At 51.8% G+C, this 70,621-nt stretch overlaps 2 protein-coding genes across 2 annotated transcripts in view; both read left to right on the top strand.

The window, feature by feature from the left end:
• The window catches only part of RSPO4 (R-spondin 4), a 26,444-nt gene extending 23,453 nt beyond the window's left edge, over window positions 1–2,991 (top strand). Inside the window, exon 5 of the mRNA XM_032766313.1 lies at window positions 1,737–2,991. Coding sequence (XP_032622204.1) covers window positions 1,737–1,816 — 80 coding nt within the window. The 3' untranslated portion in view covers window positions 1,817–2,991. The remainder of the gene's footprint in view (window positions 1–1,736) is intronic.
• Window positions 2,992–19,346: 16,355 nt separating this feature from the next.
• On the top strand, window positions 19,347–57,409 carry ANGPT4 (angiopoietin 4). Its single transcript, XM_032766409.2, has 9 exons — window positions 19,347–20,130; window positions 44,382–44,537; window positions 45,422–45,543; window positions 47,375–47,607; window positions 49,956–50,071; window positions 50,449–50,550; window positions 51,472–51,638; window positions 54,263–54,393; window positions 56,439–57,409. Exons 1-9 carry the CDS (start codon window positions 19,816–19,818, stop codon window positions 56,597–56,599), a joined length of 1,503 nt encoding a protein of 500 aa, XP_032622300.1. The 5' UTR covers window positions 19,347–19,815; the 3' UTR covers window positions 56,600–57,409.
• Window positions 57,410–70,621: the final 13,212 nt, after the last annotated feature.

The raw sequence follows: 70,621 nt of genomic DNA, 5'->3' as shown, positions 1-70,621 counted from the left end.
TGGAAACCTGTATTGTTTGGGGCTTTGACAATTTCCCCTCCCCCCGCCCCCCTCCGGTGTGAACTTCCCCTTCGTGGCACACGACAGCAGAGACAGGAGCTACTGCTGGGGTGGACAATCCGGGAGCCAACTCACTTGGGGCTTGTGGCTGGTACCACAAATGAGAAGAAAAATGCAGAACGAATCTCCTGCTACATGGGAAGCCCTGGCAGCTGCGCTCCTCGCCGTGGAGTGGAGCTGGGAGCAGCCGCGGCGAGGAGGAGCACCGAGCAAACTCTTCTCATGTGTTCCCAATCGCCCGGGGGTGCATGTCAGACACTGTCACCGCCAGCGAAAGTTCCAGGGATGTGAGGAATCTGACAGGGCGCCAGGCTCCTCCTGCCATTTTATGTTTCTCCTCTTTAATATCCCTCCCTCCAGCTTTCCCATGCTCCTCTTTCCAGCCCCCATTGACCCTGGCTCTACACAGCAGGGTGGGGAAAGGGCTCTTTTCCCTACTACACTGGGGACTGTTGCAGAGACCCCTCTCCCCAGGCTGTCTGGGAGGGACACACCCTCCTCTCCAGGCCCAGGACGGAGCCTGGTTCGATACCCTTCTCTCCCAGCACAGGGAAAATCCGCCGGAGCAGGGACCACAGCACGTAGGGCCGGGGGCTTGCTGGGCAGAGCTGAGAGGAACGTTTGACCCTGATCCAAAGCCCGCTGAAGCGGCTGGGTATTTAGCCACTGACTCCAGTGGGCTTTGGGTCAGGGGGGTCTCTCTCCATTAACCATACAGCCCAAGCCTGCTCCTGAGTGCCCAGCCCCCTGCTAGAAAGAGGGTGGGGTCTCAATTGTGCTGCTCTCCTGTTCCTCTCTACGGCAGAGATGGGTCTGAAGTGAGACCCGCTATTTCCCAGCACAGAACTTGTGAACTTTGGCTTTTTCTTCCCTCTACCCCGGATGCCTGAGAAACAGCCCTGGCGTGAGCTGGCGGTTCTGGGGCCACCTTTGGCTCCTTTCTACCTCTTGGCCAGTCTGCTCTGCTGGGGGAACCCTCTGACTTCCCTGGAGCTTTTGGCCCAAAGAGCCTGGGTGGGAACTTTGCCAGCCAGTCTGGGGGACCTGGTTGCTCTTTGGGCTGAATGTGGAGCTGCAGCCAGCGCATGCCCTGGCTATAAAGTAAGGGAGGGAGGGGAGAGGGGGGCAGCATGGTCAGAACTGCAGCCCAGGGGGTGCATCCTGTCCACGTTGAACTGAATGGGAACTCAAGGGTTCACCAGGTGGAGGGCGGATCTATCCTCCCATTGTACAGATGGGAATGGAGGTCCAGAGAGATTAAGTGATCTGCCTACGGTCACCCAGAGAGTCTGGGACAGAGCAGAGGCTGAACCTATGTCTCCTGAGTTCCAGCTCAGGCCAGCCTTTGTTAGCTCAGTGTAACAACCCTGGGAGATCAGTAGTATTATCCCCACTTCACAGAAGGGGAAACTGAGGTCTAAACAGAGCGATTAAATAATGACCCCAAGGGCACAAAGCAAGTCAGTGTTAGACTTGGGAGGAGAACCCAGGAGTCCTGCTGGGCTGGATGGAGGGGTGGGGCTCCCAGTCTCCTATTCCAATCACTAGCTCCTCTCCCTGCCCAGGGAACTTCCCTTTCCAAACAAACTCTTTTCACCGCAGTGAGCTGAGAAGTAAAACCAGGTTTCGAAGCATTCCCGGCTCCCAGCCAACGAGCAATCTTTTCTGTGTTTCAGAGAAGCCGGAGACCATCAAGAAAACGAAAAGGGAAAAGAAACAAAAGAAGCAGAAGGCAGATTCTCTGGCATGCACCTAACCAGCATCCTCCCAGGTGGGACTCCGGGAGGCAGCACGGGGGCGGCCCCATGGGAGCACCGTGGGGCACAAAGGAGCTCTTCACCCTGAGGTCTCAGCAACATTTCCTTCTCCGTGTTCGTTTTTCCACCTTTTCCAGCCAGAGAATATTGCACAATTCCCTCCACCACACACACACACACCCCTACGTGCTTCTTTTGAGGCCATTTATGGCCTGTGGAACATTTCCTCTTGCAGCCCGACAGAGAAAGCAAAGTTCTTTTTTCTCCCCTACCCTAATGCACCCTCACAGTTCGGCTCCTTCTCTGGTGCAACCAGAGCCACCTGCCTAGGGAGCCAGTGACAGCGAGCGAGAAAATGCCGCTGGCTGGACCGTGGTGGGTTTGCACCCCGGCTCAGCTACCTGCCCAGCGGGAAGAGTTACGGAACGGCGCCGAGCTGGGCCTGCACCAGCAGGGGGAAGAGGAGCTTTGAGTCTGGCATGGAATAGCCTCCTCCTCCTCCTCCTTTACAGATTGGGAATGTCTTGAGAGCCAAGGGGCAAGTTATCCCGTGCGGTGCCATCAGCCAATGTGGCTAAAATGGCCAGCAGGACATTTGATAGACACGGGGCCTTCACCAGCTCTTCTGGAGCTGACTGGTGGGAGGTTCCCCTTTCTCCGGCAGGCTCATCCTCTGCCTGCAGACTGAATTTATGTGGTGGGTTCCCCCATCCACCCAGTGGAACCGGAGCAAAATGCCAGCAATGGACCGTGCCCTTTGGCCCATAACCAGAAGTGAGGAGCAGCCTATCTTGGGGAGCCCCATCATTGCTCCGTTACAGCACAGCTGGCCATGCCTCCAGCTCCTGCCCAGCACCTTCAGCCCAATTACCTGGCCACACAGCGGTCTGAATGGCCCCCGTGCCAAGCCTCCCAGCCTTCTCCCTCAAACTCTTTCCACGCCTGCTGCTCCCGGAGACCCCTGCGCGGGGGTGAGTAGGGAGCAGAGGCTTACGCATAGCGCTGGCTCTCTCCTGGGGCCAGCTGTCTATCTTGTCTGCATGAGAAATAAAAGCGTCTGTGAGCTTAAAAGCAGGGGGGAGCCGAGTAACTGAAAAAGGGGTACATTCCCCAGGCTGGAAATCTCAGAATTGCACCAGACCCTGCCCATGCTCCATCTTCCTCCCCAGGGCTGTGGTCCCTCAGCTGCCCTGGCAATGCAAACCCGGTACGCGGCACAGGACTCCAAATAAGGAGCCCCAGAATCCAATCCCGCAGGCCTTACTCAGGTACCAGTCCCATTGCCTGCGTAAGGGCTGGGGGATTTCCTCCCACAGACAAACCAGGGCAGTAGAAGAATCCTGCTCTCCTGCAACACCACAAACTGTCCCTCATTTTTACAGTGGGATTCAAACTTGGTTGAAATACTGGACTGAGAGTCTGGAAAGTTGAAATTCTGTTAAGTAAATCTCTTGCCCTATTGCCATTCGGGACTAGAAGACAAGCCTGAGCGACCACCAGAGATAGAAGCTTCCCAGCCCACCCACTCTGGAGAGTTCACCCAAGCGCCAGAGAAGGATCTGAGCTTCTGGATCCTTCACTGCACCAAAGGCAAACTCTGCCCCTTTAGTGGCCAGTCCAGCCCTTGCCCTGTGGGGATCTGGGGACCCTGCCGCGTTGGTGTGCAGAAAGGGTTAGAAAGTATCTGCAAATTCCTCAAATATGTGTGTCACTCTCGCAGAGATTTGTGGCGTTACAGAACCCAAGCAAGAAGACAGGCAGCTCAGCAGCTGTTACTTTCCAGTGCCAGACCTCCCCACCCTTCGGCAACAGAGAGCTCAGGGTGTTTCAAAGCAGACTGTCCTGAGAGTCCCGCCCCTCAGAGCGGTGTCACTCACTCACTCACTGTGTAGGCACCAGATTAAGATCTGTTAGGGCAGAGTTCCAGACTCTCTATGGTGGGAAGAGGACATTACATGGGGGACATTATAGCATTTCAGCTAAAAAAGAAAGAATTACAATGCTGCCCTAGTGACAAGCCAGAGCTGGGACTGAACCAAAACTAGATCTAAGCCCCCCTCTCCCCCCTGCTCCAAAAAACTCTGGAAATGGTCAGCCCTGTCTCCAGATGGAGGCTTTGTACCTGAGGTCTTCCCTATCCAGGGTGACCAGATTGCAAGTGTGAAAAATCGGGATGAGAGTGGGAGGTAATTGGCTCATATATAAGACATAGCCCCGAATATCAAGATTGTCCCTATAAAACTGGGACATTTGGTCACCCTAAATCCCCACACCCCCCACCCTAAACTTTTAGCAGCATCAGATGCCTTCTAGCAGTCTAACTCATTTGTGTAATGCTGGCAAATTAGGTTTTATTGTCTATATAAATAAATATATATTATATATATATGAAATATAGAAATTTATTTCTAGAAAACCAATGTATTTAAAATGTCTCTCTCTATATATATATATATATATATATATATATATATATATATTTTCTTATGCTAGTTTAAAATAAGAATTTTGGTTTTAAATAAAAGTATTGTACATAGCAATTTGTGGTTCAAACTTTGATGATGATGGGATTGTAACAGCCATGTGTTTAGGTCACTGGCAACGTGTTGCTAGTTTTTTGTCATACAAAAGGTTAGCGGAACAATGCCAACCCTTTCCTATAGGGAGCGCCTCCTGTGTCATTTTTACTAGTGACCACGAGGTGTCGCTGTCAAGTAAGGAATGGCAAGGGCTATTTCCTGATTACTTCTAAATAACTAGAGATATCCTTGAGATTTAACAGTGACCTTCCCACGAGGAAGCAACATTCAAAGGCATCAAGGATTCTCATAAGTTGGGTTTATGTATCACCCTGCATTGCATCCGAAAGGGCAGCTGGTTGATTTGTTTGCTACTAAATAAATATATTAAACCCTCCAGTGTGTGCATGGTGTCTTTGCTCACTGACACAATCAACACTTGGAGAATCCATTTTTAGACTGCAGGTTGTTTGCTTCACATCATGGGTGTGTGCTCCCCATTCCCTACGGGGGCAGTGGGCTGAGCAGAGATGGAGGGATCACTTTTGGCTCTGCCACTAATTTGCTTGGCCAAATTATGCTCAGAATCCCAACCCCAAACAAGCAAAAATCATGAGAGTGGCTTCAAAATCACCATTCTTTTAAATATACAGTTTGGATCCTTTTCATTTGGCTTCTGGATTTTCAGCCTTAAATCTCAGGCCTTTCTCTGCAGCCACAAGGGCTAGCTAGACACTTCAAAAAGGACGGAAAAGCTCACATAATCACCGGATTCTAGGAGTTGGGGTTTGAAGAAAAACAACACAAACAGTTTTCCAAGGGCCACGGTGGATTCTCCATTGCCAGCAATTGTTCAATCTAGTTTGGATGTTTGTCAAAGAGATCTGCTCTGGGCGTGTTTTCAGGGCAGGTCCCTAGTCTGTGTTGTACAGAAGGTCAGACTCGATGATCACAGTTGTCCCCTTTGGCCTTGGAATCGACACATCAATTGCGGGACTTGCAATAAGATCACGAGAACTGGCAGCAGGGTGTTTAACTGAGACACAGTGGTCCTGTGTAAAATCCTATGAGATCTCTGGATGAAAATGGCAACATAAATGTGTTGTCCTATAAGAACAGTGAGCATTTACATTGAGGTAGAGCCCCGGTTGGGGCCCTAATGTGCTGAGCGCTATACAAAAGTAGTCAATGCCAGCTCCAAAGCACTTATTATCAACAAGTCAAGACACACAAGGGGCGTGAGACAAGCCACGGGGCAGACGGCGGGCTGGAATGATGGCTGGCTAACAGAAACAATCGGCTATTGTAACAGTCCAGCTGTGAGCACAGTTCTTAATTCTGAGTCAATCAATGGCAGGAAGGGTCACTACTGTAGTAATGATGATGATTGCAGCCCTTGTGAGGGGAAGAGACCAGAGTATCTGAGCAGCTCTGAAATGCCACTGTCAGGACTGCCTGCAGAGAGAGGGACAGCCAGAGATGCAAGCTTCCACCCCAAACGCTAACCCTAGCAGCCAGTGAGGCTACAGGAACCCCTGGGAGGAAAGGGCCTTGCATAGCTGTGGGATCCCCCACCCACATTGCTAGACCCACATTTGAAGAAAGACACTAGACCCCTTTCAGGAGCAGCTGTGAAGCTCTGCCATTGCTGCCATGGTGCCTTCATCAGTTTGTTTCAGAGGATGGACTTAGCAGCTCTGGGTTTCCCCATCTCTCAGTTATTCCCACATTACTCTGCAGAAAACGTGTCGTCCCCCACGTGATCCAACAGCTCCAAAACCACGAGGCAAAGGAAACGAACCCAGCATTTATTTCTCTTCAAGCTCTTGACCTTTAAGCCGCTCTCATGATGGAGCAGGGGGCTAACTCAAGATTTTTGAGCACTTGGGGTTGGCAGTCCCGTAGGGGGACCAGATGTCCCGATTTTATAGGGACAGTTCTGATTTTGGGGTATTTTTCTTATATAGGCTCCTATTACCCCCCAACCCCATCCCAATTTTTCACATTTGTTGTCTGGTCACCCTACAGTCCCCAGTGTCCCCCCTTGGCTGCCTCACTGGGAGAGAGACACATCAGAAATGGAACAGCTCCAGAGAAGGTCATGGAAAACAGTGGTTCGGTGTATGAGAGACACCAGACAAGTGTTGCAAAGACCAGGGTTGCTAAACCTGGCAAGGAGCAGAGATAGAGGGCACTCGGGCTGATATATTTGAACTGATGCTGGGCCTAGTGGAGCCTGATCGGTCCCTCATTTCTACATTGCCCCAGAACACGGGAACAAGTGAGCCCTCGATGAAAGCAGTGGCCCAATAAAGGGAATCATTTTTCACCCAGCGCGCAGTTCACAGCTGCTGGAGGTCAGGGAAACAAATACTGTGTCTGGGTGGGTAATTTTATTGGCAATAACAACATTTGTAGTTAAGGGGCATGAAATCTCAGGCATCTAGGCACCAGCTGATCACTGCGGTCCCCTTGTGATCACTGATCACATTTGCCTCTCACACAGCGACCTGAGCTTGGCTAGTTACACCAGAGGCAATTTTCCCTTCCTCTGCGGCATCAGATGAAAACGGCCAGTTCTAGCAAAGGGCACAGATCAGCCCTTGGAGCTGGCAGCCCTGAATGCTGGGGAAATTCAGCACCAGTCTTGCCTGACACATTGCTGCAGCGCATTGAAGCAACCCCCTTCTCCGCCCCCCACCCCAGACTTTCTGGAAGTTCAGATCGGGAGCAGAAGAATGATGTGGGTGGAGCCTGTCTTTCGGTGGCCAGGTCCATGGGGATTCCTCCTCCATGCTCGGTGCTGCTGGTTCCTTTGAACTGCAGCCTGTTTTGTTGTTTGGGAGACCAGGTGGGGCAGGGACTATCTTTTATTGGACCGACTGCCATTGATGAGACAAGCTTTTGAGCCACAGAGCTCATCCTAGTTTGTTGTTTCATGCTCTGTGCCGGGGTCAGGGCCTGCTCCCTTTCATTCCCCCTGCAGCCACCCAGAACCCTGTGCAGGCCCCAGGCCCTCAGCCAGCAGCAAAGCTCCAAGTAAAGCTAGTCCGGAATTTTCTGAAAGGGTCAGTTTCAACTAATCACCTGAATCAAAACACTTTGGAATTTTATTTTGTTTTTTAATAGCTGCAAAGTCCCTTTTTGACCATTTCAAAACGAAAAGCTGAGGCTGGTTTTTTGGCTGGAAATGACTTTTCCTCTCAAAATGTTGGTGTAAAATTAACTTTCTTCCAGTCCTACTGCCCTATGATCTGCCAAAAGCCATTCAGAGCACCCCCTGCTGGAGGAAAGCTATGCTGGTGGCGAGATTGCCATTTACCTCCCGTTACGATGGCTGCTAAATCAAAAACTCTCCCAGGGGGACTGTGACGCTGAGTTTACTAAGGACATTAAAGTGTGATCCTTGGTTGGAAGTGCCACACGTTAACAACCTTAATTGCTGGTATGTGTGGGAGCTGGACACCCTATTTAGCTGCCTGTGTTTGAAAACGGCTCTGAGGCTAAGTGCAGCTCTGGTGTAAGCCTGAGTAACTGCATCTCCAGCAATACAATGGGCATGTTGTCACCCCAGGGCTCTGATCCCAAGGGTCAGGTCCTGAGCTGGGGGGTGTAGATCAGCGTCGCTACATGGACTGCAGCCGTCTCACCTGTATCAGCCAATACCCTGGGCACCACATTTGGGGGGGGAGGGCAATGGAAATAAACAGCAATAAAGACAAGGTGCTCATGGGAGGCTAAAGAAGAGTGCCTGGAACTTCTCCCTCTGCTCCAGTCAGGGGCCCTGGCTTTTGGAAGCATCACTGATTTAAGACAATTCTTTATGCCTAAATGTTCCTTTCTGGTCTTTTTTGCCTGAGAAGTTTCTGTAAGGGAACTGGAGACTTTCTCCCTCCTTGCTGCAAGGTGTGATCTGTTCCGCAGACTGACTTCAGAGCACAAGGAAGTGCAGGGGAGGGTGCCCAGGTCTGACTAGCTACAGCCAGAGAAGTAGGAAGGTTGCACTGTCAGCATCTAGGATGAATGGTCCCCAGGGAGCGGTGGGAAAGGCTTATGTTTGCTTTGCTGTTATGCTTTGCGGAGCCCTTCCATCTCTCCCGAGCCAGCCTGCTACTCCAGCCTCTCGGGGTGAGAACAGAGGCTGTGGTCAACCTAGAACAAGGATACACATAACTGCATTCAGTGGAACTGCTGGAAGGAATCCATGAGCTTTGGGAAAGGAGTCACCCTTCTGGGCTTTCAACTAGACCTGCCGAAAGGTGCAGGGAATTCACGCAACGTGGGCCAAAGCTTACACCAGCTAGGAAGTTTCCAGGGCATCAGAAGGGAATGGGCACAGAAGGGTCGCTTGGGAGAGCAATCATAATGCTAATCCCCCTCACCCTTTGTGCTCGCCTCTCCCCTCAGAAAGCCTTGCATCCCAGTCAGCGGGGCACTCGGCCTCCACTCAGCCACACGCATGTGTGAGTGTAACCGAGGCCACCATGTGACCTGGGCTTGTTTGCTGGGATAGAGAATTCTAGACGTGTTGGGCTGGAAGGGACCTCGAAATGTCACAAGTCCTTCCCCCAGGACCAAGGCAGGACCAAGCAAACTTAGACCATCCCCGACAGGAGTTTGTCCAACCTGTTCTGAAAAACCTCCAATGCTGGGGATTCCACAGCCTCCCTTGGAAACCTAGTCCAGAGCTTCACCACCCTTGGAGTAAGAGAGATTTTCCTGCTATCTCCCTTGCCGCTCCCTTGCTGCAGGCGAGGCTGAATTACTTCATGCTTGTAGAGTAATATGCAAATGAGGCTTTCTCCACATTGCGCCCCTTTGCATTTAATCCTCGGTTCAGGTAGGAAAAGCCCGACAGCCAACAAGCTCTGTGTGTGAGAGCATGTTTGATGTGCAGCTTCTAAATCATCCTGACTGTCCCTTGTGGGTCTGACCTCGGAATGCAAATCTTTCCTCCAAATTCCCATCTGCTACTATAACCCCGCAGATTCCTTCAGGCTGTTTTCCATGTACTTTCCTGGAGAATTTGCTGCAGAAAGCAAGAGTTTTCTCTTCCTACAGCTCCCAACGCAGAGCCGAGAGGAGCAGCCAACCCAAATATCCCCCATGGAGTATATGAATGAAGCTGGTAAGGATGCTTTGCTAGCCAGCTGGACTATGCAAGGCCGACAGGATGGGGCAGGCAATGTCTTGTCTTGACACATTTCTGGAAATATTCCTGGTAGCATTTGAGCCCTGAACAACCCCTGCTGCTAACATAGGCCATGTAACGGGAAATCTTTGATTCCAGCATTTTTTTCCCCTTCTGTTGCAACCTCTGCTGACAGATTAGATTCCTAGGGCCAAGTCTGCTCCATTTCCCACACATCCTTGCTGAAGCCCCTGGCTGAGTTCAGGTGCAGCTGGGAGAAGAATTGAAGTCTGGGCAGGGTGATGATGCAGCATTTGGCTCAATGTGTCCAAACCAGAGCAAAAGTTAAAAGCTCGTCCTGCCCTTGATCTTTCTAAGCGTCACCTCCCTTTGAAGGCAGAGAATTTCCCCAGGAGCTGAGGGAGCAACTCTAGAACGAGGAGTTGTAGCCGCACGTTCTTAGCCTCACCGGCTAATTTTCATGAGAAGAAAGTCAAATAAGTCAACACAATCAGCAAGTCATCAGAAAACTCGCCGGCTAGGGGGTCACCCAGCCTTGTGTACAGAGCCTGACCTTCCCAAAGCCATTCCTCCCCGGGCCTTCCCAGCAGGAGTGACACCAGGGTTTTTGGCGCCCTCGGTGGGGGTCTTTCCGCGCTCCCGGTAGGCGGCAATTCGGCGGAAGGGGGGTCCTTCCGTGCTCCTGGTCTTTGGGGCACTTCAGCGGCGGGTCCCGGAGTGAGTGAAGGACCCACTGCAGAATTGCCGCTGAAGACCCGGAGCGTGGAAGGACCCCCCGCCGCCGAATTGCTGCCAAAGACATGGAGCGGCGAAGGAGTCCCTGCTGCCAAATTGCCGCCGAGGGCCGCAAAATGCCACCCTCCCAAATCCTGGTGCCATAGGTGACCGCTTAGGTTGCCTAAATGGAAGCGCCGGCCCTGCTCCCCAGCAGGCACTCTCTGCACCCTGCTCCTGACTAACTGCAGAGGCAGAAGGAAGCTCAAGTCAAGTTAATCCCTTGGTGACCTGTGACTAGGCACCTCAGCCCAGTCATCTCTAGGGCCATGATCCTGCAAACAGCCATGCATGTGAACTATCTCACTGAAGTCAAATGTATGACTTCAAGCCCAGGTGTTGCCTGATCCTACAGGCCTGCAGGGCACAATTTTGAGACACATTTGCTCAGAATAACCCTGATCTTTGCTGTGCCTCCGTCCACGAAATGCACCTGCCTTCACTTTTGTTGTCCCAGTCTGACCTTTGGAACAGTGGCAGCAGCCGGTGCTGGTCCCCATTCTGCTCTCCTCAAAGTCCATGGGAGTTTCGCTGTTGACTGAAATGGGAGCTGGAGGCAGCCCATCAGGTGGTGTGTTTTGGGGTTCAGACCATGTGACCGCCTGGATCTGCTGGGAGCTGTACATTTGACATGTGTTGGATCACCCCATAGATTGCTTGGCCTCCACATTGGGAGTGGATGGTTTCATGCACATGCCAAGTCTCTGCCTATTTTCAGCCAATAAAATCCATTGGTGTCCACAGTTTTGCCATTGCACCAGTTCTAATCACACCAAAGGACGCCATCGCTTCTGCTCTTGCTATGCCATGTTCCCAGCGTTATGCCTATTTCCATCACAGAACTGAGCCATCATTCCCCAGCAAACGGATCCTCACTTACTTACTGTTCCCGAACAGCATATTTTTACTGCGAATAGCAGATGACTTCAGTAGTATTCAAAGGATCGTCTCTCTCGCTCGGTAGCCTGGGAAGCACTAAAAATGGCTGCTTGGCCTGATTAATAACTGAAGTGAAACTGTGTTGTATAACTCAGGCGTAGCTCATAAACCCAGCAGTTTCCAGGATGAATAATCCAATGTATCGGATGTCACAATTACTGAGCACATCAACCCAGAAGAGAAGTCAAATGGAGCCAAATTGGATTGTGCCTAAATTCAGCATCTTGAATTAGTAACATTTAGGGTGACCTGATGGCCCCGTTTTATAGGGACTGTCCCAAAAGTCTTTGTCTTACAAAGACACCTCTTACCCCCCATCCTCATCCCGCTTTTTCACACTTGCTGTATGGTCACCCTATTAACACTGCATATTTTGTTTCTCCAACTGAAACTAAGTTCTTGTAGAGATTTATTGACAACTTGGGAACCTGGGGGTCACTTTGGATAATATGCTTCAGTGCTTCCCAGTGGCAGATTGCAGAGACCTGCGTGGTTAAGGTTAGAAGCCAAACAACAGCATCATGAAGTGGACGTTATCCACATGTGACAGATGGGGAAACTGAGGCACAGCTGGGCATGGCGGAAGGGGCCAGTTTTCACATTGCCCCCAGTTTGGAAGCAGAGTCACTGCTGCTGCCTAGTCCATCTGGAGCTGCCGGTGGATGGATACCACTCAGACCCTGCGTGGCTGAGGCACCGAAGCCCTCAATGAGCAAGATTTCCCTCATACCTGTGTCTGTCTGCCGGGCTTGGGATGAATCTGGCAATTGTTTGCATTGCTGAACATTTCAGGGGGCTCTGGATTTTATTTACTGGTCCTTTCTGGCCCTTGTGCAGCTTGCCCCAGGTTTGCTGGGGGAAGAGAGAGGCCCCTGCTTACACCCCACACTGGGAGGGGCACAGTGCAACCCCTATGAACAGGGGAGCATAGAGACAGCTCCCTCTTTCTTGCACCCCGACATGGGAGGAAGCACAGCTGAGCTGGCTGTGCCATGGGGAGCAAGCTGTGCCATCCCATGGGGCACATGCACTCTCCTGATACAGACTGGGGCTGAGCTCAGGGTCTGCTGAGGCCCAGTGCTTTCCAGAGCCCTCCCTAAGCCGCTGGATTCTGCCTTGCCCCAGACATGAGGCAGTGACTGAGGCTGTTTTGAATGATCAGGTGCAACCATCCTGGATCTCACCAGGAGAACGTTTACTCTCAGGTTCATACCTGTTACTCCACCCCAAACAGCTGCTCCCCCTACTTGGCTAGCTAGACCCTTTCTGGGGATTGCAGGCGGATGCTGGAGAGCAGTATCATTTTTGCAGGCATTCAACCCTCATCCCCTGGCCTCCATGCTTTTCATTCTCCTGTGGCTCACTTCTGACTCTGGGCCACTTCCCAGCTTTGCTGGGGGGTTGGGGTGTACTAAGTGTCACTTCTCTCATGAGCATCTTTGCTCTGGTTAGTGGAGAGTTCCAGGCTGGCTGATCATGGAGAGCAGAATTTGGCCTCATGCGTTCTCATGCGAGTGGCCATCTCCACTGAGTTGTCTCCATACAGAGCAGAATCACTTGATTCTGCAGGTCAATAACCAACGACCCAGCTGTTCCCTCTGATTGCGATTTCTTTCACCGATGTGAGTGGCTCCTTCAGCCAGCCTCCATTAGCTCTGCTTTTCAACACGTCATTCTGAAAACACAGGCAGGACCGAGGCTTTAAGGCAGGGTGGGCACTCTGCCTGTGGCTGCCCCCTGAAACAAGGTTGTTATAGGTTTATAAGTGGCACAGACTTGCCCAATAAATCAGTGATGTGCGTGCTCTGCAGCTGACTCTTGACACGGTTATTAAAAGATCTGGAGCCAGATTCTGACCTTACTTACAGTAGGGTAAACAAGGTCTGACTCCCCAGAGGTGTAAAATGAATGGATGTAAGTTCAGAACCAGACCTGCAGTCCAGCCCAACCCGAGTCAGAATGGAGCTGGAGAAGAACTCCAACCCGCAGCTGCTTTGAGGAACACCCAGGAAACGGAAGATGCTGTTATCCAGCGCCACCCTGGGCCGATCCCCACTAGATACAAAAATGCATATGCACCTATGTGCCTCATTTGGGTGTGCAATTACCATGATGACCGCAAGCGCATCCTGGATTTTCATGGCCATGTACGCATCTAGTGCTTTAGTATATGCGTTGCGTGCCCCATACTGCCGTGTAATTGGGTGCATGAGCTTGTGAGATGTAGACACTAATTTTAGAGGGGTCTGAAAGAGTGTCTGAACACACGTTGTTCAGAGGGGCCCAAGGCACCTACGTTTACAACAGACTATCGGGAGAGAGAAAGGTGTTGAGGGAAGGGGTGCAGAAGGCCAGGCACAACGAGAAAGTCTCGGCTGACGAAGACCCAATCCTGCACTCCGGACTCTGGCAAAATTCCCTGGTCCAAATTCATCCCCCGGAAAACATCAGTGGGGATTCATTTGGCTTAATGACATCAGTGGGCATTTTGCCTGAGAAAAGGCAGACCAGGGTCTGAGTGAAATGACAGGAATCCACAGGAACGGCCAAGCACTGCGAACTGAGGCTGGTTTTTAAATCGCTCCTCCCCCCTGCCCCAGGGTGGTATTGACAGGGTCCTGCGACCAGAGGGAAACCGGGGGCCAGCTGGGTCGCTGTGGGTGCAGATTACCAGCACTGTCCATCTACTGCGCCATGCTCTGATATCTGTGCAGAAGGGCAGAGCCAGCACGTGCAGACTGGGTGTGCAATCCCACAGGTTTCTGCAGGGTGAGCCTCACTGAAAACCTGGCCTGGGGTGTCAACTGAAAAGACAGAAGGAGATTAATGCCCCTCTCCCTGGCTGAGAGGGCTCAGTCCTTTCGTCTCTGATAGCTTGGTGCTATAAGGGGCCCTTTCACCCCCGGGGGACATGGTTTAAAACTAACCTGGCGCTGACCGCAGCAGGTGTCCTTAATCACACGCTGGGCTCCACTGCCAGGCCTGGGGTGAGGCAGGCGCCACGGCTGGGGCTATTTTAACTCCAGGGCTGATCTCAGGCACGTTCAGGGAGCTGTGGCGAGGGCTCAGCTGGTTACAAGGGATGCAGAGGAGCAGGCTTGGGCCCAGCAGGTTCTCGGGGCCCAAGCTAGCAGCATGCCTCATGCTGCAGGCGGGTGGCTTGCTCTTAGTATGGCTGGGGGGGTGGCACTCATCCAACTGGGCTGGCCAGAAATAAAGGGGAAGTTTCAGCATAAGACACAGAGGAGGGCAGCAAACCCCACAAAACTGCCAGCTGGAAGAAGTAACCACTGTGCCCAGCATCTCGGAGGGTGCGAAGGCCGGGGTAGGGGGTGGGGAGAACACAGGGTTTCATCTCCCTCTTGGCACGATCTGCTCGTCTGCTCAGCGGAGTAAGGCCGGGATGGGGAAACAAGGGGTTGCTCCAGTGCAGCACCCTTTGCACAGGGATGGTGAGCTCCAAGCCCTTCCTGGGGGGCCGTGAGTGAGCCCCAGGGCTGAACCAAACCCCAGAGCTGGAAATCCTTCGGCTTGGGAGAAATTCCCACCAGGATGTGAACTCTGTGGCTAGAGTGAGCTAAACCGGACCCCAGCAGCCCAGACACCCCTGAGCGAACCTCGGGGAGCTGTGATCCAAACGCAGATCCACATGTCACAGCTATGCCTTCTCACCCCCCACCCCCGGCTCTGCAATGAACCAAACCAAAACCCGGCTCTGAGTCTCCTGGGACTTTGGGGAAATTCACGCCTGGATCCAGATCCAAACTTTGCAGCTGGGGCCTGTCTCTAGGCAGCAGAGGGGAGGAAGAGATTGCTCCATATGGGTTAGTGGGCAGGAGGGGGGCAGGGGCCCTGCAGCAGAGGAGAGACACACACACACACCCCAGCAATGGCAGTGGTGAAGGGTTATGTCCCCGTTGCAAAGCCAGTGAAGGAGCGATGAGTCTAGCTGCTCCCTGCGCAGGGGAAGTCAAGTGTTCGCAATTCCAATATTTGTGTTTGCATTTTTGGTGGGCTTTTCTAGTGCCCCAGGGAGCTAGGGCTGGAGTCTGAATAACATGAAATCCAACTCCCCAGTACAGAGCAGCTGCCGGACAGTGCAATTGCTGCAAGGAGCCCAGCTCCCGCCGTGTGGATCTGTCCGTGGCTCCTGGACCAACAAAGCCAACGGAGCCAAAAGCCGAGCACAGAAGGCCTAGCAGAGTCTGTAGGAGGCAGAGCCCCCTTCATGAGATGGCGGGCAGGCCACAGCCTCCTGGAATGATCCATTGCAGCTTTCAGTGCGCTGGGTCCTCTGTGGCTGCAGCGCTCTGGACAGGGCTAGCGAAAGGCTGGGAGTGGGCGGCAGGGGATGGGTCACTTGGTGATCCCCTGTTCTGTTCATTCCATCTGGGGCACCTGGCATTGGCCACTGTCAGGAGACAGGATACTGGGCTGGATGGACCTGTGGTCTGACCATCATGGGCGGCTCGTGAACTGCAGGCTGGGGGAGGCTAGCCCCCAGCTCCGCCCCTTCCACGCTCCCCAGAACCCAGAGTCACCCCACCACGGCTGCCACCCCCACCCCAGGCTGGCTGGTGCCCACAGCTGCTGCAGCCCTGGAAAGGCGGGCAGCGTGGCCCCTGGGCCCAGCAGCACCGCCTGGGGGTGGGGGTGGATTGTGGGCAAGGCCACACTGGCTTTTTGGGGAGGCACAGCCTCTCCCAGGCTCCCCTACCTGCCGCCCACAATGGCAGTTCTTATCTTGTGATCTGAGCCAGGGGGTGGGGTGGGAGAGCTGAGGTTACTGGCTCCCCAAGGCAGCCTGGTGTCCCGATACACAAACACCATTAGACGACAGCTCCACCTGTTCTCCTTCCAGACACGGAGCCTGGCCTGCTCGATGTGCCACTGTGAGACATCTCCCCTTAGCAGAGGCCTGGGTCTGACGGCAGTGGGCAGGGGCCAAAAACCCCCTCATAAGCTCAGTGAGAAAGGAGGCGAGGGCTGGCCTGGTGAACAAAGGGACTTCACACCACTTGGGCTACTGTTTCTGCCTGCCATGACCATCCCCGGGCAAAGGCGGCTGGGCGTGCGAGGCACTCTGCCACTCACGCCAGGCCTGGGCCCTCGACGGCATGGCTCGTTAGTCTTCCACAGGGCGTGCACGGGCCAAGCTCTCTCCTGGTGTAAATGGGCACAAATCCACTCACGTTGCTGGCGTGGCTTCTTCTCACAGCCTGGCTGGGTCTGGCACATGGTTTGTGATTGCTTTGATGCACTTCAATGGGGGGGGGGGTTATATACCCAGGCAGAGCCTTGTGCCCTCCTGGCCCGGGGTGCACAAATACGCCTGTTGTCTGACAAGCAGAAAGGAGATGAATGCAGCGGTGGTGAGAGGCAGGCGGGAGGGAGCAGTGAGCCAAGCAACAGCTTGTAGCAAGACACAGATCCGTCTGGATGCAGCACAGAGGGGATTGTGGCAGATGATCTGGGGTTGTGTCCCCCTCCTCTGGCCTGGTGCTATAGCTAATTACCAGGAAGCATCACTGCCATGCCCCCGCTCCTCCTGCCCATCAGATAGTGCCCGTTAGGTGCCCTGGGTAATTTTCCCAGCAGTAATGCAAACAGGGAGCTAACGAGAGGAATTTGGGCCCCCTGCCCTGCCACCCCGTGTTTGTTTGAGGAGTGGTTTGAAAAGCGGGCAGGGGGAGAAGGGGGACGAGTGGACTTTGGAGAGGAGGGGAGGGGGCGGGGGTGAGGGGAGGTCTGATCGAAAGCTATGGGAAAGACATGGCGAGGAGCCAGGAACCGGAGGGAGGCGTTCCTCAAGGCAAGCTAGGATGCTGTCCATGTGGGCCGAGGTGCCAAGGAGAAGCCCTCGTGACCTGGACCAAGGCTGCTCTGCAGGGGACACTACCAGCCCTGGACAGGGCGTCTCACTCTGGCTCTGTCTACACTGCAGTCAGGAGGTGTGAGTGCAGGTCAGGTAGGCACAAGCTTTGATTGAGTGTGTACTCAGGATCCCCGGCGGGTCTAGCCCCTGTCGCCAGCCCTAGCTAGATCAAAGCCTGAGCTGCAATCACACCTGCTGACTGCAGGCAAGACCGGCATCCCTTCCTCGGGGGTTAAACCAAGGGCTGGCTCTAGGCACCGGTGCTCCAAGCATGTGCTTGGGGCAGCACTTTCCAAGGGGTGGCACTCTGGCTCCTTTTTTCTTTTTTTTTTGCTTGGGGCGCAAAAAGCCGGGAGCTGGCCATGAGTAGAGGTGAATTGTGGCGGTGGGGGGCGCAGGGAGGGTCGCAGGAATTAACCCTGGAGGGGGGCAGAGGAATCGCTCCCCCCCAGCTCACCTCCGCTTCCTCCCCCGAGCACGCCACTGCTCCACTTCTCCCCCCTCGGGAGGACTAGGAGGGGAAATGCAGCGCGCCCGGGGCAGGGCCAGGGATTTGGAGAAAGGGTTGGAATGGGGTGGGGAAGGGGAGGAGTTGGGGCGCAAGAATTCAACAACGTAAGAGCGGCCACACTGGGTCAGACCAACAGTCCATCCAGCCCAGTATCCTGTCTGCCATCAGTGACCAGTGCCATGTGTCCCAGAGGGAATGGACAGAACAGGTAATCACCAAGTGATCCATCCTCTGTCTCCCATTTCCAGCTTCTGGCAAACAGAGGCTAGGGACACCATCCCTACCCAGCCAGGCTAATAGCCATTGATGAACCTGTCCTCCATGAACTTATTTAGTTCTTTTTTGACCCCTGTTATAGTCTTGGCCTTCACAACATCCTCTGGCAAGGAGTTCCACAGGTTGACTGTGTGTTGTGTGAAAAAATACTTCCTTTGTTTTAAACCTGCTGCCTATTAATTTCATCTCTTTTTTTGAGATGGGGCAACCACAACTACATGCAGCATTCAAGATGTGGGTTTACCATGGATTTATATAGAGGCAATATGATATTGTCTGTCTTATTATCTGTCCCTTTCTTAATGATTCCCAACATTCTCTTCACTTTTTTGACTGCCGCAGCACATTGAGTGGATGTTTTCAGAGAAACCTCCTTCCCCAGCCACCAAGCTGGCTCCTCGCTCCCAGCTGAGATAAAGCAGGAATCCTTCTAAACTTCCTGGATTACAAAGTGCCCTCAAAGTCCCCAAAGCAAAAGAAGACAAACAATATCAAACAGAGGGATCAAACTGCAGCCCCATGCAAATAAGCAGAGTCATTGCTGGGAAAACAGCTCACAGAAGCACTTGAGTTACTCTAGACATGGTCCTAGGAGGAGCCCTGGGCCCCTTGAATCCAGGGCCATATGGGGGTAGGCCAAAGGGGTAGTTTGCCTTGCCCTCCCCCCTCATTTGAGAGGGCCACACACCAAGCGGTGTTATGACTTCCTGCATGGGGCTGTGGTGCCACCCAGGTTTGGCCTGGCTGCCCCTCCACGTTAAACTAAATCCATGTGGCTTTGTGACCCTGTGTCCCAGGTCGCGATACTCAGAGCAGGGACAGGACTCCCACTGCAGGGTGAGTCCAGGGTGGGCTTGCTCTGCTCCCCAGAGCATCCCCTCTGAGCTAATTTTTTTTTTTTCTAAAGGGAGGGGATCTGGTCTAGTTTTGCCCCAGGCCTGACTCGCACGGCTGAACGTTCTGGGTTCTCTTGCTCATGCCAGAGGGATGAGCTGCTCCTTTCTTGTTGGTTCCTCCAGGACAGGAGTTTTGCTTCTAAAGAGGATTTGGCAGCCCTGAGGACGACCCGAACGACATCTCTAAGGGACCCTAAATCACTCGTGAAGTGCCCTCGCTGGAGTCCATGTTCCCCTAAGCTCTAGGACGAGCTTTGGCTGGGATGTATTCCCAGCGGACTTTCCTTGCAGCGGATTCAGTTAAATACAGGCCCCAGCCGCCTCAGATATTATAAATAGAAATGGGCAGGGAAATATATTTGCCTCAATGTCACTTCCCTGCACCCTGCAGGGTCACAGCTGGTGCTGATCAGGGAGGGACAGACTGGGAAATGTGGCTGTGCTGGGACCATGGGGGAGAATCTAAAGTGGGGGCTGCTGGGGTGGGATTTGGGGCTGGAACTGAGCAGAGACCTCATCCCTGCCTGCAGGATCTGAGAGTTTCTCTTCTCATTTCTTGCTGGGGTCACTCCACGGGTCCTCGGAGGAGTAGGCAGATAGCCAGGGTCCAGGCAGAGGGAAAAGGGTGGGGGCAGCTCAGGGGAGGGAGAGAGGCAGTGTGTGTGTATGTGTGTGTGTGTCTGAACATTTATGATTACATGTGAAACTTGAGCTCCCTGCAGTGGGCTAGGAAAGAAAAAAGACAGAAGTATTGTTTTTAAACACTTTTTTTTCCCCCGCAAGAGGGCCAGGGTTGCTGCATAGCCAGGATAACGATAAAAGGGCTGGGAGGGCTGGGGCTGCTTCGAGGGGCAAGGACGGAGGAATTGCCAAAATTACATTATTTAGACTTCGTTTAAAGAGCCCAATAACTTGTTCTGTGCAAACAGTGGCTTGAAAACAGCAGCCTGCAGAGCACTGTACCCTCCCCCTCTGCAGCTTTCGGCTAGGACCGGGGAGTGTGGGGTCTAGCTGGGGCAGCGTGTGAAGCAGCTGGAGCAGAGGTCTCGGAGCACCATGCTCCGTGTAAATCTCAAGCTGGTGGCCTTTGCCTGCGTGACGGTGGCTTTCTGGGCGGAAGGTGGCCAGCGGAGGGCGACAGGTGGCGGGAGCAGGCGGCGATCCCACCGGGTCCAGCAGGGGCAGTGCAGTTACACCTTCGTCCTGCCCGAGGCCGATCTGCAGCCCTGCCCGCTGACAAGGGCGACCCTCCGTGCCAACACGCTGCAGGGAGACTCGCCCGCCGCCACACTGCAGACCCACAACTGGTCCGCACAGCGCATGCAGCAGCTGGAGAGAGTCCTGGAGAACAACACCCAGTGGCTGCTGAAGGTAAGGGGCGCACCTGGCCAGACGGGTGGAGGGGCCACAGTGGGAAGAAGGTTCTCACCACCACTGCCATGCCCCTTATCTCATTGCCCTCAGGACAGGCACCCTGACGCTCCGGTGATGGGCATGGAGTGGAATGATGAATGGAGGGATGATGGGAAGAGGGAGTTCCCACTGCACTGGATGAGTCAGTGGGCACAGGTTTGGGTCCAACTTCCAATGATCTGGCTCCCAAGCACCCTCCTGAGCTTCTGCCCCCATGAATTCTATCCCATCCCCTGAATCTCAGTGGGATAGGACTGTCGTTGCCTGGGCACCACCAGAGCTATGGGATAACTCCTTGTTTGACCCCAAGTTAGCTCCTTTCAAGGCAGGTTGGAAACACTGGGTTGAATTCTGCACTGGCTTATGCCCCTTGCCACCCCTCTGGCCAGGTTCATCTCTTGTGCAACTTCACTGAGCGTAGCGGGGTCTCCCGGGGGAGAATGCCTATCAGAGTCGGGCCCCCTTGATTTCAGAAGGCTTATTTAGAGCTTTAGTAGTTGTTTAATGTTCCATCTTGATGTTGATTGGTGCTGTATTCTCACATGCTTTCAGTCGCCTGTAGCCCTGCCATGCATTCAGCGTACCCTCGGCTCACCTAGTGATTTCATGCAGGATCTGGCACTGAGTCTCTTTGGTTTATGGTAAAACACTTGGGGAGTTCTGGCAGAGCGAGGGACGGGGGCTGAGTCAGACCTCTGAAACATCTCGTTTTTTAAACGCGAGGTTTTGCAAAACATTGTGGAGCTCCGTGAAGCTTTGCACAGCATTTGCTTTTTGTGAGAACAGCCACCGCAATAAACACATGTCTAGCCCAACAGATGCTTGTGTCAGGCAAACAATAAAGGCTGCGACTGTCAAAACCTAGTCAACGTGGACACCAAATTCCCACTAACATTCCTGGACATGAGGCAGCCGCATCCCCAAAGAGGCATTGCAAATCACAGCCAAAGGGTTGTGCTTGGCAGTCCCTCCTGCCAGGGGAATGACATCGACCCGTCCAGAACCCGTGTATTGCCAGAGACGAATGGAACTAGAACCTCTAGAGGATCTCTAGAACCCCAGGGTTTGGAGTGGGGTCAGAATTTGGTAGAACAAGATTATTTTCTCCACCCGCCAACTATTAGCTCAGAGGAGTGAAAAACCCGGTTCTGAGTGATTCCGGGGGGTGAAGTGCTCCTGATCTCAGGTTAGGGCTTTTCCTCCTCACACCGCAGTCACTCAGCCCCAGGGAGCTCCCCACTTCAATTAGTCCAGACAACCACTGGGGGGTGAGCGGAGAGCTTGTCACAAAGTGGAAACTGGCTCGTGTGAGAGCAGCGTGACCGAAGACAGGCAGGGTTGGAAATGCTCACACTCACGTGGATACTGCAAGCGCAGCTGAGTGTGGTGTGGGTGTAATGGGCTCCAGGGAAAGCACAAGAGGAGGTGACGTGGCTAAGGCTACACTGGAGGCTTGATCCTCTGCCCAGAGGGGCAGGGTGCCTCCTGTCCCCGTAGCCCCGCTGCCGTACACACAAGCAGGCAGGGGAAAGACGTAACTGAGTGCGGATGTGTCCATGGAGACACGTTCCCACCTCATGCTGATGGGACATTTCATGAACACTCCTCTCTGTGCCCAGGGTGGCTAGTACTCCACACCTGCTCTGTGCCGATCAGCCCCCGGTGTGTCACTGCACCTCAGAGAAGAGGTGCATGCCATGAGATCCCTCAAACCCTCCTGCCCATTCAGAGCAGGACAGGATCTCCAGAAGATGGCGGACAGCAACCTGGACACTTAACTCCAGATCTCAGCTTCAATAGGGAGGATATTTGAAAACAGAACTGGATCCAAATGGCCCCAAATCTTTATACTGGGTCAAACCCAAACCCAAGGTGTAAAACATCAGACTTCTGGGTGTTTAAGATCTGGCTCCAGAGGAGAGCTCTGTGGTGGGAGTCTCTATCGGCCCGTTACTCTTAACCCCCCAGAGTGACGTGAGGGGGCTGGAGGCTCAAGCTCAATGTGGATGGCAAGATGGCTGGAATCCCAGAGCAAAAGCCAAACCCAGAACAAGATCCTCCATGGATAGCAAAGGAGAGCTCTGAGCCACCCTCACACCAGAAAGCTGACTCTGGTTTCCTCCTCCTCCCATTCAAACCAATGCCAAAGCTCGCATTGATCTCCATGGGACCAGGATTAGCCCTGGCACACAACAAAATCTGTCCACAGGAAACTTGCTGCAGTTTCATGTTGACTCTTACCTTCAGGGTGGGAGGATCCATCCTTGGAATAGCATAGGAGACTGCTGTGAAATCCACATGCCTCCTCAAGTGGGAATGCTACCTCGGAAATTGGCAGAAGTTCAAGACACTCACTTGTTTGATGCCCTTTCCCCAGCAGTCAGACAGTGATGGTTCTCTTGACCCTGTCAGGATTTGGTTTGTCTAAGCAAAGCTGTCAGTAGAGTCTCCAAAGCAGCAAAGCCCAACTCTGAGTCACTGCAGCCCTTCATATGGCTGAGACAGGCTCCCTCATGGCGCCAGGCTCCAGAGCTGATCCCGGCAATTTATAGGCCGGTGAATCTAGCTCCAGCCCCAGACAAACTGGTTGAAACAATAGTAAAGAATAAAATTATCAGACCAAAGATAAACACAATATGTTGGGGAAGAGTCAATGTCGCTTTTGTAAAGAGAAATCACGCCTCACCAATCTATTAGAATTCTTTGGGAAGTCAACAAGCATGTGGACAAGGGCGATCCTGTAGATATAATATACATGAATTTTCAGAAAGCCTTTGACTAGGTCCCTCACCAAAGGCTTTTAGTAAGCAGATATGGGATAGATCAGTAACTGGTTAAAAGACAGGAAACAAAGGGTAGGAATAAATATCATTTTTCACAATGGAGAGAGGTAAATAGCAGGGACCCCCTAGGATCTGTACTGGGATCTGTGCTGTTCAACATATTGATCAATTATCTGAAAAAAGGAGTGAACAGTAAGGTGGCAAAATTTAAAGATACAAAATTACTTAAAGATCATTAAGTCCAAAGCTGACTGCAAAGAGTTACAAGAGGATCTCACTAAACTGAGTGACAAAGTGATAGTTGAAATTCAGTGTTGATAAAAGTGATCCACATTGGAACACAGAATCCCAATGATACATCCAAAAAGATGGGGGCTAAATTAGCTGTTACCACTCAGGAAAGAGATCTTGGAGTCCTCGTGGATAGTTCTCCGAAAACATCCGCTCAATGTGCAGTGGCTGTCAAAATGCTAACAGAATGTCAGGAACCATTAGGAAAGGGATAGATAAGAAGACAGAAAATATCACAACACCATTATATAAATCCATGCTCACACCTTGAATACTGTGCGTAGTTCTGGTCACCTTATCTTAAAAAAGACATATTAGAATTGGAAAAGGTGCAGAGAAGGGCAACTAAAATGATTAGGGGTATGGAACAGTGTCCATAGAAGGAAAGTTTAAAATGACTGGGACAGTTCAGAGAAAAGATGACTAAGGGGGGATGTGATAGAAATCTATAAAACCACGACAGGTGTGGAGAAAGTGAGTGGGCCAGTGATATTTACCTTTCCCATAACACAAGGACCAGGGTCTCCTGATGAAATTAAAAGGCAGTGGGTTTAAAACAAACATAAGGGAGTATTTCTTCACGCTGTGCACAGACAACCTGCAGAACTTATTCCCAGGGGATCTAGTGAAGGCCAAAAGTATAAACGGGTTCAGAAAAGAATTAGCTACATTCTTGGAGGATAGTTCCACCACTGACTATTAGACAAGATGGACAGGAATGTAACCCCATGCTCTGGGTATCCCTAAGCCTCCAATGGCCAGAAGCTGGGACTGGCTGACAGGGGCTGGATCACTTGATGATTGCCCTGTTGTGTTCATTCCCTCTGAAGCACCTGGCACTAGCCCGTCTCAGAGACAGGCTACGGAGTTCAATGAACCATTGGTCTGATCCTGTACCCCAAGAAACAGGCAGCTCTGCTACTTTAGATTCACATAGGCATGGGGGAGATCAGGCCTGTGGCCTCTCTTGAGTTCTCATCTTGCAGTGCTGCTTCCCTCTGTCATTTGGACGCAGTTTGGGTGTACTCAGTGCAGACACGTGTGGATGGATGGAGGGAATAAGACGAAGAAGTGAGATAGGAAATGCAACCCCAGAGATTAAATTACAACCCCCCCTCCCCACAGCTAGGGATGGGCCTTCACCACCACCACCACCACCACCACCACCTCACCCTTCCAGATCTGGACACCCTCAGACTCTGGCTGGGGGCATGAGAATCCAGCCTCGGATCCTTCCACATCTGAGTTTCAAGCCTGGTTCCTATCATGGGTCAAACCAAAATCTCCACTCCAGGCAGCTGGGGAGGGGGTGAAATCTGTGCATGGATCTGAATTTTGCAGCTCGGATCCCAAAGAAACCTAAAAGTGGGTGACAGGAAAGAGTGGCCCAGCAAAGAAGAGACTTTTCCTGTCAGTGGTTTATCCAAAGTGCCATCTGACCCCCACATTTGTCAGCAGTGCAAACAGCTGTCTGCGTCAGACTCAAAAATAGCTCTATCCCTTCTTGGCCCAGCGGCAAGGGACAGGGTCTCTAAACAGCTGTAAATATTGAGCTGCAGCAAGGGAAGAGCAAACAAGGTGGGGGATCTTCTGGTGAGAAAACGAAGAGGGGACCGAGGCCGTCTCTGCGTCCAGAGCCTTTCTCCAGCCAAATCTGAAATGACTGCCCAGAGTGCTCCAGTCAGGTTCAATAAAAATACCTGCACATCCTCTGCATTTGCCTCTGCCAGACTGCACAGTCAGAGGGAAATTTCTGCTTCCAGACGACACACCCAGAGCTTTGATCTTCTAACACTTAAAGACTGTTCACAAAATTCACTTGTTTTCCTCCCCGTGTCTTAAAGCCAGAGTTCCCAACCTTCCCTCTTACTCCCATTAAAGCAAGCCAACTAAACAGCAAACCTGGCCCTTCATTCCAGAAGGTTGGAAAGTTATTAATAATTTTTATGGGGAAAAAAAAAGATTTGCCTCTGAAAGTCTCGTGCGCCACATGAGCTATGTATTTACTTGAGTTGCTGAATTGGGGAGCATCCTTTCAAGATGTGGCACATTTATTTTCTTATTTTCCTGGAAGAGGTTCCCCAGGCAGTTAGCCAGCCCGAAAAAACTACGGGATGGATTCTCAGAACCCGGGGCAGAGAAAATACTCCGGAGTGCTAAACCAGAAAAGAATATGCACCAATCCAGGAAGAGACCTGGGGTTGATTTTTCAATAGCACCCACCCATGGCAGGTGTCAGGCAGAGGGGGCTTTTACTAAACTTCCTTCCAATCACCTGTGAAATTCCTTCAGGCTTCCAAAGGTTTGGCCTTTCTCCAGCTCTTTCCAGCCCTGCATTTGAAAGCCCTTTTCCTTTTCCTATCGCTTAACCAAGCCTCCCAGCACCCTTAGCATGAAGAAGCCTGAGTCAGACAGAGGTTAAGCAACTTGCTCAGGACCATGGAGTGCAGCTGTGGCAGGGATGGAACCCAGGAGTCGTGGATCCCAGTCCCCAGCTCTGACTGCTGCACCCTAATTTGGGTGTCCTAACGTAATGCCACATCTGGGGAAATTAGGAAGCACTGTTTCTGAAAGTTGTGTTATTAAAAGGTTTTTTCAGACCTTTCCTTGCCCTGCAGAGACTGGCCTCTTCCTTTCCCGTTTACATTGGCGCCGCATGGTGTTTGCCCATTGCCAGTGAGGTGAGACGGCTGACGTTTGTCGGGAGCTGTTATTCCCACAGCTGCATCTTTGCTGCAGGCAAAGCACGTTCTAAAGTACTCCAGTGAGATCGTGTTGGGTTCTTGGGGAACATGGTTCTTACCGAGATCCTGGTTCCCAGGTGCCGTGTCTCCCGCTTTCTTTTGGCTTCACCTTCTCTTCCAGAGTAGGAAGCGATGCTGCGACCTATTGAGCATGAAGTGGCACCACTGGACCTGGACAAGAAGCCCTATAGATGCCCCAGCATATTCCAGGCCAGGGCTTGTCTCTGAATTTCTGACCTTGCCTGAAAGTTTCCCATTGATCAGAGACAGAGGGGCCCTTAGCATGTGGGTAGCTCCAATCAAGCTGATCCTTTAGCACAGCTGCAGCACTGAGGATAGGTTATCATGCTGCTTCGATACTCAGGACACAGCTGCTCTGTGAGCATGGCCCAGCTTCTGTGCCATCATGCTGTTTTTCCGTCACCACAAGCCAAGCGTCGCCTCTGACCCCTGGCTCTAGGCTTGGCCTAACCAAATTCTCGGGCTTGGAGGCATCCCAGAGGTTGGGATGTGGGTCCCCCAGCTGTAGTTCGAACCTGAGCTATTCTGAACCGAAGGGGGTCTGTGAACCAATTCTCCCCTGCCCCACACTCCCCACAACTCCATCCTGCTGCAAACCTGTTCAGACCCATCCTTGGAAGAGTACCCACCATCCTAGCTGGGAATTGAAATCCCCTCTTCCTCTGGAGAGATGCAGTCAGGCACACCTCTCTCCCCTTGTTTCTAGCCCTGCTCTTCATGTATCCACACAGTGGCTGCTGGCATGGCCATATGGAAAGCCTTGCTGACACATATGGGTACAATGGATACATACCATAGTCCAATTATCGCTCAGCCACTCCCCTCCACCTCATGGGGGTTTCTGCACACTGGCCTGTGTGACACGCCCTGCAACTCCCTGCCCTCCGGTTGGAGTCACATCTCTGTGCCTGGCCCTGGATTGCTGCCTGCACCACTCATGTGCCTGATCGCGCGTGAGAGGATCAGTCAGGGCTCCTCCAAGCAGAGCTAAAACTAAAGCGCTAGGAGAGCTCAGGGAAGCCGGAGCATGGGGAAAGGCAGGGCAGTGCAGCTGGAATCCGACCTACGAGCAGGGCCAAAATGTTTGCCTTGGTGAAGATTCCCGGCGGGGGGCAGTGCAGCTGCACATCTAGGCAGCTGTTGGGCAGTGGGGAAGCACCCCATCTGGGAACCCTGATGTAATTGGTGGTAGGATGATGGGGGGGCACTAACCCAACAGGATAAAGGAAAAGACCCTTCCCCCCTTCCTTGAGACGTTAGCTGCTGGATCAGAGGCTGCCCATCCCCATGCAAGGAGAAAGCTGAGCTTGCAGTGAGTGCACTCTGTGCCTCAGTATCCTCTGGACAGATAAGACAACAGTCTTTGTGAGGGCTTTGGGGCAGGGGATTCTCTCTCATTACATGGCTGAGTGGTGTCTAGCACAGCAAGCCTCGATCTTAGCCGGGATCTCAGGCTGCTCGTGTAATGCTAAGAACTGCTAATAGCAGCGGGGGATGGAGGAGAGGGGCCTGCAGATCTCTGTGACCTCTCAGGTCACTTTGCAAAAATGGCCCAGCCACGGAGGGGAGGGTGGCAGGGCCTGAGAGAGGAACTCCAAAGGGGTGCCCATATAACCTCATCCCAGCACAGCAATTCCCGGAAAGGGACTGGTTTGGGTTGGTTTTCCCCCCCTCTAATTTAACTAGAACCTGTTTTGATTGGATTCCAGGCCTGAATAAACAAACTGGGGGTAGAAGGTGGCACAGGGTTTTGAAAACAAAACACACATTGCATTTGCCAGTTATCCAGAAAGTTCAAGGCGTGCTTTGGCTCGTAGGTCCCTTCAGCTGTTGTCATGAGGGCTCAGTTCTCAGGAGGGGAGATCTGGTGTTCTGCGCCTGCAGCTGTGTGCAAAGGGACTAGTGAGGGACACCCGTAGTGTGGATGAGAGGGTGCCCAAACCGTGAGATTCAAGGCACATTCAACTGTGCACGGCCTGGGAAGAAGAACCACTTTATTTATTTCTTGTTTTTACAGCGTGTAGGAATAGAGTTGTGTTCTTTTCTCTGGTGGCACTCACTGTGTTCTGCGGGCCAAAGACCAGCTAGTGCAGCAGAGTGTCTATGCAGTTGTGTGTTGTGTGTATTTAGTAAACACAGTTATTGGGGCCCCTTGAGGTACCTTTGTGGTGGTGCTATGTGTAAAAAGACAAAGACACAACATTTTCTAAAGGCAAAAGAGATTTCAGAGCTCTTTGTATTTTAAGTGCAGATTCTCAAAAACTTCAGGCATGCAGGTGCAAAATGCATGCACATGACCTAATCTGCACATGCACAGTTACTGTGACTATATGCACCAGCTGGGGAATTGCACACAAAAAGATGTCTAACTAAACACGCGTGTGCAGCTTCCTGATGGTGTGCACAAATACAACACTTGCACATAGTGAGACCTAGGAGGAGATTTTCAAAACTAAGAGTTTCAGCCATACAGCTCCCATAGACATCGATAGGTTTTGTGCGACTCTGGTCAGCCTTGCAGATCTCAGCCTAGGCACATAAGTCTGTGCCTCACGTTCTGAGCAGGATTTTCCAAAATAAATGTCTAACTTTAGACTCCTCCGTCCATACTGAGGCGTAATTTTCATAAGTGCTGAGTCCTGCGGTGCTACTGGGTGCACTCAGCACTCTTGCAAATCAGGGCACCTACTTAGATGCCTAAATAAGGACCCAGCAGCCTAACATTTTTGATAACATTTCTTGGTCTTTTTATGTAGATGCTTAAGTGCAATGCGACCACCTCTGGGGTGGAGATTGCCAGCCGGCACACAGCACCACAGCACAGAAAGAGGCCATTTTGGCCAGGACACTGGGGCAAACCTCAGCTCTTATAAAGAGGGCCCCAGGGGATCTTCAGGATTAGTAAGGGTGCTTCTTGCCACATCTGAAAGTTGTCAGGTCTCACAGCTGCTACTAACGGAGGAGGAAAGGGATGGTGCAGGTACCCACGATAAGGGGAATAGGAAGAGACAAGAAAAGGTGAGAGGAGGAGGTGCTGGGAATGAATGGATGGCTAAGAGAAAGCCCATCCCCCTTTCTCTCTTCCACTGCTGGATTTACCTTCTCCCTTGTTCTCTCTTTTGCATCAAACCCCAGATCTCTATAGAGTCCGTAGAGGCAGACACTGTCTCCTCATTAAGGCCTCTGCACCCTTCTTCTTAGGCATTTAGCTACAGCATCTCCTTTGAACAACCTGCAAGGTTAACTTCACTGGGTCCCGGCCCAGCTCTGAGATCCCCAGGAATGCTGGACATCACCAGGAATAACACAACACTACTCTCTCAACGGTGCTGGACATGCTGGGATTGTTATTCTTGCTTTATCTGCAGTTGGAGCAGCTGGGCCCTCTTTCCCATCTGGCTATTTTCAGCATGAGAGAAATTAATTTTAGTTCAAACAAAAACATGTAGTGGAGCCTGTGAGTGGAATGGGGCTAGGATGGGGTGTGCTCCCCAACAGGAGGCTGAGTGATTAATGGCTATTGGGACACTGCAGAGACAGGGAGAAAAGCCTGTAGCTTGCCCAGCTTGGGTGCATGCAGTTCCTGTACAGCATCCATCACCCAGAGTAGATAGGAGAGGACTCGGCCAGAATGACCTCCTCAGGTGCATAACTAGCTTTAGTGGGAGAGTGCTGGGTTCCAGGGCCAGCAGCAGGGTGCTCAGAGCAGGCCTCTCGGCTGCTAGGCCTGGGGTCTGACACTGAACTGAGGCCTGAAGCGACTCAGAACAACACTCAGAAGCAAAGCTCCCAGCCCAGAGCCATGTCCTGGCATGTCCTACTGGCCAGTGGAGGGCTGTGTCCTCCCCTCAGCACAACCCGTCAAGTGATGGCCAGAGGCACAAAGCTGCTTCCCGATTGCTGCGGAGCTGGCTAGGCCTGGCAGAGCAGCACTGGGCCTGGCTCAGCCATGAGCCACACTTTGCTTACTTCCCATTTCCTCCCCTTCTGGGAACAGCACATGGGAGCCGCTCCCATTCTTGTACCACCTGCTGTTTCTGTCAGTTGGTGGCCAGACACTGGAGCAGATGTCACCAATGAGCTGACTTCCCCCATCTGGTGGTTCGACTTGTGCAAGCGTGCTGGGTCATACCACGGTGGGGATTCGAACCGGGATCCTTGCCACCTGGGGGCTAACACCTGGCCTGGTGCCCAGAGCAGGGAGGAGCTCCCAGGCATGCTGGGAGCAAGATGCAGCAGAACGTTTACAGGTGCTGGGCCCAGGTACATCTGATGTCGTCACAGAAGGGACTTGGCACCAGGATCTATTTCCAGCTGCTTCTTAGAGGACCGAGAGAAACAGCCACCGTGTAAGGGCAATTTAAGTGAAAGAAAGACAGAAATTCCTACAGCGAGTCCTTGCCCTGCCCTGCGGTACACACACTGATGGTCCTATGGAGCTTTTTGCCCTCTATGCACTGCTCCAGTTCAGCCCTGCCAGGGGTATTGAATGAGCCCCTCTGCCTCTTCCATTTCTCTGCTAGGAACTGGATCAATTTAGTGCACAAGAAAAGGAAGTGTGTGGTGGGGAGGGAGGACAGTCTAGTTTAATAATCAAGAGGCCAGGGATTCCCAGCACCTCCTTCCCTCTTCCTATCCAGCTCTGTTCATCAGTGCAGAAGAGTCCAGTCTCCCCCGCCCTCCCCCGCCCCACACTTGTACTGTGAACAGTCCCAGGTTCAGACTCCGGGTCCAGACTACAGCACTGGATGCTCTTCCCTACACCCCCCGTCCCCGCTAGCTCACAGTTAGGCCTTGAGTACTGGGCTCCTTGGTGCTAATACTGCCCGAATGTCATTCCACCTGGCGGAGGGGAAGCACTCTGCTCCTCTGGGGTCCAGTCACTTTGCTGTACATAATGACCAAGCACATTTCAGCAAAGGACATAGGAGCATTTGCAGAAGCACCAGCCACGACATCTCAGCCTAGTTTGCTGCTTCAAGGCAAGTGAAAGACAAACCGCTCCTGATTCTCCACTCGGGCAACAGGCTGGAGAATGGGGCCCAAGAGACGCCAAGCAAGGGAACTCACTCAGCACCATCCTGCCCCATCTTTGCAGCTTTTGTGCATTTCCAGTTCGGCCACGCCCTGTCTCTGACCCTGCAGCTGCCTCAGCCCTTTCAGTGCCACTGAATCCTGGTGGAGAACTTTATTGTCCCACTTTCTCACTTGGCCTTCCCTGCTTATTGTCTGGTTTCTTGGCTGGCCAGCAGCAATTCTCTCTGAGGTTCTAAATCTTGGCAGAGCTTGTGCTTGGACGCCAAAGTCTGCCTTGACTGCAGCCCAACTCTCAAGCCTCAGGGCAGATTCTGGTGTCCTGTAAGCCCATGGACGTCAGGAGGAGTGACTTCAGATTTACACAAGAAGGGCTAGTGGAACCAGTAGTTCGGGTTCCGCAACCGTGGCGCCAACCTGAGCTCTACAAAGAGTAACAACATCTTCTAGGTCCCGCCCCCTAGTGCACATGCACCAACGTGCCAGCATGTAAGTAACTCTGAGTCACACTTCCTCGTGGTGGGGATTGTTTGGTTCAGCTACATGTACCCAGCTCCTGTAACTCTTTGGGTGCCACAGGCACAACTTCTGAAGTATCCATCTAAGTTGCAGTCTGGAAAATTAAGCACCAAGCACGTTCCCAAGAACATAAAAACATAAGACCAGCCATACTGGGGCAGACCAATGGCCCACTTAGCCCAGCTGACCAGTGCCAAATGCTTCAGAGGGAATGAACAGACCAGGAGAATCTCAAGTGATCCATTCCCTGTTGTCCAGTCCCAGCTTCTGGCGTTTGGAGGTTTAGGGACACTCAGAGTGTAGGGTTCATCCCTGACAGTCTTGGCTAATATCTATTGATGGACCTACCCTCCATGCACCTAACTCATAGCATTGCTAAGTAGTAATCATGATAATCAAAAGCCAGTTTTCTCTAACTTCCTCTTCCACTGCCTACCTGCCGAGCACCCATCTTTGTTCCCCTTCCACTCCCCACTTGCAAGACCACTTCCTCTGTGAAGACTTCCTGGGCTGGGTGACCCCTGTGTTGTTTGCCTTGCACCATAAACCCCACAGTATCATAATGCTCAGACCTGCCCTCTGATGGTCTTTGCACTTTTGGCTCCATCCTTGGGCTTTTCTAACTCATTGTGATCAGTGTGTTTCATTGTTATATCGTGGCAATTCCATGCTGATTTTTAGCCTGGGATGGGTAAAAATAGCCTGGATCTGGGCCCATTGTATCATTCCCTTTGCCCGCCACACTTGGTATCGTATCAGAAGCAGCTACGCCATTAAGCTTGTCTGGGATGCTACTTCCCTCTCCAATCCAGACTATTTGCTGCACAAGTTGTTTCTTTCCACCCAGGTCAGTTCCCTTACACCCTTTGCTCTACTCTTTCACCGGGAATGATAGTGATGTTCCAGAATCTGCTTGAGATCCTACATTCATAACCCTGGGCTTGTGACATCAAAATTATTCCGACCATAACCGGCTGTGATGACCTCACTTGGGAAGGACCAATAGGAGCAGATGACCTAAGACACAAAGATCCTGCTGTCATGCACATGAGACTCTTGGATCCATTCACTATTTTTCCTTTTTCTTATCTGCTCCTTTCTCCATCACTGCTGGTCCCTTGGTCACTAAGCTTGCCTGTGATCCTTCTCACATGCAGAGAGAAAGCAGTTTGACATCTGTGGTGTGTTATGGGAAGGAAGGGAGCCCTTTGCAGGAAAAGGGAATTTTCTATGAAAGATTTTCTTACAGGAAATCTATGGAAAGTGATGGAAATATTCCCTCTGTGCCAGGAACCAGGCCACATGGAGCATCGAGGACAGCAGAGCTGCCATTACTCACATCAGAGCAGCTTGCTGAAAATAAACCGAAGCTTCGCCACATAAGACTTCTCTTCACCCTTCAGCTGGTGCCCACCCACCTCAGCCGGCTTTGATTGGCAACGACACTGCTCATTAACTCACTGCAGCCTAAACAAAGTCAGGCTGGAGCAAGAGAAGAGAAGAGAAGAGAAAGCTCTGATGCAATCAGAAGGTTAGACTACATGACTAGATGATCCTTGTGTAGCAGAACACAAACTCCATTGGCTTGTTTTGGGGGGTTGTTTCAGACAGGCTTTCCCAGTCGGTGGGATTTATGCACACAGGCTAAATTCAACCATTTGGACAGAGGTGGATTATAATCTGCTCTGGCAATTTGATTGTCCCACTAGCAGTAAGGACCTTAGAGACCACAGATTGCTTCTTATCCTAGAGTGGAAAGTGATAGAAATGTCGTCAACCAGTCATGGACAATACACACACGCATCATCTGGCCTCTTCCAAGATCAGCAGAACTGGTACAATACCATCTATAGGCCAGATCTAGCTCCTCTTATACTGAATTGCATCTTACCCCACAAGTAATTCCTTTGAAATGAATTTCTGTGCCACTGCCTTGCTTCTTAAGCAGCTACACAGTTGACAGGCAGCATTATGGGAAGGGGTTCGTGTCTCCCCTACTTATCAAAGAGTATTTTGGTGAGACTTTCTTGCTGCCTAGCTCAGCACAAACAGTGCCTGACATCCAGGCAAAGCACAGTAGATCTTTTTGGCTCGAGTGGACAAAGCCTCCAGGGATGTTCTGATAAAGCGCTCCTACACTTTTGTACTCTTCCTGGCTTCTCTCCAGCCAGCTGTAAATCAGTGAGAGGGGCTGAAATTTGGATGCAGCTGAGCCTCTCCCACTCTGGTGGCTTGGGAAGTGCTTGGCGGTGCTCAAGGGCAGACGTTCCATCTCTCTCAGGAAGGAATTACCCTACCCAGGAGAGCCACCTGTGTCAGGTTCCAGGTTCATGCTGAGAAAATGCTGAGAAGCCCCCAGCTTCATCCCTCTGTTCCACGTTCTTGCTCGTTTTTCTGCTTCCAAGAGAGACTGCTTTACAAAAATCACAATAGTGTTTGGTTACTGTGGGAACCCAGGTCCGCGCTTTCTTAACACCATCTCCCCGGCAGACCTCAGCCCTGAGCTAAAGGCCCCAGCTCCTCCCACTAGGGGAGAGAGGAATTCGGTGTAAAATCCTGCGCTTTGGTGCATGGACCTGCCAGTATGCCCCAGCTGCTTTCAAAGGCAGGGATCTCAGCCTGCGAGGGTAGGATGGACATTCACTCTCCATGCTCAGTTTCTCTACTGTCTTCTTGCCTCGGGCATGTGCACGAAAGAGCCTTTTAATGCAGTGCACCATGCAGTTCCTGAATACCCACCCACACCCCTTGCAGCAGGCACTCAGCAGCGAAGTGGGTGCAGACAGGAACATTTTGCTTCTGTGGTTTTACTGAAGATTTCTTTGTACAGGAAGAACTGTAGCTTAGCCAGAGCTGAATGAGACTCTGTCAAGCCTCGTACTGTGTTAGCCGGTTACTCCTACAGCTTCCTGCTTAGAGCAAGGAGTCGCTTCCATCCTCTGCCACAGCATCTGGTTCTGCAGTTTGGCATTCATCCCTGGAGTGGTGGCATACACCTATTTCTGGTTCCTCAGCTCCTCCCTGGAGCGAAGCTTCCAACTGTGCCCAGGGTCAGGGTTCATCCTTATGGGCGGCTGGCCCTTCACTGAGTGGGTGTTGCCCAGATTCCTGAAATAGACACCAGCCAGTATGTGTGCTGCCATCTCCCCCAAAGTCGCGCCGGAGCAGACGCCAAGTGTCTCCCGCAACTCCCCACTCTGAAATCGGCCATTGATTCTGCCCCACTGGCTTTTCCCACATGGATATATTTACTTCAGCTAAGAGAGCTGTTTATTCAAAACCCCAAACCAAAAACTCCCTAGCCCTTTGAAGCAACAAGATTAACAATGTGGTTGCAGGGACTCTCTCCAGAAATCATTCAGCTTCATGAAATGTTTTCCAGACACGGCTCTTCGGCTTCTCTTTGCTTCCTGGCATAGGAAGCTTCTTCCCCCTTAGCATGTATGCAGCCTGGGGTAGCCTGTCCAAAAGCAGGGATCTGAGAGGTTGTCCCAGTGGCCCGAGTTAACAATGCTCTGGGATTTCAGTAGCCTTTGCAAAAACAAAACACCCCTTGGCTCGTGACCCCGCCCTGGGATTCCAAAGTCCCCTGCCATGAATATCTGCCGAGAGAAATTTCAGCTCAAAACAAAGCAGAGAGCTGGAGCAGCTGCCAGCAATATTTCTTCATGTGAAAACAAGTGCAGAGGGCTCAAACCAGAGGAATATTCCCCTCACTGCAGCTGCCCTGTCCTCTCCATTCTAGCAAGCGCCAGTGTAGCGCCTGTTACCAGCTCCTTACCAGTCCCATCTATTCCTTTGGGGTAATCCTTCCCCAGGACAGCTGAGTTCACTCCCTTTTCCCACTGGGTAGACAGGGACAGGAGATGTCCAAGTGACTTTGCCCAAGATCACACAGTGAGTCAGTGGTATGGACAGGAGGACTGATTCTGGGAGAATAAGACCCCCTCTTCTCCCACCCAGCTTTTGGCCATTTCCAGACCTGAACTAGAAACAACCCTGCTCTATTCAAGTTCTGGGATTTCACTCTCGGGTTGCAGCCAGGGCTAGAGGCGGAAGTGTTGAAATACTGCGAGCAAGGATACACTTTCACTGGCGCTGGGTGACTCACCAGGGCTCATTCTCATGGTCATTCCCAGGCCAGTTTTGAGGACTCAGGAAGTCCAGAGAGTTTTTTGAGCACCTGAACTCCACCTACCACAGGGAGTCTCTCCCAGCAGAGAAAGGACAGATCTCGGTTATGATGCACCATGTATTCTTCAGAGTAGCAGCCATGTTAGTCTGTATCAGCAAAAAGAACAGGCGTCCTTGTGGCACCTTAAAGACTAACACATTTATTTGGGCATAAGCTTTCATGGGCTAAAACCCACTTCATCAGATGCATGGAGTAGAAAATACAGTAGGAAGAGATATATACACAGAGAACAGGAAAAAATAGGTGTTGCCATACCAACTATAACCAGACTAATCAGTTAAGGTGGGCTATTATCAGCAGGAGAAAGAAAAGATTTGTAGTGATAATCAGGATGGCCCATTTCCAACAGTGATAAGAAGGTGTGAGTAACAGTAGGGGGAAAATTAGCATGGGGAAATAGTATTTACTTTTATTCTTCCTAGCTATCCGGCTGGAAAACTAATTAACATAGCCTCTGTCTCCCAAAGTCAGCAGGAAAGAGCGGTTCTAAAACCTGGCCCAGACTCTGTCAGGATGGAGGGGACTGCTGACTATGCTGCAGGGCTTGTGGTCCAAACATGTTGCACTCCACCCATCAAACTGCAACCACACAGGCAGGATCAGAGCCCCGGGGAAACTCCCATTCAATGAGTCCAGGAGGAATTTTTTAAAGCATAGATGGGAGTTTGGCACCTAACTCCCAGGATTACTATTCTTTACTGTTTGCATTGCCATAGTGCTCTGGGCCCTGCGGAGCCAGGCGCTGCACAAACACAGCCCCTGCCCCAAAGGGCTGACGATCGAAATAAATCCCATTGACTTTCAATTTATCTCTACCATTGCTCTGCCACAAGAAGCTTGAACAGGAGGAAGTGGGGCTGATCCACCTGCACCCAGTTTTCCCCATGTCCAGTGGACATCCTCCATGGATGAGAAAGAGGAGGAGCTGGATGAAGCATGATGGAGGCTTATGCTAATAGACAGAGGGGAATATTTAGAAGAGTTTGCTGCCACCAGATGTCCTCCAGCCTAGGTCATCTGTCCCCAAGCTTTCAAAGAATCCTGCAGCATAGGAGTCCGTTTAGGCTCAGGACTCTCCCATGGCATTGGCTGCCAAGCGCTTTCTGCCGTCTGTGGGAGATTGCATGCTGGGATGATGACGGGGTCTCAGTCATACACATGTTCATTACTGCCAGGCTTAGGCTGCAATGCTGTGCAACTTGGCTTGAAAGCATCTGCCTGGAAAGATCTGCATCTGCTGCAGAATGTGGCAGCTGGTCGCATCCTCGACAATACAACTTGGAGGGTGCTCACTCGGTTGGTTCCCTATTAAACTCCAAGTCAGGTTTCAGTGTTCGCGCCTGATTTTCAAAGCCATCCAGGGTCTGGGCTCAGGATAGCTAAAGGGCCAAGTCACCTTCCAGAGCCTTGACGGCCCTCAGCAGCTCTGCTCTGCAGAACCAATGGGAGATTCCTTCACAATATCTGTAGCCTGCTAGTCCCCCAGGCTATCCTGTCTGTCTGTGTGACTTTGCAAATCTGGCTCTCTCCCAAGAGAATTCCCTTTGCCTTTTCCATGAGCTTGGATTCCTTCCACACCAGGGTAAATTTCCCAGCTCTGTGACCACAGCTGGGTCGAACACATTTCCGATTTCTCCTTCCCTTTGGCCTAGTAACTTTATGTTTGATGTGTTGTCTCTGATCACGTCCCTGCTCAAAACATGCACCCTGGAATTCATTTGAATGGAAACCTCATGTGAAATCCTCCTAAGAATAGAAAGCATTCGGGAGAGGCATTTTCCCCAATGGATTAGGAAAGAGGAAGTAACATCTGATTTTTATTTGTAGCACAAACTCCTCGCTTCTTCCCAGCTTTAAAAAGATCACCACAAAGGAGTTGTGCAGGCATCAGAGATGTGGCTGCACCCTCGTTCCTGGCTGGCTCGTGTACAGCTGTTCAGTGTAAATGAGCTTCTTTACAAGGGGATTAAGAGATCTGTGACAGTGCTGGCCAACACACAGCCAGCAGGTCAAATATTCTGCATATGAACTTTCCACACTCCCTTCCTCGGCCCATAGCTAGCTAGAGAGCTGGGAATGACTCCGAAACTCACATGGAGATGAACATGTTTGGAAACACATCAAACATGCATGGAGATGTGTATATTTCATCCATTCACAGGATGACACACGTACACGTGTGTGCGCTCAGCATGACGAGCTCCATTGGTTTATTCATGACTGAATTAGAGTGAAATGAACTGGAATGAGGTGCATTAGCCCTGTCTAGCTTGGGTTTATTCACACTGGGCTAGAGACACCAATCTAGTTACAAGTCACACCAGCAAACACACCAATCACCCCAGGGCAGTGTCTCCCCATTAGGGGTTGGCCCAAATGTAACATCGGTGCCAATTTCCCTGGTGTAGACAAGCCCTTGGCTCGTAGAATGGTCTCCCAGGGAAGGGAAGGGGGTGGAAGTTGATTTGAAAGAGCAAGAGGAGACATTCTGTAGGGAACGTCCAGCACTATCAAGAGGTGAGATAGCTGACAAAACAGCCCGGAGTTTGTGTTTCCAAAACAGAGTGTGAGGTGGCTGGCTGCTTGATTTGCATACGCAGATAATAAACGAACTTGTCTGCCCAAAAAGGCTTGTAGTAATGTATTGAATGAGTATCAGAGGGGTGGCCGTGTTAGTCTGGATCTGTAAAAGCAGCAAAGAGTCCTGTAGCACCTTATAGACTAACAGAAGTTTTGGAGCATGAGCTTTTGTGGGTGAATCCATCCGACGAAGTGGGTATTCGCCCACGAAAGCTCATGCTCCAAAATGTCTGTTAGTCTATAAGGTGCCACAGGACTCTTTGCTGTATCAAATGAGCTTCACCAATTTCCCTTCTGCAGCAGGTAAACATTATTTCCCCATTTTAGCAAAATGGCTAAGTGACTCGCCCGGGGTCACATGGGAAATCTGTAGCAAAGCCAGGTCACAGCCGCACGATCAGTTCTGTGTCTCTGCGTCCAGCTGCCACTGTTAGGTGAGGACATTGGCCCAATCAGGGCTTTTCCATTTCTGCCTTCCATGTTCCCAGCCCCCGGCCAGCAGTGAATCCTGCCACTGCTCCTACCTCACTGAGACACAAGGCAAAATATCCCACGTGAAAACCTGACCCCATTGATTCAGTGGGAGGGTTGCCATTGACTTCAGTGGGGCCAGGATTTCACTGCAAGTGTTTAGTATCTTCTGTCTAGTGAGGCCAAGAGGTCACTTTCAAGAATCGACATATTTATTTTACATTGGCAAAGACTATCCAATGCCTGCAGGGCTGGTGTCACCTGATCTTGAGTGGCTAAAAAGAGACATTTCCCAGCTGTTCCCAGAGTGATGTCCATTTGTTTTATTTTCCCCAAATAGATCAGTCACAAGTGAGATGCAAGCACAGTGGCTCCCCCCCTGGCACTAGAAAAGGTTCAGAGAAGGGTAACTAAAATGATTAGAGGTTTGGAATGGGTCCCATCTGAGGAGAGATTAAAGAGGCTAGGACTTTTCAATTTGGAAAAGCAGAGACTAAGGGGAGAATATGATAAAGGTCTATAAAATCATGAGTGATGAGAAGAAAGTAGACAAGGAAAAGTTATTTACTTGTTCCCATAATCTAAGAACTAGGGGTCACCAAATGAAATTAATAGGCAGCAGGTTTAAAACAAATAAAAGGAAGTTCTTCACACAGCGCACAGTCAACCTGTGGAACTCCTTGTCCGAGGAGGTTGTGAAGGCTAGGACTGTAACAGGGTTTAAAAGAGAACTGGATAAATTCATGGAGGTTAAGTCCATCGATGGTTATTAGCCAGGCTGGGTAAGGAATGGTGTCCCTAGCCTCTGTTTGTCAGAGTGTGGAGCTGGATGGCAAGAGAGAGATCACTTGATCACTACCTGTTAAGTTCACTCCCTCTGGGGCACCTGGCACTGGCCACTGTAGGTAAACAGGATACTGGGCTGGATGGACCTTTGGTCTGACCCAGTACAGCCGTTCTTATGAGAGTTGCTGTTCCCCCCTGCACCAGAACCAGGGCTGCAGTGTGCACGCTGCAAAACAGCGAAACCATCGGGGACTTGGCTCAGTCTAGGTCGCTATGGCGTGTCACTAGATCCAAGTACAATAGTGAGACTCTGCCACTCTGCATCTGCTTAACCGACGGAGCAGGGACAGAAAAACTCCAGCCTAAGGGGAGCTGGGTGAATGGAGGGCACTTTGGCCTGTTTGGGGCACATGGTCTGGGAGGAGGGAGGAGAAGAATGGGGCTGTCTTGATTAAAGAATGGGACAAGCGGGCTGGGGAAACGTAACTGGCAGCTTCTCCCTGTTGAGATGTAGCACAGATTATGCCTGGTCATTTCTATGGGCCTGTAAATGTCGGTTTGTCTGGCTTTTCTCTTTAGACTTAACAGCGCCCAGCAAAATGGGGCCCTGATCCCTAATTCAGAGCTCTAGGTGCTGCCGTAATAGAATAACAAATCATTACTCCTACCGATGGCGCTTGTTGCATAGCAGCTGGTTCTAATGGTGCATTATCTCTTGACCGCCCAGATCAGTTCTAACAGTGAATTGTCTCTTGACCTCCCACATCTGCTGAATCTACATCGGTGAGATTTTTAAAGGAACCCAAGGGAGTTGGGTCCCCAAATCTCATTGACTTCAATGGAACGTGGGTACCTAAACCCCTTAGACTACTTTGAACCCCCCAGTGGCAGGCATTTCGAATGCATTCCTGGGTGAAGTACTCCCCTGCAGCCCTGGAAACCCTGCCTGGTCAGTCCTCCGGTGATTTCACAGCACACACTCCGCCAGGGCACCCTCACTGAGTATCTTTCCCATTATGTCCTGCCTGAGTGATGATCCAAGCCCAGTGCAGCAGCAGCAATGATAAGGGGCCTCCCCCGTGCTCCCTGGCTAGTGGGCTGGTGAGCTGATTACCTCGTTAACTCCTTACACTCCCACTGTGCTTCCACCCCAATCAGACTGCCCAGCTCCCTTCGACTCTAGCCAGACCCAGTGCTCTGCGTGTTATGAGGACCAGGCTGCAGGATCCCAAGAGGGGTCTATTTATAGCTGCCAACACCACCCTGTCACAGGTGTCCAAGAGCCAAGAATCACTAAATGCTAGACAGGGAGAGATTTTAGCATCCTCTGCCTGTCGACTCAGCTCCCAGTACTTTGATTTCATAGGTGTCCTTTTCTCATTTCCACTTCTTCTCCCGTCATCTTTGTCGCCCAGGGCAGAGTGATCAGGGCAGTGGTGGCTGGTACATTGTGCTGTGAAGATGGGAAAGCCAAGGATCAATCCCATTTCTTACACTCTTCCAAAATATAAATAAGTGTAAGGTGGCCCAGCTGGGTGGCTCCATCTCACCTCCAAACATCTACAGAGAATCTCCTTGAAAAAAGCCCCAAAATCTCCTTGGTAATTTAAGGCAAAATGCAGCACTTCAGCTCAAACTGGAAACGAAAGGGTGAGCGGCAGAGGGAACAGTCTGAACTGCATCTCTGAGCTCCAGCTGTACAATTGTCTTCTCTTGTTCTCAGATCGTCAGTGGAGGAGAACGAGCAATATAAACAAAACATTCCACACGCCGTTGGCAGGGAGACAAAAATAAAAGATACCAACCTCCTCGCCCCAGATAAATAAAGTGTGTGTCCAGCCCTGGTTTGCTGGTCATTTAAACAGGGGTGATCCAGGGAGCAGAGCTCTGAGTGGGGGCAAAAGCCAACGTCTTAGTAAGCCCGCCTCTTCCCCATGTCTGCCAGGCGCTGTGTTTCAGCAAAGGCCAGCGAGGCCCCTGGGTGCCGCGTTAGCCACAGCAAGCCCTTAGGCTGGCTTCTCACCGCCCCCCGCCCCATTACTATTGCTATTAGCATTTGCATCATGGGCATGGCCAGCAGCCCAGCCAAGATCTGGCCCCATTCGGCTAGGGGCTGTATAGGGTGAAATTCAGCCGGAGCTGTCCGGAGCAGAGCCCCGGGAAATGTTTTCAAACCTGTGGACCCCCTATCGTGCCCTGTGGGGCAGAAGCCTAGAGCCTCGGTGCCTCCCCCGGGGCTGAAACCCCAAACCCTGGCGCTTCCCGCGGGGCTGAAGGCCTGAGCCCTGGCACCTCCCGCAGGCTGAAGTCCCAAATGCTTGGTAAGAATTTAAGCCCTGGTGCTGTCCATACACAGAGTAAGAGACAAGCCCTCGCCGGCAAAGAGCTCAGACCTGAATACACGAGATGGACAAAGTGTGAGTGGTGCAGCGGAAACCCATTCAGTACATCTACACAGCAAGTGGCAGCCCCCGGCAGCAGGTCTCACAGGCTGGGTCGACTGTCTGGGCTCCCGCACTACAACCAGCTGTGTAAATGTTACGGCTCTGAAGCCCAGGGAGGGAGAGGGGCTCCAGGCCCCAAGCTGCAACATCTACACGGCCATCTTTCCTGCAGTTGCCTGAGCCTGTCGACCCAGCTTACTGCTGGCTGCGTAGACCTGCCTACAGGGGGAAGAGTCTTGTCCAAGGTCGGCCAGGATTGACCCGTGGAATCTGAGTCCCACGCCAGTGCTGAAGCCACTAGCCCACGCTGCTTCTCTGTCCACAAACATGAACACCAGTGGGGGCATCGCCGCAGAACTAAGCCAGCAGAGCTGTTCCTGTCAGAGCTGGGCACAGTCAGCAAAAGACAAAAACAAAAGGTGGGAGGTGAAATTCTAGAGCTTCTGCTCATCTGTGCCCAGGGTAACCTGCCTTTTATTTGTATGCTGGGCGACCTCCTGTTTTTCCAGCTCTCTTCAGGAACCCTCTCTACACACACACACGCAGAGGCATGCCAGGAGGCCAGTCCATACTATTCCCGAGTGAGCGGTGCAGTCCTGCTGTGAGCCGGCCCCATTCCCATGCAGCAGGATGCAATGCTTTAAAATTGGATCTCTCTTTTTTTCTCTCTCTCCCTCTCACACACACACCGCCAAGCTGAATTTTTTTTAAAAAGTTGGTGGTGGGAGAGGAAGGGGAATCACTGAAATATCATTCGACAACCTGGAAATAAATCCTTCTCCCAATGACCATGTCGAAAAGATAAAATAATGAAACAAACAAGACATGTGTAGGGTCAGGCCATACATTCACGGTGTTGAACAATCCAGGTGTGGAGACTGCTGGTGGAGCAGCGTGGGAGCTTTGAGCGCTGAAATCCCTGCCCAGCCCTAAAGAGACAGCAGCCCTTCCTTGGCAGGGGTGGTGAAGTGGTAGCTCTGTATTGCCAACCCCAAATATTCAGATATCTTGAGTCAGCCCTCACCCCCTGCCCCCCACTCATGACAGTTAAAACATAATCCGTGTGGTGAGCTTTGTCTGTCTTCTGGCCTTTGTGACACCAGGGTTCCTGTTTTCCAGCTTCTCTCAGGGTTCCAGCAGGGCCAAGCAAGCCTATCGTTTCCATGGGGGCCAAATATGAGCCGCTTCGGAGAGCCTGGAATCACTGCAGGTGGCTACCCAGGCCTCGGTCTAAATGCCTTGTGAATGTGTTTCCAGCTCTCTTTCCAAGAATCCCTGGGATGCATTTGCATGAGTGGACTTTTGTTTTCAACTCACATTTCCGTATTGCCCAACTCGAGATGGGGAGTCTCTGGCACCAGCTGCTCCAAGGAGCAGGGATGACGTGGCGTGAGGCTGCAGTAGTGGTGGGACTCTGCACCACCATCACGCGATGCCAGGATGGGGCAGGGCGAGCACAGGGAATCTGACATCTCCCGGAGAATGCCATCGCTCTTGTGCTTCCAGTTTTCCACAGGCTTGTCGGCACTGGGCTGGGCCCGCAGCTAGTGTAAATCAGCGTAAGCTGTATGATTTCAGTGGAGCTGTGCTGCAGAGGGTCTGCCCATGTGAGTTTCACATGCATAACACTGGTTTGTGGGAGCCTGAGCCGAGTGCCCACCGTGCTGAGTGCCCACCATGCCAGATGAAGCCGAGGACAGCCCCAGACCCACAGCACTTCTGATCCTGCATCCATCAAAACCCATGACCAATGTTCCAAAGTCATGGAAGAGCCAAGATTTCCAGTGTGTCACCTGGCTATTGCAGAGTCTGAGCGCAGGGGAGGGTAGATCTGTGATCACAAGTGCACATTCCCTCCTTAGCACAGAGAAGGGGCCCTTCTTCATCACTCAGAGTAGTGAGGGGAGCGGGGGAAAGAGATATCTTAAGGACACAGCAAGTCTCCAACAATTCCTGAGCCAAAGAATCTTGGTGAGATTAATTTTTCCAAGGGGACATCCTCATGCCAGTAGGCCAGGCTGCAGCCAGGACACACTGTCCTCCTGATAAACATCACAGGGCAAAGCAAGTATATGCCAGGTTGAAATGTTTGCAACAGTCCCATGTTCTCTCCTCCCCAAGCCACCATTCTGACGAGTAGCACCAGGGTTGGCTTAACACCAGCTAGATGGCAGGGAGTCAAAGGTGTTTCACTGGAGATGGGCTGGGAGTGATTTCACCAGAGGGAGGGAAACGTTGCTGCCATGGAATGAAGAGAGGGAGTATCTGTGTCAAGCTGGGCTGGGGATAAGGAGAGCTCTGATACCATGTATTAATAACAGACTCCCCCTCCCCAATCTAGCTGGAGAGGTACGTGCAGATGAACGTGAAGTCAGAGATGGTCCGGATCCAGCAGAACGTTGCTCAGAACCAAACAGCCACCATGCTGGAGATTGGTACCAGCCTCTTGAACCAAATGGCAGAGCAGAGCAGGAAACTGACGGTTGTGGAAGCGCAGGTACAGCAGGAGCATTCTGAGAAATGGCTCATAATAGATACACACATGGCTGCCCTGAGGGAGACACGGGGCTGGGAGCCAGGAGGCCTGGGTTCTAATCCAACTCTCCCACTGACTCCCTGTGGGATTGTCCTTAGGCAGATCACATCACCTCTTGCCTCAGTTTCCCTACCTGTAAAAGGGGGAAGTTATTTCCCCTATCTTCCAAAGGAGTTGCAAGGCTTAGTTCAGTCACATTTGTAAAGAGCTTTGGGCTGCTTAGATAAAGGGTGGGGGTGAAGTGCAAGCCATTACATGTGGCTTCCATGACTTTCGTGTGGCTCCCATCTGCAGTGTGCAGGATTCAGATGGCCAACAGGGCAGATCAGTCACAAAGAACTCATGGCTCATGTGCCTTAGGGGTGGGCTGAGATTTCTGAAGGGATCTGGCTGCTCAATCCCCATGAAAATTAATGAGAAGGGGACACCCAACGCCCCCCACGGGGCTCTGACAGTCCCACTCATGGAGTTGATGTGGTCCATGTAACAGAAGCAGAGACCATGGATTTTGAGTGCAGAAGTTTTTAGGCTAGTGTGACCAACAGGGATCACATAATTCGTCCAATCAGTCTCTGCTCCCTATTACTCCTATGGCCCGTTGTGTTGGAAAGACCAGGATACGCTCTCCTCCAACCCGGCCAATATGCATGGTATTGGTAGGACATTCTATTGGCTTGAATAGCTGCTCCATCTAACCCTTGGAGCTGGTGCAGCGCATCAGTGGTGAAATATCATACCGGGCTGGTAACGCTGCTGAAAAATCAGGGCAGGTTAAAGTGGGGGGAGCATTTGGGAGACAGAAGAGGGATCCTGCTAATTATTCTTCCCAACTGATCCTTGGGCAGATTCTGAACCAAACCGCACGAATCGAGATCCAGCTGCTAGAGAATTCCCTGTCCACCAACAAGCTGGAGAAGCAGCTGCTCCTGCAGACGACTGAAATTCACAAGCTGCAGAACACGAACAAGTATGTTCTTAGCCTCGGCCCCACTGAGGTGTCACTTTGGTTCGCTTGCCCAACTCTTGTCTCTTTAAGATGTTTAAGAGGACGGTGAGGAAGGAGGGTCTTTTAATCAGCAGCAGCTCTCCTGGCCCCGGGGGTAAACGCTGACTTTTTATGGTGACCTCTGTCAGGGTACAATTATTTTCAGGACCATCTGGGAACCTGCCCCAGGAGGCTACCGTGCCCCAGTACCTCATGCAGTTCCTGTTGGTTTGTATCTCTCTTCCCCTGCTTAGGGCTGCGCCCCACCATGGCACCTTGTGTGCTCCACATGCTCCCAGGTTCTGAATCCCGTTTGATGTCAATGCTTCTTTGCTTCCCCAGGGCTCTGACTGCCCAGTTGATGCACATGGAAAATGCAATGATTACCTGGGTTATGTGCTCGCTCCCGTCTCCCTGCTTTGTAATGTTTGCTCTCAGCTCACTCCCGGACAGTCTCACAGGGTGGGCTCGGCGCCAGGGCTGCTGCTGAAGCGGGGTGCTCAGCATTTGCAGTCACTGGTGGAGCTGTCTCATCTTCATCTGCTGCTGCTTCTGCCGAGTCCCTGCCAGAACCACCGAGCTTCAGAGCGAGGGTCGGTTCATGCTAACGGAGCTGGGGGTCACTGCTGTCTCCTTTCCGTGTGAGGAAGGCCCAGCTGCTGTCTGGACTCTATCCCTGTCCTGGAGCCATGGGTAGGTGGGTCTATCGTCCCCCCAGCCCAAATCATCAGTGAACAAGGATGAGAAGTGGGGGCTGGTGGCACTAACGAGATCATTAGAGGGAGATTTGCAAGATATGTGAGCATTAGACACCCATTTCGCAAGCACTTCCAATGGGAGTCGGGCCCCACTGCCCTTCGGGCCTTTGAAAACCTGCCCCGAGCAGAATAGCTATCCCAGAGCGGGCAGGGCGAAGCCAGGCAGAAGGGCAGAAGCTTCCTACAGATTCCCAGAGGCAGACTGAGTGGGTTCTAGCCATATTCCCGGCTTTACAGACAGCAAATACCACTGGAATGGGGAATAGCTTTAAAACCGGAATTAACTTTTTAAATGCACGCACTGCGCATGTTATCAAACAAGCCACATGCTGGCCAGCTCCCTCGGTGTACTGCTGTCCATTTTAAACCCTGCGGGAAATTACAGCCTATGGAAAATGACCTAGTGGGCCAGGTTTTTGTACTTTGTTCATCACCTCTGGCAGGTTGATCTGAATAGTTTGAATCCAGATCAATGAAAGAGTCACCAAGACTGATTAATACAGGTGAGCTAGTCTGTTCACTACTCTTCGGTAGTACATTTCCAAGGTCAAAGCAGGAAGCTGAGATTTCTGGGCAGTAGCCCTGGGAATAAGACCATGATTTGGGCCTACAACAGCAACTCCCATGTCAAATATCAGCCTTTTCACTCAATGGCATTTTCAAGGCTGCTCACTTCCTGCAGCCGCTTTGTGCCTTTCCGACGCCAGCTCAGGTCAGGTAACATGATGTATGATCGGATGATTAGTCTCTGCACAGACTAATGAGCAAGGATTAGAGACACATATTTTGACATGACCAGCAATAAACACACACACAAGTGGACCTTTAACCATGCATATTAGCTAGCTGAACACTCACTCATCTACCAGATTTTGAGCCAAAACCATTTGAAGTTAATGAAAAGCCTCCTGTGAATGCCAGTGGGCTTTGTCTCAGGCCTTAGCAGCTGTCTGACTATTAACCTTGGTGTTGTGTGGCTCATGCGGTCCCCCAGGGGGAGAAGATTCCCCCAGGCAAGCACCTCACCCTTCCTCTCTTGGCCTGTCCCTTTGCAGTGTCCTAGAGACACGGGTGCTGGAGATGGAGACCAAGCACCAGACAGAGCTGGAAGGGATCCGCACAGAGAAGGAGAAGCTGCAGAGCCTAGTGAGCCGCCAGAGCCACACGATTGAGGACCTGGAGAAGTCCATCCACGCTGCCAACAGCAACACCAGCCTGCTCCAGTGGCAGCAGCTGCAGCTCCTCGAGTCAGTCCAGAGCCTGGTCCAGCTGGTCTCACAAGGCAAAGGTGAGCTCATCCCACAGGAGAGCCCTGGGCTTGCCAGAGCTGCACAGGCCTCCTGGCCTTCAGCCAAGGTTTCACTGACTGGAGAAGAGACCACGTCCTAGATTCCGTGGGCAACTAACGCTCCTTGGAACTCCCCGCTGATAACGGCCCCGTTTCTGGTCAGTAGGAGCTATAACGCAGAATGCAAACTTCTCCACACTAGCCTCCTGTGTTAGTTGGGACCCCGCCCTGTGACGTTCCTCTGACCAGCACCCCATTCATGCAGCAGTGAGACCTTCCTCACGGGAGTGCCAGGAGTGCCCGTAGAACTGATGGATAGACCTCTCGATTCAAACTGCTTAGTGACAGTAGGTGTTCAGAGAAGCTGGGATAGAAACCAGGAAAATGTCCTCTCTCTGCTACCCCTGCTCCTGCCTTGCTCGACATTCCATCTGTCCAGCATCACTTCCACCTGGTCTCAGAACAATGCACTCCAGGCAGTGGCTGATGGAAAAGCCGGGGAACAAGGTTTAGGCTCACCCCATGACAGCAGGGCAAGCAAGCGGAGATGCTCAGATTTAAACCTGAATCTAGATCCCAACTTCCCCGGAGTTAGGGACCCTCTCCAATAATTACTGCTGGTCAATCTATTGTAGGGTTATTTTAGAAGTGCCATAGATTTCAATCAATCGATCGATCGATCAGACAGAAAACTGCTCTGAACCATCAGGGTTTGCTTTAAATATGTCCACAAGTGGCACAGAGCAATCCAGTGCCCAAGATTCCAACAGCGAAAAGGTTTTGCACTAATCCACGTTGTTCTGTGTAGTCCCTTTTTACACCCACATTAAATCCTAAAGGTTTAGTCTGGGGATCTGTGACCCTGAGGTGGCACAGACATTGTGCTCACACAGATGTAGAAAGAAAGAAAGAAAGAAAGAAAGTCAATTAAACCCACAAACATCTAATCCAAGAAGAGAAGAGCAACAGAGATGCATGGCCCAACCAGAGCAAATCCACAGGGCTACAGGGGGCCCAATTCTCCCTTCCACTAGGGCCCTGTCCCTAACTCTGGCAGTGCAGAGGGGCATTCAGTGAACTCACTTTAAGGCCATGAACGTTCCTTCTAACACGCTTGCTTTCATGCTTCTTTTATCTGGTCTCCAAGAGCCTGCTCCTCCACGATGCTCAGCATCCCAGGCAGATCCTGCATACACTCAGCACCCGTTGCCCTCGGTAGGAGCACTCTGCATCTTGCAGGATCGACGCTTGTAGCTCCTGCTCCCTTTGCAGTGAGTCAGTAAAAATTGCACCAATGGGTTTCAGTGTTTTGACGGAGTCGCAGCCAAGACGCTAATGCCATCATTGTAAATAAGATGGTTTTATGGGGAAAGGGCTGTTAAGATTTCATCCTATTTATTTTTGAAGCACGCTGGCTTTTCCTGAGATGGAGCCAGGCAATCAAATGACACTTTCTATTTTCCAGTCATTACAAGAGAAATAGCTCCATGTTATCTCAGCTCCCCCGGGAGGGATCGTTGGCTCCTAACACTCTAAGTGAACCGAGTCTGACTCCAGCCCTTGTCTTGGCCGGGGAGTCAGCACAGCAGAGGAACGCAGCTCGGAGTCTGCCTGCTGCAAGCACAGAGATGGACGCTAGGAAGGCAGCAGCTGCTTGTAGCTCAGATGCCGCCCAGCCAGACCCCATTGATGCATTGGAGGGCAGCAGGGGATAGCACCTTAGCTGCAATGGAACTCAGGGCGGAGGTTCATTCTCTTGACCTTCGACCTCCCTGCACCTGACAGCACCTTTGAATGGTTCTTCCTGAAGCTGGCTTTTAGTCTGCACCTGGCTGAGGCCCTATTCCCCATTGCCCCTTGCGCTGTCACGCACACAGATGTGACCTGGAATGGCCAATGCCGCCAGTGGGATTTGGAAGCATCTTTCCCCTAGTGCAAATGGCCCACAGGGTACAGTGCTGTGTGGGATGAAGCCATCGGCTCCTTGTGTATTATACAGACACCCTCCTAAACCCCTGTCCTTCCCCTGTATGGGATCTTGCCCTTTGATTCTTTTTAAAGGTATTTTTACTCTTGTAGCTGCTGTTTGGTGACTAAGAAGCTTTGGGTTGTAACTGTGAGAGGCCCTGGAGGCTTTGAAGAGGCAATTAATAGAGAATATTGATGATAAATTATTAACACACAAATAAAACAGCAATCTAGGGTGTTTCCGGCTTCCGGGCTTGTGCTCAGGGCATGAAATAGATGGAGAATCCCTCTTGCTCTGTTTCTTACCCTAAGTCCAGGACAGCAGAACCCATCACAGATGCCTGCAGCTCACTCACTGCTCCTCTTGTTTGTCCTGCCAGCTCCCCTCATGCAGGAACAGCAGGTGTCCCAGGACTGTGCTCAGCACCGCCGAGCCGGGTTTAACGCCAGCGGGATTTACACCCTCCACGTCGCCAACATGACAGAACCCAGGAAGGTGAGTGACGGGCTCAGGCCTTGCACTGAAACGGACTTTAGTACCCAAGAAAGAGCGAGATGGGCAAGTCAAAGGCAACTCTGCCAATCTTCCCTACCTGCTGCCATGCCAATGCTCCTCAGTTCTCTCCCATGCCAGCCCTCGTGTGTCAGTACTGGGGCTCTCCAAAGCAATGCCACTTCTTGGGCCTCACGAAGTCTGCTCAATGCATCTCAGTCCTGACTTGCAAAACACCTGTCAATGGGAGCGTGGCCCCACCACGCCGTAGCCACAAGACCTGTGTTGACCTGACTTCCTCCCTGGGCAGTACAACCCGTCTGTACCACTCCACCCCAGGCTGCCTCCCCTGCAGCACTGGCTGTTTGCGTCCTCTGCAGGTGTTCTGCGATATGGAGACAGACAGAGGCGGGTGGACGGTGATACAGCGCCGAACCAATGGCAGCGTGAATTTCCAGAGGAAGTGGAAAGAATACAAACAGGTCTGACCTCATCCTGCTCCTTCACTCCCCGACTTGTTCAATCACTGACCCACTAACAACCCTGGGAGTAGGGGGAGGATGGGGTGGGGGTTGTGCAGTGACGGGACACTTGGATGTCAGGCATGCACTTGGTGGAACTAAAGAGCTCCCTTCTGTTTAGGCAAGAAAAGACCCAGTGGGAAGAAAACCTAACGATGTAACCAATTAGACAATGCAATAAATTCCCAGGAAGGCAGCCTCACCACTAGGGTGACCAGACAGCAAATGTGAAAAATCAGGATGGGGGTGGGGAGTAATAGGAGCCTATATAAGAAAAAGACCCAAAAATCAGGACATCTGGTCACCCTACTCACCACTGAGCACATGCACAAAAAGAGGACACTAGATAGTAGTTGAGACTCATATTGCAGGGCATCGTTCTGCAGATTGCAGGGGGACAAGCTCCATGAGCTACGTCAGGTCTCACGGATCTCCCATCTAGAGTCCATAAAGCTATAGCAGAACCTCGGTGGGGCAGGCCTGGAGATAGGAGTCCCAGGGCCAGGCAGAGAAGAGCTGGTGGGCAGAGGTGAATGGAAGGAGCTGGCTGCCAGGGTAAAAGGAGAGAGAAGACTCTGACTCTAGACAGGATGACAGAGGGGATTTTGCAAACATGTCAACATTTCCCCCCTGAATTGGGAAATTTGAAACATTTCTACCAGCTCCATCCTGGATTAGCAGAGGTCAATAAACTGGCAAATTACTCCCATGCAGTCCCGTGACTTCACTAGGGATGCAGGGCTGTAACTGAGGCAGAATTTGCTGCGGTATTTCTAAAGCTGATGGGAGTTTTGCCTCCTCCCTTTGCTGACCACAACGGACATTGCATAGCCCAGGGACACAGTCTAAATCCTCCCCACTGTTGGCTCTGCTCTTCCACAGGGCTTTGGAGACCCTGCCGGGGAGTACTGGCTGGGGAACGAAGCTGTGCATCTCCTGACAAGCCAGGCTTCCTACTCGCTGAGAGTGGAGCTCCTGGACTGGGAAGGAAACCAGGCTTATGCCCATTATGAGACGTTCCAGCTGGGCAGCGAGCGTCATCTTTACAGGTGGGATATGGACCTTGACAAATGAAATGTTCCCTTGGGTCTTTCTTCAAACCCCACTTAGACAAGGAAACTCCCCCAGTGCCATCCAGGGATAGAGGTGAATCCTGCTCAAGCCGAAATCCCAGCACCAGCTGGTGGTCCCCCAACGTTTATGGAAGAGGCTGGGCTAGATAGCACAGCTGGGCAAGGAACCAGTAAATTGGGAGTGATGTTTCTAGGGTTTTGCATTCCACCCACTTTACCAAGCTGTTCATCTCCACAGCCTCTTAATCAAAGTGGCTGCAGAATGAAATGTTGTGCATTCACTGTTATTTTGACAAATTGGGGCAATTCTGCAGTGATTTTTCTGTGGGAACTTTGTGGTCATAAATGTTGCTACATTGTCCTTTTTTCTCCTTTTGAAAATCAAAATAAATTTTCTTGAAGGAAAAAAAATGCATAAAATTGCATTAGGAAAAAATTTCTTTTTCTTGCTTTTTTGCAAAAAGCCACTTTTGCATACACCAAGGCCTGAGCTGGGTGTGCAGCTAGTTGCACATGTACTTTTCCAGGTGTAATTGTGGTCACTACTTGCACAGCTGCGTTTTAGAGTTCGATCCTGCAAGGTGCTGAGCACTCCTGTGAGGTGCTGAGTACCTGAAACTCCCATGGCCTTCAACGGAAGTCAAAGTGCTCAGAGCACCTCACAGGATCAAGCAATAAGCGACTGTTTGCATAAGCAGCTGCCAGTTTTGTGCACGCAATTGTTGTAACTGTGCTTGCAAAAGAGAACAAATCCATGTGAAAATAAGAGGCCTCACTGCTAGAAAATCTAATGAAAGCAAGAAAGCAAGCTCCACTGCTTGCTCTGAAATACAACTGGCGTGCTGCTCCAGAACCATTATCCAGTCATGAAACAATGGCAACCTTTAAAGCTCAGATTATAAATCAATACAGTGCCGAGGCTTTGTGTGTTTTCACTGAAGCATTGTGGGAACAGCAAAGTGAGAAAGAGAGCAAGTGCCTTTGAAGGTCCTGGTGGGGAGCTGACCAACTCTGGGAGTTTCATACTTCCCTCCTTGTCTAGGGGAAACTGAGGACAAGCCCCTGGCTGCCTCTCTCCAAAATCCCTATTATTAAAATGGCCCCGGTAGAACAGTAAAATTTTAGATTAAAAGTGTGAAGATAAGACACAAATCCAGCTAGCCTAGACTCTGCTGAAGAGGGCCTCCAAGTCTATTGTTTGTTTCTGGGGATCCCTGCTTCAGAGCTGAGCCCTGACTGGATCCTAACTGCCCTCAGAATTTGACCTTACCTAGCGTAACTCCTAGTCAGGTGGCTAAGCATTTAATTGTCCCAATAATGTCCAGTTGCAATGAGGGATAGGGGTTGCCCGAGGTTATGCAGCTCTGGTCATGGGTGGTTCCATCAGGATACATGGGTCACCGCGCAGGCACATTCCAAACACAATTGACTAAAGATACAGAATGGAAGGGGGGCAGCTAGAGGGGATTGTATGTGCCCATCGGCTCTCTTCCTTTGTGACTGACACTGTCTCCGCTTCTGCAAACATCAGCAGCAGAGAATACTCGCCTGAGCTTGGCCATTAGAACAGCAGTACGTTGCGAACGCCTGTCACCAGAGGGGGGTCAAAGGCTTGGTGGCAAGGCAGCTGAGCGATGTAGGATGCAGAGGGATTGCTTTGCCCACCATCAAACCCCACCCCCTGGAACCCTGCGCAGCAGGTTAGGACCAGGAGTGAATTCCAAGGCCAGAAGGGGACGCTGTGATCATCTCCTCTGCCCTCCTGCATAACATGGGCCAGGCAACGTCCCCGCAATCACTCCCAGAGCAGAGCTTGCAGAAGAACATCCAATCTGCCAGGGACAAAGAATCCCCCACCACCACCCCACCACCTCCTCATTCAAGTGCTCCAATGGTTAATTAGCATCATAGGTAAAAACTGGCACAACAATTTAGGCTGAAATTCGGCCAGGAGACCAGTATTAAAAGCACCATTAAAAGTATTCCAGTATCTTCAGGCCTCAGTCCTGCCAGGCGCTCAGCTCTCTGCCCCTGCCCCAGCAAGACACTAAAATACATGCTGCACGTTAAAAAGCGCGTGGTCCCATTGGAGCCTCTCCTGTGCTTCAGTGGGGCCAGTTCACGTAATACCTTGCGGGACTGAGCCCTGAAAAACTCATGGGACTCTGTTTAGGACAGAAGGACAACAAGTGGGGAGGCCCTCTCTGCGCCAGCCCCTCCAGAGGCACAATGCCCGCTAAGGCGAGTTCTGGGTACCAAGTCCTCAGCGCTGCTGCAGACAGCACCCTTGCCTTAAGTTCCAGCCAGCCACCCCTGCTTAGCATGTGAGCTCTGACAGCACCCCCCAGATCTGGCGGCCGGCTGGAGCCTGCGGGGGTTTCGAACAATTGGATCACTCAGCACTGCTGATAAACTCTGCAATGGGATTGCTGCCTTCTCTGCCTCTGCTTGTTTGTATTTGCAAAGACACAGGGGAACGTTTTCTTAAATAAATCCCAGGAAACGTTGACAGGAGTCTGAAAAGTAATTCTCGTCCTCTGTCTCGTTTTCTCCTCTCCTCGTGCTTTCTGTCTCGCCCTCTCTCTGCTTTGGTCCTCCAGGATCTCCCTGAAGGGCTACAGTGGAACTGCTGGGCAGCAGAGTGGCATTGTCCTCCAGGGAACCAACTTCAGCACCCGCGACTCGGATAACGACAACTGCCTCTGCAAGTGCGCCCAGATGCTGTCGGGAGGTGAGCGGGCCCTGGGTGCAGGGGGGGCTGGGACCAGTCTTCCCCATGTGCCCTGTTCGCTGGGACGGACTGATGGGGGCAGAGTGTGTGGAGCAACTGAGGCTGGGTTCTTGGGAATGCACCATTCTTATTGAATCTCTTTGTTCAGTGTCTCAGAAATACCCCACAGTGATGAGGGAGGGAGGGAGGAATGTAGACAGACAGACAGACAGACATCTGAGCGAGAGCTCTCCCTCGTCGCTCTTCACCCAATTTTCCTAGACATGCACAGAGCCCAAGAGTCCTCCCAAATCCTGCCACCCTAGGTGACCACCTAGGTTGCCTAAATGGAAGCACCAGCCCTGCTCCCCAGCAGGCACTCTCTGCACCCTGCTCCTGACTAACTGCAGGGGCAGAAGGAAGCTCAAGTCAAGTTCATCCCTTGGTGACCTGTGACTAGGCACCTCAGCCCAGTCATCTCCAGGGCCACAGTCCTGCAAACAGCCATGCACGCTTCCATTTAGGCGACCTAGGCGGTCACCTAGGGCGCCAGGATTTGGGAGGGCGGCATTTTGCCACCCTCAGCAGCAATTCGGTGGTGGGGGGTCCTTCCGCGCTCTGGGTCGGGGGCAGCAATTCTGTGTTGGGTCCTTCTCTCGCTCCGGGACCTGCCGCCGAAGTGCCCCAAAGACCGGGGGCGCAGAAGGACCCCCCCGGCCGCAGAATTGCCACCAACGACCGGGAGCACAGAAGGACCCCCACCTAGGGCGCCAAAAACCCCGGCGCCGCTCGTGGTAGGTCTGATTGTTTCAGCCAGGGGGTCCATCACCCGGATCCGGGTTAGTTTGTCTGGGGCTGTTACTAAAGACATGAACCGAGCTGGGGCCCTTGAAATGAGCCCCAGGAATTCGTTTGGATGGATACGTAGGTGCCCGTCCAATGGCAGAGCCTGGGATCCTTGCCAGGCAGGACGCAGGGGCACAGAAAATCCACACGTGTCAGAATGTTCCCCGGGGGCCAGTTCCTGAGCTGGTGTAAATCAGCAGAGTCTCACTGGCTGCATTAGACTTACAGCAGCGGCGGATCTGGCCCTTGGTCTCCTGCTGCTCTCTCGTGCGGGCACTGAATTCTCTGTTAACGATGGAGATGGGCCAGAACCCAGACCTCCCACTCCAACCAGACTTGTCCTGGCACAGCGACAGCACAAGAAGAGCCCATGTCTGAACAATCTCAAAGCCAGAATAATCCCACCAGGATCGTACTGTTCGGATGCCAGGCGGTTTTCTGAAGGCTATTGCCCTTATGATGCAAGAACACACGAATCACAGCCATGAGGCATAACCTTCCCGGGCCAGGAAAAATGTGCTGATTACTACACCCTTTAATGGCTGGAACATGGGCCGGGATACCCCAGGGGATGGCATCCACAGGGCGAGGTTACCACACTCTGCCAGTGGTAGGATACTGTCAGGGACAACCCTGTTCTTTCAGTGCCTAAGTCTTTCTTTTTACACAGTAGCTCCTAATACCTCCGTGTGTGTCCAGCACCTACGTCCAGGGTGTTGTGATCTCAGCCACGGCCTCTCAGTATGGCTGTAATTCCCACAGGGCTTTACCCTGCTCCACTGACGCCAGCGGGAGCAGGGTCGAGTTGCCGATCACCCGGCCTGAGGAACAGCAAAGCTGGCTTGGCTCCAGGCAGCAGAACTCAGGGCTGGGTTTCTTTTTTTCACTTTCTTATGGTCTGATTTTTGAAAAACTCTCTGTCCAATGTCAAGAAACATTTTTTTCCTAAAATCACCCGGTTCTTTTCGACAAATTTAATTTGAAAAGTCCCCAGGGTTGTGTATTTCTAACCAGGCGGAAGCTTGTGTGTTTTGTTTTACACTATTCATGCCTCACGTCTAGGCCAACTGGGGAAATGACGACCAGGCACACTCCCAAGAAAGAAGCCTTTGGCTAGAACCAATCTGAACTCAGAGCCCAGAAGTTTCATGCGCTGTCCGAAGTCCAGACTCGGTCTGTCAAGTTCTCTAACCTTTCCCCTCTATATGTCCCCCACTCAGGTTGGTGGTTTGACGCCTGTGGTCTGTCGAACCTGAACGGCATCTATTATCCTGCCAAGCACAATGTCCGGAAGCTCAACGGGATCAGGTGGCACTATTTCCAGGGGCCCAGCTACTCTCTAAAAGGCACACGCATGATGATAAGACCTTCAGACTTCTAGCGCCCCAGAGCAGGATGGGGCAGAGGGCAAGCCAAGCTCCAGGCCTCCAAACTGGCAGACAACAGCCCATCATGGAACTGGCAGGACCGTTAGACCAGCCACAGATGGCAAAGGAACAGGGACACATCCTAGCAGAAGCAGAGCCCTTGTGACCCAAATCCTGGGGCTCAAGAGCAAGGAAAAGGAGGAAGATCTGGAGCTAAGTGGAGAGATGACTGTGGGCCTGGACTCTTGGGCCTCCCAGGAGGAGGAGAAGAAAGAACAATCAGAAAAAAAATCTAAAAACTAAACCGTCCCATTGGTGTGAATTACAAGTATTGGGCTTTCGTTCTGGACCAGTGTGATTCTTTTCTATGTTGTATCATCTTCAGGGAAATCATTTAGACCACAAAGGAAGCCTGCTGCAGCCAGGGCCAGTGGCTGAGAAGGACCTTCCGAGCGGCAGCTAGGAATAGTGTGGAGCATGCAGAGTTATTGCAGTGGGGTCTGGTTTTCATTGGTTTTAGCATATTTCTAGGAAACACTCCACCCTTTTCCTCCCTTGTTTTCCCCTGCTTCTGAACTGCCACATGGCCACCCAGCTCCTGAAGGCACGCTCTTGCCTGCAGAAGCTGATTGACGAGGAGAAAGCAGGCTGGTGAGATAAAGGAAACACTATTTCACTAGGAGGGTGGTGAAGCACTGGAATGGGTTACCTAGGGAGGTGGTGGAATCTCCTTCCTTAGAGGTTTTTAAGGCCCGGCTTGACAAAGCCCTGGGTGGGATGATTTAGGTGGGCATTGGTCCTGCTTTGAGCAGGGGGTTGGACTAGATACCTCCTGAGGTCCCTTCTAACCCTGACATTCTATGATTCTATAATACAGATCAGGCCAGCTGGAGAGGCAAGACGGACTTGCCTTTGGGCTCGCTCTTGTGTTTTTCCCCTAAGGGGACCTGCCAAACTGGCTCCCGACCCAAATGCAAAGCCCATCTGTGCAAGAAGAGCATGAGCTGGGCCTTGCGCAGGGAACACGGTGCATGGGAAGGACGCCCATGTGGATGGAATGAATGTCGGCTTCTGAGCTCAGTAATGTACATTGAAAGACCAGCCTCCACATTCAGCGTGCACACACACACACACCCCACTCCCTGGTGTGCTGGGCTACTGCGTGAGCGAGTGGGTGGCTAAGGGTTAGCACTGAGTGTTTCTGACATCAGAAGACCCCAGTGCACCAGTGCCCTACCTTGCACGTGCACAAGGTATAGAGGGGCTGTGGTGAGGGCAGAGAAGGGGCATGGCTGAGGAGACGAGGTATATGCAGTCGTTCCATGCTAACAAAACACATAGCTCCGTACTCGCCTCGTAGGGTCTGTCTGCACTGCAGCTGCTTCCCAGCTCGGCTGGACAGACATGCGCTAGCTTTGCGTGCACTAGTGCACTAACGTGGGGTAGGTGCCCATGAACACAGCCTGGGGGTCCAGCAGGTTTGTTCCCAGGCAGCTGGCCTGAGCTGCTGCCCGTGCTAGCTCGAGTGAAGCGAGCACGTGTCTGTCTAGCTGAGCTGGGGAGCACATTACTACTTGCAGTGCAGAGGGATGCTTAGGCCTGACTCCAGCTAAAGGCAGGAATAACTTGGCAGCTTTCAGCAGCACCCAATAAATGCAGGCCCCATTCCACTGCACTGCCTCTTCTGCTCAGCACTTCTGAGTCTGTGCTAATCCAGGCCGTGCTGGATCAATCACATATCCCATGCCAGGGTCACCCCCTCCGCTTGCTCCAGTATGTCATCACAGTGACCTCACGGTGCATCCCCGCAGGCTCAGCCTGGTGCCTTCATGCGCTATCGTCCATGCAGATGCATCCACACTGCTGCCTTGCAACCATTAATACAGCCCTCGCGGCCACAGGCATTCCCACAGCACGCCGCACTGCTCAGCACCATGGCAGCCCAGCTGCATGTTGAGATGCTGTGGAGTGCACAGCTACCCACTGACGGCCAGGCTAGGAGATCAGAGACGCATCACCTGGTACCAGCTGGGAGAGTCCCAGTGACTGTTGCAGAGCAGCATTGCAACTGTTTCCTTAGAAGACTCTGTTGCTATGTGCCGCTAAACCCTTCCCCTTAGCCCAGCTAGCTTTTCGGCAGCACATCCATTGTCTCACCATCCTATGGTGGTTTCCGATCTGCCCCTTCCTCAGGGCCTGTTGCATTCTTGTTACAACATACAGCGAGTGACAGCCCACTCAGGCCTCTGCAGGGGGATTCACTGAGAGGCTCTGCCTTTTATAAACGGCTTTTCCAATGCTGCAAAACGTGCACAGCCATTTAGTGCCTCCTTTGAAATGTTCTGATTTTCCATCAAAACATAGTTGGTTGCGATTCAGTTTGAGTGGAGTGTGTTATTATGAATCTGGATCACCTAGTCATGGCCCAGGACCCTCTTGTGCCAGATGCTGTGTAGACACAACAAAATTCTGGCCCCTCCCCCAAGAAGCTTACCCTCGAAGGGTAAGACAAGAGACAACAGGTGGATACAGACGATCGGGGAAGGCCAAAGAAACAATGGGGCAGTGTTGGTCAGTGTGACAGGCGGCGGGGTCCACACCTTAGCAGCCCAGCTGCTGTCTGGTTTTTGCAGGCACCGTTGCAGAAGCGGGTTTTAGGGAGCGAGTCGAAGGCAGCCGATGAGGTAGCTTTGGTGGTGGTTATGAGAGCTGCTCCTTGGCCAGGGGAAAGCATCGGAGAAAGCCCCCGGGTGTGTGTTTGAAGACGTACCACTAGAGGGTGGCGGCGTGGGCCATTCGGAGGTGGAGCTGCCATCTCAGTGGTGTGAGAGACAGGCCAGGTGGGTGTGGGTAGGGCTGGAGTGAGAAAGGCCTTGAAAGTGAAGGCAAATAGTTTGCGTCTGAGGCACTAGAGAAGGGGGAGCCAGCGGAGGGGTTCGCGGAGAGGGATGGCATGGGTGAAATGAAGGGCTAGAAAAGCGATCCTTGCCGAAGCGTTCAGAACTGGTATGAGCGGAGCTAGCTGGGATCTGCCCGGATCAGAGAGGGGGACGTTGCAGTGAGTGACGGATGAGATGCCAAGAGCCTGGCCGAGGGTTTCAGCTGTGCAAATGGCTAGGAAAGACCGTATCCTAGAGATGCTCTGCAGAAAGAATCAGCTAACCTGCCTAGAGAGAGCCTGGAGTCGACGTCGATGGCACCCCAGTTATGGGCCTGAGTGATGGAGAGAACGGAGGGGTAGAGCAGGTGACTGAGGAAAGAGGGAGTGGGTGGGGCTGGCAGGAAGATTCAGAATTCTGTTCCAAACGAAACAAAACATTTTACGTTTTCCTTTTAATCGCCACCCCCTTTCTCTCTTCTTTCTGAAAAGAAACCAGAACACCACCACATTGTTCTGATGAAAAATAACACAAAAAATTCCACGATACATTTTTAAACGAAGCAAAACTCATTCTGTTTCCTTCAAAAGTTTTTGTGGAAAATAATTGTTGTTTTCTGACTAGGTCCGGTGGGTGAAACAGGTGAGCTGTTCGTAGGGGCTCTCTCTTGTTTTGGTGTTTCGTGCTGGGAAGGGACGTTAGAGGTCAAACCTGGGGCATGCTCCCCAGAAGGGCTGGAATATGACGGGACAGAGCGGGTCACCCAGTGTAAGGAAAACAGACCGAAATGCAGGGGGATCCCCAAATCAGAGACAGCCAAGTCTTATCAAGGCATCTCGCCCATTCCCTGCACTAGCTGGCACACAGCTCTGGACCCACAGCTCTCCAGGCTCCAGCGGTTTCATACTCGGCGTCCATGACTGACGGCGCCTTTGGGGGATTTGCCCACAGGGCCCGTCACGTTGTTTAGCACCAAGTCTTGCTGCAGCGTTATTTCACACCAGCAGCCTGGCCTCACAGGGACGCTGCCCACCCCTTCTCACTCCCCTCCTCCCATGCTGAGGAACAGAGAGCGCTGGGCCGGGGAGGCGGTCACTGATGGCCTGGCAAGCTGCCCTGGGCCTGGCTTGTCTTGTGCAAGGTTATTGGCTCTCCCGGGGGCAAGGGGCGTTAACTCCGACTCTTTAACAAGCATCTTTCCCCCTGGTTCAAACGGAAACGCTGTCTTTGTCTATTAACAAAAGTGGCATTAGGAAGCCCCCCCATGTGAGTTTCTGTCAGGGTGAGACAGCCACCCAGGACTTGACACCGCCAGGACGGACAGCCCCCCCGGCACTCCTTCCCCCCCGGCCGCAGAGTGCGGGAAGGCCCGTCCCCTCGCCTCCCCCACCCCAAACCATCACAAAATCCTCCTCCAGCCACGTCCCGCTCCCTCCCCAGACTCCTGGGCTGCTTAGCAGCAGCATGGACCAGGGTTAGTCTCTGTATCTGCTTGCAGGAGCTCAGCTCTCCCAGCACTGCTGCGGCGCTAACAGGGAGCTAGGCAGGGAGGTCATCCCTAGATGACCTGTCCAGCAGCTACAGGAGACCTGTGACCTGGCCTGCCCCTTTCTGGTGCAGAGGGGCCGTGGAAGATTTCAGGCACAGCTGGGTTTGCACAACCGGGGCCAGGGTCGAACCTGGACATCGGCGTTCAAGGCTCTTCAGAGCTAAGGTTTTATTCCCCTCTCTGTTTTCAGGGAAACCTCTTCCATTCGAAAGCCAGAAGCCATTTCCCTGTTAGACCCAGTGACCCCCCACTCCTCCTAGCCCAGATCTCTCCCTCCCCTTCCACGCATCCTGATGTTCAACAAGCACCAAACACTTCCTGGCTTTCTGCACACCGTGTGTTAAACCCAGAAAGCTGCGCCGCTCTTGAGCATGACACCAGCATAGAGCCCTGTCCACTGCATGGATGATGAATCCGCCCCATGCCCTCCCGCTCTGGCCAAGCAGAATTCCTTGAGTTCACATGCAGGCGTTCTCAGATCAATTTCTCATATTAATAGCACCCAAGCCCTGTCCTCCATCGCAGTCTGACCGCTGAATCAGCCCAGTGACCAGAGGTTTGACATTTCAGCCAGCCCATTGCAGTGCACAGTTTGTACGTGTACCTGTGCTGGGCTTTTTACATCCAGGTTTTGATTATGCAACAAGCAGTTTAACAAGTTATTTTAAAAAGAAGCGGTGGGGATTGGGAGAAGTTCAGAGCATGGTGTAACATTCCGATTTATTTGAAGGGCTGACGGTGTCGTAGCAGGTGGTGTTTAAAGAGCTGCCATGCGAGTGGAGAGGTGGTTTGCCTCTGGATTCTAATGCACACAGTATATTTGAACACCACATAAAGGATTTTATAGTAACCAGCAATAACCCTCTGGCTCTTCTTTCGGTGAATTACCCACTGTCCTAGTCATCCTGTTTTACTATGATCAGCGTTGCCTCCAGCAGTACAAGCCGTGCTTATTCCCTTACTCTCCATCCCTCCGTAGGAGGCTCCATGTCTTCAACAGGTCTCTGGAAAAGTGGGCGAAACCTGCATGGTCGCTAAAAGAACAGGAGTCCTTGTGGCACCTTAGAGACTAACACATTTATCTCAGCATAAGCTTTCGTGGGCTAAACCCCACTTCATCGGACGCATAGAATGGAACATATAGTGAAGAAATATATACATACAGACAGCATGAAATGGTGGGAGTTGCCCAACCAACTCTAAGAGACTAATTAATTAAGACGAACTGCTGTCAGCAGGAGGAAAAAAACGGTTGTAGTGATAATCAAGACAGCCCATTACGGACAGTTTGACAAGATACTTAACATCAACCTAGACACTTCAATAGCCCACGAAAGCTTATGCTGAAATAAATGTGTTAGGGCTTGGCTACCCTCAAAACTCCAAAGCGCTCCCACAGCAGAGCGAGTGTGGTCGCAGCGCCAGCGCTGGGAGAGAGCTTTCCCAGCACTGCACATACTCCACCTCCCCATGGGGATTAGCTTGCAGCGCTGGGAGCCACGCTCCCAGCGCTGGGGCACTGTTTACACTGGTGCTTTGCAGCACTGTAACTTGCTGCGCTCAGGGGTGTGTTTTTTTTCACACCCCTGAGCGAGAAAGTTGCAGCGCTGTAAAGAGCCAGTGTAGCCAAGGCCTTAGTCTCTAAGGTGCCACAAGCCCTCCTGTTCTTTGTGCTGAAATGTTAATGAATAGATCCTGAAAGCACCCCTGGTGATGCAGAGGTGTATTCTCAGCCCCATTTCTTTGACGGGGAACTGAGGACACAGAGATTGAACTACCTCTTTATCTCTAGCTTGCTTGCTAGCATATATATACCTGCCCCTGGAAATTTCCACTACCTGCGTCTGACAAAGTGGGTATTCACTCACGAAACCTCACGCTCCAAAACGTCTGTTAGTCTATAAGGTGCCACAGGATTCTCTGCTGCTTTTAGAGATTGAGTGCTTTGCCCAAATTCATACAACAAATCTGTGGAACAGCAGGAATTGAACCCAAATCTCAGTCCAGTGGCTTAACTTGCAGAGCATCCTTCCTCTAGAATTTGCACTGAAAACTGCAGCTCCTCTGCACCTCAAGGGCTCGTTATACAGGGGGCAGATGAATGGAGCTACAAAGCCAGAAACAGGGAGACTAAGGCTTCCTTCCTTCCCTCCAGGACCAATCAGCCTCTCACAAGTCATTCCATTTGCCCAGAGCCCTGCCGCCGAGAGCTGGAGGGGAGGGGGAGAATTGCTGCCCTGTGTTTGACAGAGCTTGCACCCTTCATTCTGTACAACAGCCCAGATGAGACCTGGAGATCTAACTAGGAGTTTGCAAAATAAACCATTGAAACTGTGGCTCCAGGCACTTCGCTGGAGGAGCCAGGGATGGAGGGCGGGCGGGAGGGCGGGGGAGGCAGAGGGAAGTTCTGCCAGAGACGGATAGTCATTGACAATATGCCAAAGCCAGTTATTTTGTTAATTCCTGCCAAGTGCCCCAGGGAAGAGAGGGGCAGAGCCTGGATGGAAAGGGCAGCTTGCTGCAGAGCCAAACACAATATCGTACAAATCAGAATCTGAATGTGGGGAGGGGAGAATCCAGGGGACCACAGCACAGGGTTTTGCAGCACTTCATCACAGTTTCCCTCAGTGAGTTTCTCCTCGGACAGACCCCCCAGCCCAGGCCTGCAGCAGGCAAGAAAGAGAAATAAACAGAGGGCAATGGAAGGCTTTGGAGAAAGCAGCGTACGAGATTCTTGTTCTCGTTCTACCTCCAAATCTCTCTTCCTTCCTTGCATTTCTGCTCTCTGTCCCCTACTGCAGACAGTTCCTTACTTGGGCCTTCACACGGCGCACTTTGATTCCTCCTCCCTCCCCCGGGCTGGGGGCCCCCACCCAGGTACAGTCTCACACAGGGCAGTGTCAGAGCGCAGAGACAGGAGACGGCAGGTAGCTATTCCAGCCCCTCCGTCCTGTTATTCTGAGACCCATTTTAACCCTCTCATCAGACTTGCAGCAGCCTTGAAGTCAAAGCTCACTCACCTGTGGGAAGGAGCAGTGGGAGCTAGACACTCGGCCTAGCTGATTGAGGTGGGACAGTTACTGGGGACATGGCCGACTGACGGGGCAGAGGGATATTTATGGATGGCCGGTAAGAGAGGGCCCGATTGTCAGAAATGAAGACATGCAAATGCAATGCCAAGTCTCTGAAGAGCTCAGGCATGCTAACCCAGCTGACACAGTGGCTGCTAGTCCATCATGTTTAGGGGTGTGGTCAAATATCGCTCCCCCTTCAGATCTGCAGATAAAAATGATCTTTAGAGAACTTGCTTTGCCAAATATAGAGTCAAAAGCCACGTGGGTTCTAGATTTAGAAGCAAATGTGCTTTCTGAGGTTCAAGTCCATTCAGCTCCAGCAAAACCCACCTGCTGAGCTTTTCCCATTGTTATCTGAATTCCCCATGTCCCTCTAGAAGCGGGGCCAGAATCACTCCAACTACATCTTGCTCATTTACACAACATAGGCACGTGTTTGGGATTAGAGACACAATAAGCCCAAGCTGTGTAGTATGGATCCAGAATAGAACCAGAACTTCCCCAAAGGTCAGACATGGGGGTTCAGACTGGACACTCGTTAATTACACCTTCCGGGAAAAGCAATGGATGAAATTAAAGGAAAATGAGTTTGGTGAAACCTGAAAAAGTTTTGTGAAATTAAAAAAAAGGTGGTTGTTTTTTAAATTGAGGTTCCATGAAACCCAAAACATCCCCAGGATCACCCCTTCCCCAGCCTGGGGCCTCCTCTATCCCCAATCTCATTGTCTTGCTAAAATGTATTTATCACAGATGTACAGTTCTCTTTCCCAGAATAAACAGCACTTTCTATTTCTTCTGTATTAAAAACATTAGTCCCATAACTTCTGCCCTCCAGCCCCAGCCAGGCTATTTCCTGAGACACGTCAGAGTCTCACCTCTTCGTGCTCTTGCAATTTATAAAGTTATAATGAGCCCATCCAGATAATGGCTTGAGTTAGCAGGAGGCTGATACAAACTTTTTCCTTCTTTTGGTTCAGCCTGAGTTCTGCCTTAGCAGGAATTGTAACTCTGCATTGAAGTACCTTTCATTGGAGGATGCCAATATGTGCCACACGCATTTTAGTTTAAGATCACAGACTCCTTGGAGGTGGGTATTTTTTCAGTTTTACAGATAGGGAAACAGAGGCACTAAGGGATCAAGTGATCTGCTCAAGGTCATACAGCGAGTCTGTTGCAGAGTCAGAAATAAACCCCAGGTCTCCTGATTCTCAGCTCGGTGCCTTGTTTGCAAAACCCTTAGGTCAAGAAAAACCTGGCTTCAGGATGAAGTCACCAAGTTTCCATTCAAAACCATCAATCCTTTCCCAGCACCTGAAAAACGGCCCAGGTTTGCTCAGCACCCCAGCAGGGGTCCTGCAAGGCCCCCAGAACACAACATGCAAAGCCACACACCTGACTGGAGGCTTAGCTCTTGTAATTACCCCAAGAACTCAGGCTTCCAGACAGCCGGGAAAGTGGATCTGAGCTGCATTCAGGCAGCCTAGTCAATTGCTATCCAGGCGGTCAGCCCCTGGGGAGATCACACAGCCAGTGCAGAGCAACTTTCTTTGTTTAATAAACCAAAAGAGAGCAAGTGACCAAAGCCTATGAGACTAAATAACCCAGACAAGACTTCTCGGGTTCTTTTCTAATGTACCATCCCAGGAAGCACTGACCCTCCTCACAGCTAACTCTCCATGAGCCTGTAGCTCATATAGTCATTTACCCCAGCAAAACGAGCACAAAGTGTGCCAAGCCCCATGCTCACCTTGGGAGCACTTTACCGCCCCCTTTGCACTAGTACAAGTGACAAGAAGATCACGGAAAATCCCCCCTCTATGGTAAAAGTTACTGCTACCTCCCAGTGCAAGCCCACCACTAACAGAACCTCAGCTGTGCTCCCAGGGGCCCCCCGGCTGGTCAGCCCTTTTAAGAGGAGGAAATTGCCCACAATGCCCCACCCCCAAGCATTAAAATCGCCTTCTCAATTAACAATAAAAAATCCATTGAACTGGTTCATGCTGCAGACAGACCCAGTCGCTTTCCCTGTCTCTGATACAAAGACTCACTTAGGAAAACCTCGCTTGCTAATTTAGCCAATCACAACAATGCCTGCAACAAAATGGCCACCCATCTACCAAACTACATCTCCCAGAAGGCCACAAGCCTAAGGGCAAAGGTCATACTAGCCACCTAAGTATAAAAAGCTGCAGCTTCTGCCCGTGTGGCCCTTAAAGAGAGCCACACCACTACCCACATACACACACCAATGTAATCAGAAGGATGGTAGGGGAGATTGCTATTGCTCTGTGCCTGGAAGGCTATGGCCTTGCAGACACGGTACCACGGCGCTCACTAGGGCATGGGAAGAGCTGTATGGCCAAAGAGCGGAGCTGTGTAAAACCACAGTATGCTGCATTCTGAGTCAGTGACTGTAAACCCGAGAGGGACTGTGGCAGAGACACAGTCAGAGAAGAACGACTGTGAAACAGTAGGAAGGGGAAATGCTGAAATGGAGGGATGTGTCCCCCTCCCGAGGTCCGAGCGCGAGGAGAAAGATTTCCTCACGTTACCAGGAATGAAAACAGAGTCTTGCAAGGAGGCAAATCTGTGCCTGACCTTAGCAGAAAAGGAGGAGAGAGCAGACCCAGCACCAGTCCATGTACCAGTCAGTCCCCGGGTGCTTGTTACAATTTGTGTTCCAGTAGGGCCTAGAGACCCCAACTGGGCCTGGGCCCTGGCCCCGTGCGCTAGGTGTCGTACAGACACTAGCCAGTTGGTTCCAAAGAGCTTAAATCTATAGGCTGCCTGGGAGTGTTTGTGACCCCCAAGTTTGAGGGGGAAGGAGTAAGAGTAAATAATGCCTTAAGATGGGGCTAACCCCCGGGCAGCCCTACCCCTGGTTGCTCGGATACCTGCAGTAATCGTCTCTCCCTCTGACAGGAAGCCAAGGGGCTGTCCTCCTTACACCTTGTGCCAAGGGGATAATACTGAACTGCAAGAGGGTAACTTGTGTCTTTCGCTCCTTACACACCAACAATAATGAGCATGCTGGGTTTCAAACAGCCAACGACGCACACCCCTAGAGCCTAGCTGTGTGCACCCTGCTAGGTTCTGGTGGTGTCGCAAAGACACAACACGGTGAGCACCACAAACGAGTAAAAGGATGCTGCCCATTTCTGCACACTGCAGGGATCTGCCTTCCTGGTGTCTCACTAGCCTTGCTGTTGCATAAGGAACCACACAGCATTACAAAAAGCGCAGGGGTCTTTAGCGGTCTGTAACTTGTTTCAGCCTAGCCCAGTCCCATAGGCTACGTGGATTATATAATCAGCCGTTTCGTTTTTTATTCTCCATGTAGGAACAAAGCTCTTCTCCTAAGAGCCAAAATCCTTGTGAAGGTCCAGAGCTGTGGACGCATCCCCGCTCCCCAAGACTCCCTGACACAGAAGACTCATGCGGTTTGGCATTGCTCCAGGACAAAAAACAAAGGCAGATTCTGCCAGAAATAGCAAATAGACCAAGTAACTGTTTCTCAGCCACAGACAGCCCAGTGCAGGCTCAGGCCTCCAGATGCACAGCACCCAGCATAAGGCTGAGTGGTGCTCCGTCAGTAAAAAAAGGGACTGAGCAAAAGACTATGTCACCCCTACTGACAGTCATAATTTCACTTGTCCAGCAGTTTTTGATCTCGAAGCACTTGGGGATGGGAAGAGATGGGTTCTATCATCCCTGATGCACTGATGGGGAAACTGGACAGGTTCAGTGACTCACTTTAAGACCCCAGAGTGAATCTGTAGCAGAGCTGGGGACAGCCCGTAGGTTTGGCGCCTGTCTGCTCCAACCACTAGCCCACGCTGCCTCTTTTGGCTGCTGTTGCTTGCAAAAGTTTTGATTTGCCAGCTAGTGCTTTTTAATGCGTTACAGAAATGACAGGCCCCCATTTCCACTCTCCTAGACGGCTAAGGGTGCTGGATAGTGATCTTCTCCCACTGGTGCAGGCCCAGGCGGCTTGATCTCAGAACGTCCTGTGCGGCTTCACCCAGTCATTTGTGCGCAGCGTGATCATGGGGATGTAGCTCACTTGCACCCCAAACAAAATTATTGCCAGAAAGGGGAGTAAGTGTCTCCCACCCATCCTGCTGCTCAGCAGGATCTAAAGCCGGAAGGGGAGGCCGCCTTACAGGTGCGCTGCTGCTCCTGCTCAGCCAAATGCTTCATTTCCAAAGCCAGGATACAGCTCAGAGAGATTCTCAGCAGGAAGATGCCAGCGGAAGAGCCACCATGTGTTGAACTCATCTCCAGGGCTTGCAGGGTTCCCCATCCTTTTAGGGGAAGAAAAGTAGCCAGAAGTCCACAGGGGGAAGCATCCAGGAACTTCCCAGGAAACATAAATTCACTCTTGAATCATTCCAGCGGCTGGGGTCCAAGTTAAGCTGTCTCCCATGCACACCCTGTCTCACCACAGAGCACTCCAGGCTTTGGTCCCTCTGGCCTTTTCGAGTCGGTTGTAAATTTCAGGTAGTAAATTTCTTTTGACTGCTGGCCCCTTATTCTGCCAGTAAGTATGCTGGGAGAGAGACTCCCTGCGGGTCTTCCAGCGGTAACACAGCCACACTACAGAAACCGTCTGACACCAAGGAGTTTGCAGCATCTGTCTCCTCTTATGAGCTGTCTAGACTAAAGAAGCAAAGCACTGGCTATTCCACTCACCAGCAATCTAGGGCGTCTGCACAAGCCAGCCTGTTTCTGGTGCATTTTCACTCCGTTTCCGCTGAGCCACGCATCACACTCCTGTGGGTGTGACCCTGATCCTCAGAATGATCGTTACTCAGCATGTTTCTACATGCGCTGGGGGGTGATAGCGAAAAGGGATTGTCCACCCTTGAGTTTGCCTGAACAGAGGCTAGCTAAGTCCATTGCCGAATGACTTCCTGTCCTGAATGCTCTCAGGAAGTCGTATCTCTTGCCAGCTCTTTCCAGGGAGTCATTCTCGAGGACAGCTGGCACAGAAAATCAAACAGGGTCCCAATGGAGCTCAGCTCAGCAATATTCTAAGCATTCAGCATGATCATGGCACCTTGGCACCCCAGTCAAAGACCAGGTCCCCTTAGTGCTGGGCACTGCACAGCCAGAACAGCCAGCCAGCCCCTGCCTCCAGGAGCTTACAGGCAAAGTATAAAACAGATGGCGATGGGAGGACGAGGACACAATGTTGGACACCGCGCTGGGCAGTGTGCTTAATGTACCAGCAGCCTGTGTCGAGATGTTTGTAGGTATCCCAGCGAAGGAGAGTTTTAAGGGGGTGATTTGAGGGTGGAGGAGGGGGCTTTGTGGGTGTTTGTGGGAAGCGCCTCCCAAGGGTGGGGGGCAGGCAGGGAGAAAGCACGAAGGGGCTACTTTGAAAGTGGAAGAAGTGGGCGAGGGAGGCTGGCATCATGGGCTCACCGGAGGCGGGAGTCCACCTTTGTACTGAATGAGAGGGGAGATGGGGAGAGGACCTGGCGAGTGATGCTTATCTTTGATACCATTGAGAAGAGGGAGCCAGGGCAGGGGTGCAAAGAGGGGCTGACAATTCCTATAGCCCTTTGCCCAGGGAAAAGAGAACGCCCTGCACGGCCCACACAGCCTGCCTCTAACGGCAGCCAGGCCGCAGCCGCTCCCAGGATGGTTGGAGATCAGCACAGCAGAAACAGGGAGTTGCGTGTTAATCATTCTCTGACCCAGGTGCTTCCAAAGGCTTCACTCTTAGGGGCGGGGACGGGGGCAGCGATGCTTGTGCTGATCCTTTACCCACGCCCTTTGCTGGTTGTGCCCTGGCAATCAGTCCCCCTCCCTCTTTGCAAAACTCACTCTCTCTGTAATGTACCAAAGGGGTAGCTGTGTTAGTCTGGATCTGTAAAAGCAGCAAAAAGTCCTGTGGCACCTTGTAGACTAACAGACGTATTGGAGCATGAGCTTTCGTGGGTGAATACGCATGCGTCTGACGAAGTGGGTATTCACCCACGAAAGCTCATGCTCCAGTATGTCTGCTAATCTATAAGGTGCCACAGGACACTCTGCTGCTTCTCATCCCCAAAACTGCAATGTCGACCTGCCGTCTGGGGCTCTTTGCAGACTCCTCACTACCAAGGAGCCACAGTAGCAAAATGCACCACTTCCAGCTGGACCTGGCCAGTCGGCTCTGACTTGTGCCGTCAGTACAGGCCTGGCCACGGTGATCACGCATACGTGAGTCCTACACTTCCTCACTGCAACTCATTGTATGTAGGAATGAAACCATGGGACCTGAACAAGCTCTAGCTGATGCAAAAAGCAACTGCCCAGCTGCTTAGCAACACAGACAGCTGGGAGCTCATCCTCTGGTGCCCCACTCTCTGCCCTGGATTCCCAAAGAAAAGAGTCCTGTTCAAGAGCTGTGTCCTGATATCCCTCCTCAGGATCAGCCCCAGTACCTCAGAGACTCCTCTCCCTCTGTGACCACAACCTCCCATGATGGGGAGGATCTTGAGTGTGGGAGACAGAATTTCAACATGGTCTAGACTCTGGAACTCA

This window comes from Chelonoidis abingdonii, chromosome 14 (assembly GCF_003597395.2).
Source record: "Chelonoidis abingdonii isolate Lonesome George chromosome 14, CheloAbing_2.0, whole genome shotgun sequence".
NCBI classification, from domain to species: Eukaryota; Metazoa; Chordata; order Testudines; family Testudinidae; genus Chelonoidis; species Chelonoidis abingdonii.
Note: the sequence above shows the minus strand (reverse complement) of the source record. Positions and strands in the feature narration are given on the sequence as shown.

What these genes read in the sequence shown, in the direction of transcription:
- ANGPT4 (XM_032766409.2), top strand. Translation starts at nt 19,816, where the DNA reads ATGCTCCGTGTAAATCTCAAGCTGGTGGCCTTTGCCTGCGTGACGGTG. An exon ending in ACACCCAGTGGCTGCTGAAG is followed by an intron (nt 20,131 to 44,381) that starts GTAAGGGGCGCA and finishes TCCCCAATCTAG; the next exon opens with CTGGAGAGGTACGTGCAGAT. An exon ending in TGACGGTTGTGGAAGCGCAG is followed by an intron (nt 44,538 to 45,421) that starts GTACAGCAGGAG and finishes ATCCTTGGGCAG; the next exon opens with ATTCTGAACCAAACCGCACG.